Below are 72,089 nucleotides of genomic sequence, written 5' to 3' on the forward strand. Positions count from 1 at the left end.
GCCCGCCACTGCAAGGGTCCAGTGATCCAAGGACAACTTCCCCAGGAGAAAATACGGCACGCCTCAGGCTGGTGCAACATCACACCGGCCTCTGCCGCAGCAAGCTTGCCGCACATTCCGTACCCCTCCCTCCCCCCCAGCCTGAGTGAGCCAGAGCCCCTTAATCAGCTGCTACTTTAACCCCGTCCTATCTGAGCAAAGAACAGACACCCCCAAGCAACCTACACGCAGAAGCGGGGCCGAATCAAAAGCTGAACCCCACAAGCTGTGTGAACAAAGACGAGAAAGGGGAATTTCTCCCAGCAGCCTCAGGAGCAGTGGATTAAATCCCCACAGTCAACTTGATGTACCCTGAATCTCTGGAATACCTGAATAGACAACGAATCATCTGAAAATTGAGGTAGTGGACTTTGGGAGCAACTGTAGACTTGGGGTTTGCTTTCTGCATCTAATTTGTTTCTGGTTTTTTGTTTATCATAGTTTAATATTTAGAGTTTCTTTTTATTGGTAAATTTGTTTATTGATTTGGTGGCTCTCTTCCTTTTTTCTTATATATAGATATATATTTTTTTTTCCTTTTTCTCTTTTTGTGAGTGTGTATGTGTATACTTTTTGTGATTTTGTCTGTATAGCTTTGCTTTTACCATTTGTCCTAGGGTTCTGTCTGTCCTTTTTATATTTTTGTATAGATTTTAGAGCTTGTTATCATTGGTGGATTTGTTTCTTCGTTTGGTTGCTCTCTTCTTTCTTTCTTTCTTGTTTTTCATTACTTTTAAATTTTTTATTTTTAATGATTAAAAAAATTATTTTAATAACTTTATTTCATTTATTTATTTATATTTTTTCTCCTTTTTCTTCTGAGCTGTGTGGCTGACAGGGTCTTGGTGCTCTGGCCAGGTGTCAGGCCTGTGCCGCTGAGGTGGGAGAGCCGAGTTCAGGACATTGGTTCACCAGAGACCTCCTGGCTTCACATAATATCAAACGGTGAAAGCTCTCCCAGAGATCTCCATCTCAACCCTAAGACCCAGCTCCACTCAAGGACCAGCTAGCAACAGTGCTAGATGTCCTATGCTAAAAAATTAGCAAGACAGGAACAAAACCCCATCCATTAGCACAGAGGCTGCCTAAAATCATAATAAGGTCACAGACACCCCAAAACACACCACCAGATGCAGTCCTTCCCACCAGAAAGACAAGATCTAGCCTCATCCACCAGAACACAGGCACCAGTCCCCTCCACCAGGAAGCCTACACAACCCACTGAACAAAACTTACCCACTGGGAGCAGACACCAAAACCAACAGGAACTACAAACCTGCAGCCTGCTAAAAGGAGACCCCAAACACAGTAAGTTAAGCAAAATGAGAAGACAGAGAAACACAGGGCAGATGAAGGAGCAAGGTAAAAACACACCAGACCAAACAAATGAAGAAGAAATAGGCAGTCTACCTGGAAAAGAATTCAGAGTAATGGTAGTAAACATGATCCAAAAATCTTGGAAATAGAATGGAGAAAATGCAAGAAAGGTTTAACAAGGACCTAGAAGAACTAAAGAGCAAACACACAATGATGAACAACACAATAAATGAAATTAAAAATTCTCTAGAAGGGATCGATAGAATAACTGAGGCAGAAGAACGGATAAGTGACCCGGAAGATAAGATAGTGGAAATAACTACCACAGAGAAGAATAAAGAAAAAAGAATGAAAAGAACTGAGGACAGTCTCAGAGACCTCTGGGACAACATTAAACACACCAACACGTGAAATATAGGGGTCTTAGAAGAAGAAGAGAAAAAGAAACGGACTGAGAAAATATTTGAAGAGATTAGAGTTGAAAACTTCCCTAATATGAGAAATAGTCAGTCAAGTCCAGTAAGCACAGAGAGTCCCATACAGGAAGTATCCAAGGAGAAACATGCCAAGACACATATTAATCAAACTATCAAAAATTAAATACAAAGAAAAAATATTAGAAGCAGCAAAGGAAAAGCAAGAAATAACATACAAGGGGATCCCCATAAGGTTTACAGCTGATCTTTCAGCAGAAACTCTGCAAGCCAGAAGGGAGTGGTAGGACATATTTAAATTGATGGAAGGGAAAAACCTACAACCAAGATTACTCTACCCAGCAAGGATCTCATTCAGATTTGACAGATAAATTAAAATCTTTACTGACAACAAAAGTTAAGAGAATTCAGCACCACCAAACCAGCTTTACAGCAAATGCTAAAGGACCTTCTCTAGTCAGGAAACACAACAGAAGGAAAAGACCTGTAGTAACAAACCCAAAACAATTAAGAAAATTGTAATAGCAATATACATATCGATAATAACCTTAAATGTAAATGGATTAAATGCTCCAACCAAAAGACATAGATTAGCTGAATGGATACAAAAGACATAGACTAGCTGTCTACAAGAGACCCACTTCAGACCTAGGGACACATACAGACTGAAAGTGAGGGGATGGAAAATGATATTCCATGCAAATGGAAATCAAAAGAAAGCTGGAGTAGCAGTTCTCATATCAGACAAAATAGACTTTAAAATAAAGACTATCATAACACACAAAGAAGGACACTACATAATGATCAAGATTCAATCCAAGAAGAAGATATAACAATTGTAAATATTTATGTGCCCAACATAAGAGCATCTCAATACATAAGGCAAATGCTAATAGCCATAAAAGGGGAAATCGACAGTTACACATCATAGTAGGGGACTTTAACACCTCACCTTCACCAATGGATAGATCATCCAAAATGAAAGTAAATAAGGAAAAACAAGCTCTAAATGATACATTAAAAAAAATGGACTTAATTGATATTTATAGGACATTCTATCCAAAAACAACAGGATACACTTTCTTCTCAAGTGCTCATGGAACATTCTCCAGGATAGATCATATCTTGGACCACAAATCAAGCCTTGGAAAATTGAAATTATATCAAGTATCTTTTCCGACCACAATGCTATGGGATCGATATCAATTACAGGAAAAAAATCTGTAAAAAAATACAAACATATGGAGGCTAAACAACACAATACTAAATAACAAAGAGATCACTGAAAAAAATCAAAGAGGAAATCAAAAAATACCTAGACACAAATGACAATGAAAAAACAATGACCCAAAACCTATGGGATGCAGCAAAAGCAGTTCTAAGAGGGAAGTTTATAGCAATACAACCTACCTCGAGAAACAAGAAACATCTTAAACAACCTAACCTTATACCTAAAGCAATAAGAGAAAGAAGAACAAAACCCCCCAAAGTTAGCAGAAGGAAAGAAATCATTAAGATCAGATCAGGAATAAATGAAAAAGAAATGAAGGAAACAATAGCAAATATCAATAAAACTAAAATCTGGTTCTTTGAGAAGCTAAACAAAATTGATAAACCATTAGCCAGACTCATCAAGAAGAAAAGCGAGAAGACTCAAATCAATAGAATTAGAAATAAATGAAAAAGGAGAGGTAACAACTGACACTGCAGAAATACAAAGAATCATCAGAGATTACTGCAAGCAACTAATGCCAATAAAATGGACAACCTGAAAGACACAGACAAATTCTCAGAAAACCACAACCTTCCGAGACTGAAGCAGAAAGAAATAGAAAATATAAACAGACCAATCATAAGCACTGAAATTGAGGCTGCAATTAAAAATCTTCCAACAAACAAAAGCCCAGGACCAGTTGGCTTCAAAGGCAAATTCTATCAAACATTTAGAGAAGGGCTAACACCTATCCTTCTCAAACTCTTCCAAAATATAGAAGAGGGAGGAACACTCCCAAACTCATTCTACGAGGCCACCATCACTCTGATACCAAAACCAGACAAAGATGTCACAAAGAAAGAAAACTACAGGTCAATACCACTGATGAACATAGGTGCAAAAATCCTCATCAAAATACTAGCAAACAGAATCCAACAGCACATTAAAAGGATCACACACCATGATCAAGTGGGGCTTATCTCAGGAATGCAAGGAGTCTTCAATATACACTAATCAATCAACGTGATAAACCATATTAACAAATTGAAGGAGAAAAACCATATGATCATCTCAATAGATGCAAAAAAAGCGTCTGACAAAATTCAACACCCATTCATGATAAAAACCCTCCGGAAAGTAGGCATAGAGGGAGCCTACCTCAACATAATAAAGACCTTATATTACAAAGCCACTGCCAACATCATTCTCAATGGTGAAAAACTGAAACCGTTTCCTCTAAGATCAGGATCAACACAAGGTTGTCGACTCTCACCACTATTATTCAACATAGTTTTGGAATTTTTAGCCGCAAAAATCAGAGAAGAGAAAGAAGTAAAAGGAATCCCAATCAGAAAAGAAGAAATAAAGCTGTCACTGTTTGCAGATGACATGATACTATACACAGAGAATCCTAAAGATGCCACCAGAAAACTACTAGAGCTAATCAATGAATTTGGTAAAGTAGTAGGATACAAAATTAATGCACAGAAATCTCTTGCATTTCTATACATTAATGATGAAAAATCTGAAAGTGAAATTAAGGAAACACTCCCATTTACCACTGCAACACAAAGAATAAAATACCTAGGAATAAACCTACCTAAGGAGACAAAAGACGTGTATGCAGAAAACTATAGGACACTAATGAAAGAAATTAAAGATGACACAAACAGATGGAGTGATATACCATGTTCTTGGATTGGAAGAATGAACATTGTGAAAATGACTATACTACGCAAAGCAATCTACAGATTCAATGCAATCACTGTCAAACCCCCAATGGCATTTTTCACAGAACTAAAACAAAATTTCACAATTTGTATGGAAACACAAAAGACCCCGAATAGCCAAAGCAATCTTGAGAAAGTAAAATGGAGCTGGAGGGATCAGGCTCCCTGACTTCAGACTATACTACAAAGCTACAGTAATCAAGACAGTATGGTACTGGCACAAAAACAGAAATATAGTTCAATGGAACAGAATAGAAAGCCAAGAGATAAACTCACACACATATGGTCACCTTATTTTTGATAAAGGAGGCAAGAATATACAATGGAGAAAAGATAGCCTCTTCAATAAGTGGTGCTGGGAAAACTGGACAGCTACATGTAAAAGAATGAAATTAGAACACTCCCTAACACCATACACACAAAAAAAATCAAAATGGATTAAAGATCTAAATGTAAGACAAGACACTATAAACTCTTAGAGGAAAACATAGGCAGAACACTCTATGACATAAATCACAGCAAGATCCTTTTTGACCCACATCCAGAGAAATGGAATTTAAAAAAATAAATAAACAAATGGGACCTAATTAAACTTCAAAGCTTTTGCACAGCAAAGGAAACCATAAACAAGACCAAAAGACAACCCTCAGAATGGGAGAAAATATTTGCAAATGAAGCATCTGACAAAGGATTAATCTCCAAAATTTACAAGCAGCTCATGCAACTCAATATAAAAAAACAAACAACCCAATCCCAAATGAGCAGAAGACCTAAATAGACAGTTTTCCTAAGAAGATATACAGATTGCCAACAAACACATGAAAGAATGTTCAACGTCACTAATCATTAGAGAAATTCATATCAAAATTACAATGAGGGCTTCCCTGGTGGCGCAGTGCTTGAGAGTCTGCCTGCCAATGCAGGGGGCACGGGTTCGTGCCCTGCTCCGGGAAGGTCCCACCTGCTGCGGAGCGGCTGGGCCCGTGAGCCATGGCCGCTGAGCCTGCGCGTCCGGAGCCTGTGCTCCGCAGCGGGAGAGGCCACAACAGTGAGAGGCCCACGTCCCGCAAAAAACAAACAAACAACCAACAACAAAAAAACAAAAACTACAATGAGGTATCACCTCACACCAGTCAGAATGGCCATCATTAAATAATCTACAAACAATAAATGCTGGAGAGGGTGTGGAGAAAAGGGAACCCTCTTGTACTGTTGGTGGGAATGTAAATTGATACAGCCACTATGGAGAACACTTTGGAGGTTCCTTAAAAAACTAAAAATAGAACTACCATACGACCCAGCAATCCCACTACTGACCATATACCCTGAAAAAAAGACCATGATTCAAAAAGAGTCATGTACCACAATGTTCATTGTAGCTCTATTTACAATAGCTAGGACATAGAGCAATCTAAGGGTCCATCAACAGATGAATGGATAAAGAAGATGTGGCACACATATACAATGGAATATTACTCAGCTATAAAAAGAAATGAAATTGAGTTATTTGTAGTGAGGTGGATGGACCTAGAGCCTGTCATGCAGAGTGAAGTAAGTCAGATAGATAAAAACAAATACCGTATGCTAACCCATATATATGGAATTTAAAAAGAAAAAATAATAGTTCTGAAGAACCGAGGGGCAGGAGAGGAATAAAGACACAGTGGTAGAGAAGGGACTTGAGGACACAGGGAGCGGGAAGGGTAAGCTGGGACGAAGTGAGAGAGTGGCATCAACATATATACACTACCAAATGTAAAATAGCTAGCTAGTGGGAAGCAGCCACATAGCACAGGGAGATCAGCTCGGTGCTTGTGACCACCTACAGGGGTCGGATAGGGAGGGTGGGAGGGAGATGCAAGAGAGAGGAGATATTGGGATATATGTATATGTGTAGCTGATTCAATTTGTTATAAAGCAGAAACTAACACACCATTGTAAAGCAATTATGCTGCAATAAAGATGTTAAAAAACAAACAGAAAAAGACTCAACAGACATATAAAATAAACTTATGGTTACCAAAGGGGATAGCACGGTGGGGGGGCGGGGTGGGGAAGATATAATTTAGGATGTTGGGATTGACATATACACACTACTATACATAAAATAGATCAACAACAAAGACCTACTATATAACACAGGGAACTATATTAATATCTTGTAATAGCTTATAATGGAAAAGAATCTGAAAAATTATATATATATATACATATATATATATATATATATATATATATATATATATATAAAACTGAATCACTTTGCTGTACACCTGAAACTAACAGAACATTGTAAGTTAACTACAATAAGAAAAGAGACCCCAGAGAACTCCCTTACCCCTTTCACCACATAAAAACATATGAAGACCCAACAAGAAGACAGCTGTGTATGAAACAGGAAGCCAGACACCGAATCTGAAGGTGCCTTGAACTTGGACTCCAGCCTTCAGAACTGTGAGAAATAAATGTTGTTTAAGCCACCCAGACTATAGTATTTTTGTTACAGCATCATGAAAGAACTTAGACACATGTATTATTCAGTATTATGGTCTATTAATTAGTCTTAAAACAAAAAAGTAGATTTTAAGAGGGGTTTACGTCAAATAATGTTATCCATAATTACACTTTTGTGTTGTAATATCAACAAACGCTCTATGATATGCACCTGTTTGCCGACTTTATGGCCAGCTTATATTTTGACACTTCTACCATCTCTTGAATTTTGCAAAACGTATTTTAAGTACTAAACAAATGACTGATAAAAGCATTTCTTATCTCAGTGCTTGATCACTATTTATTTTTTCCAATCTATGTGACCAAAATTTATTTTCTGCCTCTCATCTATTCAAGCTCATCACTTTACATCTGAAAACAGGTAGATGGATTTTCACCAAGATTAAAAGGTGTGTTTAACACAGTGAATTGATTCATCAGTAAGTGAATTTATAAGCCCACATAATTGAAAAGTCTAGAATAGTTCATCTTCGGAGAAGCTTGATGAGAAGATTATATTAAAACTATCAGAATCTGGATATTTTAGTCCATCTTTTGGTTCTGCTCACCTCCATTTTGGATCAACCCTCAGTCAGGCTCTGTCTGCAGCAGCTCTAGAACTCCAAGTGCAGCAAGAAAGAGAAAGTCCTGGTCTCAGGAAGCTCAGAGAGAAGCCTCAGAACGGCATCTCAGTGATTGGTTGTCCAGACTTAGACCCTATACACATTCGTGAATCAAACTGTGACCAGACCAAACTGTGGTGCACAAATGTATTGTCTGAATTAGGATTTGGCCACAAGGGCATCCCCAGAGCCAGGTGTAAGGTCAACTTCACTCTACACATATGGAAAGAAGCTTGGGAAGGTGACTCCGCAAAACCAAATCAGGATCCTGTGCCCACAGGATGAGAGTCTTGACTTTGGTAGCAAGACCAACAAATGCCCATTATAGATGTTCTGATATATAATATAGTCTCTGTAGTACATACAAAAGTTACTTCGGGGGCTTCCCAGAAAGAAGCAGTCATTCTTCCGGAAACATCAAATTGATGTTTGGAAAGATGCCCATAAACTGCTGATCTGGAAAGACCATTCATGGTAAAAGGCCGTTAACAAATAAAGAAAACACTGGCTTCCAGTACGAGCCAAAAATAAAAATCATAAAAGCAGATGCTTCAGCTTTCCAGTATTAAGCCATCACTGTGCTGCATCTTAAGAGAACTATCTCCTGACTAAGCAGCAACAGAATTTATTTAATTTGACAATCGTTAACATTCTGAATAGCAACGCCTGGGGGGTCAGCTAGTGATCAGATAAAATTATTCATCTTGAACTTGTTCACTCTGAACTCTAAGGGTCCACATATGCTGTCTATGTTCCACTCTACCAAGATTCTGACAGGAAAGAAAGGGCCCTCTTTAGTCATTAGTCTGAGGAGGTTGATAGAATATAAATGACTTTCTGAAGCTCTTTCCTTTCATGGTACAAGGGAGTGCTGTCCAAATGTAGGAGGAAACATACTTTCTTTGCCATCAGTCAATAAACTATTGAACACTCAAAATGTTGTTAGCCCTACCAGAGTGAACTTGGTTAACAGAGTGACACCTGCCTAAATTCATACTCCCTGTTTATCCCATTCATAGCTACTTTGGGCTTTTCATAAAATTCACATACATACATAATATAAGGTAAAAAAAAAAATCAGTATTCTGAAAACCTGCTATGTTGTACCAGGCATTGTGTTAGATGTTAGGAATCCAAGAAAGACCTTTTCCCTTTCTTCATTGACTTTCCAGGATAGTAATTAAGATATTAAACAAATAACCACACAAACATTAATTACGTTTGTAAGCATTATAAACCAAAAAAAAAATCTGTGGTATGCAATGAGAGCTAATTAATATGAGGATCTAACTTAGTCTGGAGGTTAAGGGAAGTTTGCTGGAGAAAATGAGATCAGGTATATAAGCGGCCATAGGAAAAGGGGTGCATCATCTTGAGTCCCATCAGGTGACAGTAATTTAAACAGGGGAAGTTTAATATAAAAATTATCAAGCTAAGATAGAGACTCACTATGTACGTGGAAAGAGAACTCTAAAAGGTACCTTAGGGCTGGGTAGCATACCTAAGGAAGGACAAATTTGCAAGGAAGGTTCAGCTTTCATTGAAAGAGGTTGCTGAAAGAGATGTGGTTGTAGAACACTGGAGGGTGGAGAAGATTGCCAGATGGCCTGAGCCAGAGCTGGTTCACAATCTCTGGGCAGGGAATAGGCAGGCAGACTGGTAGGCAGCCATGAAGAAAGGGTGGGGCACACAGTGGGAGTTGAGGGTACCATTGGAATGGAGAGGATTCCTTTATATGAACCCAGTACACTCCCATGTGCAGCTCAGGCTAGGGCAGCTCAGGGCCAGCATGTGCGCACATGGGGCTGAGAGTATAAAAAACAATGACCTGAGCTAGGGAATACGCCCACACTATCTGAGCCACTGCTCTAGTCAAGAATTAAAGAAAACATATGGCCAAATGCTGGGGAAAGCTGTGCCATTCAGGCATCTCACAGTGATGAAAACTATATGGTCCAAGAACTGAAGAAGAAACCATGCTCTCCAGGAGCCTGGCAAATGAGACACTGGAAAGGGAAGGAAACGCCTTATTCTTACAGTCTCTCCAGTGCCCTCAACTGATAAGGCTTAACATCATGTCAGCTGCCAAAAGGAAAATATTTAAAGGGCCCAGATCTATTTTTACAGATCAGGCAACAAGGTGAATTTGGAGCTGAGAGGCAATACATTGATAATGGCACAGGGGTAAAATATGTTTCAGGAAGAAGGAAAAATACATAGGAAACTCTTTGATAAACCCTCAATGTGGTCAAACTGCTGAAAGAAGGCCATGTGGCCCAGAGAGATTCATTTAGAGGGGTAGAATGAGACTAAAGAGGCTGGGAGAGGCCAGAAAGAAATTCACACGGGCTTAAGTCATAAAAAAAGAAAAAAATCACTGGCTTCCATAATAGTGGTAAACTAGCTTCAGGCAAGGGTATATCCAGCAACTCAATTATGGACAAAAGGAACTAATTTATTACTTGTCACCCTCTCTGCTTTCTGCAGATGTCTTACAGTGTTAATGTAACTATGGTTCCATTTTTTGCATATGAGAGCTGCCAGTTTTCCTAGAGGTTCTGTGTTTCTTTATTCACATCAGGAAAAGATGAAAAAACAAAAAGAAATCTCACTCAATTCTCTCTTGGAAAAGTAGAATGTTGCTTTTCCCTAAGAATCCAATAAACACCTCCTGCAGTCTCTTTTTCTTAAGTTGCTATGTGTTTCCTGAATAAGACAAATGCTATGTGCTGATTGGATGAAACCAACAAAGGCCCACCCTTTAAGACAACTTAGATTATGGGTGGGATCACCTTCCTCAAAAACACATAAAAATTGGAGTTATGTTTCAGGGACGGATAGGGAATGGAGTCTGACTGACCAGCAAACTAACTAGCAAAAATGTACACCTCATGTGAGGATTCTATTCTAACAATAATGTAAAGCCTGAGATGAGTTTCAGAAAATCACTAGCTCGTGTATGGGTAATTAACTGGGGGGAAAAGAAGGGGTGGAGGGAGACAAATCTTAAGCCTCTGAAAGTCATCTAGGTGAGCAAGAATGTTGCCAGCAGAAAATGGAGAGGTGGAGGTGGATTCAAGAAATATTTAACAGGTAGAAATTTTGAGACTTGGTAGCAAGTTGGATTTGGAGACTGAGTGAGAAGGAGGCATCAGTGATAATACCCAGGGTTTGAATGCCTAGGCAGGAATGGAGATTCCTTTTACTGTGGATTCTGATGGAGAGGAAGTGTTTGGAGGTCAAGTATCACTTCAGTTTCAGACGTGTTGAATAAGTGAGCACTGTACTGGAGAAAAATTACAATGCCAGTATTTAGGGATTTGTTTCACTATTTCCATATCCAGAAGTTTTATTTTAAAATGAGATCAGAACTCATAAAAATTTTAAAAACCCACAAAGCTAAATATATAATACATTTCAAATGCAAAAATTTATGTATGTATTACACAATATCAAATAAAATGTAAACTTATAAGTGAAGGTAAGTTACCATTCTTGCTAGCTCTGCTGCTTCCTTCAGCATCAATTCCTTTAGCCCCAGGGCATCTTCTGAGCTTTGTCTCTGATGTAGCTGTTCCCTGTGAGCATCAGTGTTAGCATCCTATGCTTAACTCCCAGAGCTCTCCTCTGCCCTGGCCCTGTTCTGCAGGAATTTTACTTGTCTTTCTTATAGCCTTGTACTGCCCATATTCTAAAACCTCCCCTTCCTTAGAGAAGAGATCCTCCCACTTCAGATGGCATCTTACTCAGGCCTTTCTCAGTCTTTTTTTTTTTTTTTTTTTTTTTTTTTTAGTGAAGATGGGGTAGGGAGAGCAAAAGGAAGATAGAGAAGGAGACTAGGGAACTGCAGAATTTGTCTGAAGAAAATCTACCCTCTTCTCTTCTTCAGCCCTCTATTAGTCTTCACTATTTGAGACTTCTGGAATTCATTTTGTGCCTTTGAATCACATTTTCTAAAGAGAGCCGTTTTTCATGTTTCAATGGAAATTTGAATTCAGTGTTAATGGACTTCTTTCAGTAAATGAACAAAAATATGTTTTGAGAAATTTCCCTTAATAAGAATTCTGGGTCAATATGAAAGTTAAACTTTAACAGGAAGAAATTGCCTTTTATTGATATCAATAGCATCATTATTCATTGGATTTTTCATAAGTCTCTTGTAATATTTTTCCCCAGAAAAGTGACTCAATGAATTAAATGAAGGAAATACACAATCATAATGAAGTTACAAAGATTACATAATACTTCTTGTATGCAAAAATAAATTTTTAATGGAGAATCCAAAGGAAAGTTTAAAAAAATACTGTTCAAACACAGGGAGAGTGCAGTTCAGTGAGAGAGAGACAAAGTGAGAAATAGAAGAGAGAGAAAGAGAGAGGATGTGATTTTGGATGAATCACATGTGTTTTCTAGACAAGCTACTTGGTATCAGGAGATAACCCCTGCCATAAGAATGGACTGTGTTCCAATGTCCATCTGTAGTCTTTTGTTTAGGTCTTGGAAAAATGTTAGTTAGGACAGTCGTGTCCTAAAACATCAGTAACAACCTATTTAACCTTCGATATGTCTGAAATTCTGCAACAGTAGTGACTTACCAGCCAATAAGTTTGTGACACAATAAAAATGCATTCAAATTCACAGCGTTGGATTCTGGGAACATATCTCTTCATTCAGGAAAGGGATCAAGTTCCCCATATTCTATACACCAGTAATAGGGACAATCTCCTGGAGAAAGGTGAGGATACCAGATGAACAGAGCATGGCTAAAGAAGGGCTCCAGGAGACTGAAGTTGGAGCAGGTGTGGGGCTTTTGGCCTCTTGCTGGATAACACCACAAAGACAATTTTAGTCTTTGATTGCTTTAAAAAAAATTATATTGGAGTATATTTGGTTAACAATGTGTTAGTTTCAGGTATACAGCAAAGTGATTCAGTTATACATATACATGTATCTATTCTTTTTCAAGTTCTTTTCCCATTTGGGTTATTATAGAATATTGAGCAGAGTTCCCTGTGCTATACAGTAGGTCCTTTTTTTTGGTTTCCTTGGTTCCTTTGTTTGTTATCCTTTGGATAATAAGGAATTATTCATACCAAAATTTCAATAGTGCTGAGGTTGAGAAACTGTGGTATAGAACATCATCTTGGAATTTGTTAGAAATACAAATTATCAAGCCCCACCCAGAAACAGAGGGCAGGGCCCAGCATTTGTGATTTAGGAAGTCTTCCAAGTGACTTTGATTTTCAAGTCTGAGAACTACTGGCAGAAATATTACCTTGACTGGACTATAGTTTGTTTTTGTTTTTGTTTTTGTTTTTGTTTTGCGGTACGCGGGCCTCTCACTGTTGTGGCCTCTCCCGTTGCGGAGCACAGGCGCCGGATGCGCAGGTGCAGAGGCCATGGCTCACGGGCCCAGCCGCTCCGCGGCATGTGGGATCTTCCCGGACCGGGGCCCGAACCCATGTCCCCCGCATCGGCAGGAGGATTCTCAACCACTGCGCCACCAGGGAAGCCCCTGGAATATAGTTTTTAAATAATGTAAATCTTTTGCCAATTTCACTACTTTATGATATTCAATTTCACCATAAAATTGCTTTCAAAACATTTCACAACCTACAGAGACCATAATTGAAAATGGTTGCTTAATCTTAATTTTCAGAGAGGTGTGACCCAGCTCATAGCCTCAGGTAATAGCAATAAACTGAAAAAAAAAAAAAAAAAGGAATTTCTTTAAAGAGAATTTTTTGATGGCGGGATAACCTGTTAAAGAAACTATGATCAATCATTTTCAGGTGGGATGTCAGTGTTTTCCTAACGTGGTTAATTTGACATTCTCAATGATGAAAATTGTCATAATAATAAGATTGACGAATCAGAATATCTCACATCAATAGTCTGACTTGGTGACCTAAGTATACTGGTGATACAGCAAGGATGAAGGATCAATCCAAAATTTCACCTAAGGCACATCGCAGACCTTTATATTTGACATCGAGTATATATTTATAGTGAAACGGTAAGGTTTTAGTGAAGATGAAGGAAAATATGGGAATCCCCCCAAAACTAAACAAAACACACACTATTTATAGTGTAATCTATGGATCAGCAGTGTTGGCAGCATGTGGGAGCTGTTAGCCATGCAGAATCTCAGGCCTCACTGTAGACTCATTCAACCAAATCCACAAGGGCTATATTTTCTTAAGTTCTCCAGGTGGCTCATGTGCACGTAAGAGTTTGAGAGGCACTAGAATAACCCAAGAACAATGTTGTCTAAGAAGCTGATAATTTCCTTGCTGTTGATATACGATAAAAATGTCTTTATGAGTTCCATTACTAATAACACTTGAATGCACAAGGAAACTAAATTCAGTGAATTTTGTTCTCTGATTTCCTTGGATATGAAGCATCCTATTTAGAAAATTTCCTAATCAGCTTTCTACTGTTGCCAAAGTTGTGTAATTTTTCATTGTCACCATCCAGGCAGATAGAAGAAGGGTCATGTCTGTAATATACAGTTCTTTCCTCTTTTCTTTCATTACTCCTTCTCAGCCTCCCGTTACCACTGCACAATTTGTACTTTCATTCATTAGACAAATAGTTTTTAAGCATCAAGTGTGTGCCAGGCTCTGTTCTAAGTATTGGCGGTTTGGGGAATGAAAAACATAGCTCATGACTATGTTTAAGGGCATAATTTCTAATAAACTATATACAAATAAGATAAATGACAGACTCAATTATTTGTTTTCAAGTGTCAAGTGAATTTGACACAAGTTTAAAACTTTAAATGGATGAAGTGACAGGTTTATAATCTAACGTTATTTGATCATATTTGGCACATGTTTTACAAATAGTTCCCTTTTGAACTTTCTATTGTAATAGTTTCTTTCCGTTTCTTAATCTTTGGAATGGATGACAAATAAATGAGCAAGGATAAAGCAGTAGAAAGAGGTCTGGAATGAAGGACATCTCTGTTTGGGCTTCCAGGTCAGTCTGTTTGCCTTGGATTAATCACTTTCTATTCTATCAATTCAGCCAATGAGTCAGGATGTCCCCTCCCATACTAAAGGGAAAGAAAATGTAATTTAATTTTTTCATGTATCTGATACTCTTTCAGGCAAGGTACACTGGAAAGGGCACTGTCCTTGGTGTTGGAAGAAGGGGATTTGAGTCCTGGCTTTGCCACGAGCTAGCTATGAGACTGAGTCCATCCCATCACATTTCTGAACCTCAGTTTCCTAATATGTAAAATGACAATAAATGTAGTAAAATTTATGAAAGTGCTTTGATATAAGGATATCATTAATCATGTAAGAAAGAATTATTATGTTTTGGGTCTTGCATTATTTCAGAAATACTGCACGCTCAGGGTTGTTATCATGAAATGAGGAAGTAAGCTGCAGTAGATGGAATTCTAAATAAGAGTGGTTACTGCAAAACACACTTGCTGAATTTGCTTACAACAGCCTCCTGAAGACCCAGACTTACTTCTGTCTAATCCTATCTAGAATTTCCAACAACCAATCTCCTGAATATACTTATTCACCTAACTTTACCATCAAATGACTCTAACAAGTGTCTGTCACTTGTAAGTCCAGGTTGAGGTATAGCTAAAGAGAAGAGGTTAGCTATATTCAGTCTCTGCTCCGTTCTTTTGCAATAATTTTTTATTAACATACCAGGTAGGTGTGAGTGACTAGTCAAAGGAGCAACATTTAAGGCAGATATTCTCTCTGCCTAAGTCTTTTTTTTTAACTGATAATTATTGATTAGAACTGTTTCACTGTGCCTATATAATTAAGTAAAACCAGTTATAATCTATAATTTTATCTTCTCATAAAAGGGGAAAAGTACACATAAAATGAGATATTCTTTCACTGTTATCACTAAACTCACATTTTTGGTTTGTTTTTTTTTTCTCCCTGTGTGTGTCCTCTCAAACTTATGCTAAGATTTGATTGATTGGTCCTTTAGGAGAGATTTTTCTGAGAACTTATTTGCAGTCTGTGTCCAATTTTATTTTATTTTTTGATCACAAAAGTATTATTATACACGACATTGCAATTTCTGTGTCCTCAGCTTCCTCTTTTTTCATGTCCAACCAGTCAGAACTTCCCTGTTATTGCTCCTCGTCAATGCAAAAAGAAAGAAAACTAACATTATGCTCTGCTCTGCTTTCTCACTTAATCCCATTGAAAACAATGCCAAGAATTAGTCACTGATGAGGACATGTGGGCATAAAATTGTCAGATTTATTATTACGTAGTTAGTATATAGCAGACCTTGGATTTGCACTGAGGTTTGACTCCAAACCCCATCATACTATTATACTACTTATTTCTATCCTGCTGGGGGTCTCTTTTAGTACTCACACTGTTTTGGACTGAAAATCCAAATTTCCTTTCAAATCTGTATCATTTAAATCACAAATACGTAGTATGAATATCATAAGTGCTAAAGTATTAAGTCACAATGCAACTTCAAATTAATGAGGTACTTTAGTATTTGATAGTTCTTTTATATACATTACCTCTTGTGCAATAGTACAAGATGAATCTTTTGTTTTAAATGGGGAAGTCAAGGTTTAGAGGGGTAACTGACTTGTGGCAGATGGAACAATGACGTTTGTGACAGAATGTGAACCTTGGTTTTCTGACTCCAAGTCTAGAATAGCTGCACTGTTCTACTATGTTCAAAGTGTTCTGTTGAGGAAACATCTGTAGCTTTTCTTCCTGGGGAGCAGACCTTCAGAGGAAGGACAGCAAAAATCCCAGTGATCTTTGACACTGGTTTCCTTCCACTAAGGATTTCCAGAGCTGTCCTCTCCCATTTCCTTTCTATTTTCCAGTGAAGGTGTGTGGCTGCAGAAACCTTGTTGCTAACTGGAGAGCAGCTGAGCCTAACTGTTGCAAAAACCAATCCCAATGGCTGCTATCATTGCCAAAGTGGGGAAGGCTCTTTCTCCACTCATTCACCTTTATCGGAGCTCTTGCTGTTCTTGGGTAACTTTTTCTCTCAATTCCCTTAGTTTCCTTGTGACATTATCCATGTCTAAGTTCCTTTCCTTAGTATGTAGGGACCTGAGAGCTTTGCTCTTGGCTGGGTTTCTGAAGGTTGGCACTGAGTCTGATAAGGACATGCGGCTTCACAAAGGAAAAGATTGTCAAGCAAAGGGGAAACAAAACAGAATCTTGCAGAAAGTGAAGTTGTGAGTCGAGCAGTCCAAACAAAGAATTCTTTAAATAGGGTGAGAGTGTGTTTCATGGGAGAGAATCAGATGCAAGGCCAAGAGGCCAGGACAATGGTGAGGAGAAAGGCAAGGGCTAGCTTAAAAGTGCCTACAGGGCTTCCCTGGTGGCTCAGTGGTTGAGAATCTGCCTGCCAATTCAGGGGACATGGGTTCGAGCCCTGGTCTGGGAGGATCCCACGTGCCACGGAGCAACTAGGCCTGTGAGCAACAACTACTGAGCCTGTGCATCTGGAGCTTGTGCTCCGCAACAAGAGAGGCCGTGACAGTGAGAGGCCTACACACCGCGATGAAGAGTGGCCCCCGCTCGCCGCAACTGGAGAAAGCCCTCGCACGGAAACGAAGACCCAACACAGCCAAAAATAATAAATAAATTAATTAATTTTAAAAAAAGTGCCTACAAAGACAGAGCTTGAGGAATTTTATTGAGGCATCCAAGATAGAGATAAGAACCTTTAAAATATTCCAGGGGGCACAACATTCATTATAATCCCCTTACTCTTCACTTGAGAATAGCAATTCCAAGTGAGATGGAGAGGATGGAGCTTCAAGTCAGGTTGGATACTCCATTGAGAAATTTGGGAAAAATTACCCTGGGCTCAGTCAAAGGACATTTTGGGACACTTGAACAACACGGCCAGGACTTACACTTAAAAATATTAATTTTCAATCTACCACAAACCATTATCTCAGTGCCACAGGGGCAGTTCTCCACCTTCCTAGCCATTCTATTTCCCACTATCTAGTAGTTGAGTTCAAGTCTGACACATATCCTGCAACTCCCTGTTCTTCTTAAACTATTTTCATTTATCTCTGCTGACTCCTGTAGGCATCTGGGGTTATGCTCCCACTCTAGAGGCATAAACAAACTTTGCTCCCACACCTTTCCTTTTCACTTAGGAATCTCAATTCCAGTGCCCCAACACTTCAATTAACCCCCAAATAATTCTTCTCCTTCTTCCAATATTCCTGGGGTATCTTCTTGGAACGCTTATCATGTTTCTAAACTAATAAACTATTAGACAACTCTACAGACATTAAGTAACATGATATATATCATCACATGAGTCAGTACATGATTAATTTCCAAATGTGCGTCAAAAACTGTAAGTTAGGAGAGTGAAGTTAGAAATGACTGACATTTTAAAAAGGGGAAATATACAGAACTTTTTTCTTTTCCTTTTATAACTGGCAAATCTAAAATCATGTTGTTTGGAGGCGTGAAAGTCTATTATGCAACACCTGAGTTGTTTATTCAAACAATTCAGTCTGTTATACTTAAAATATATACTTGTCTTATTGAAAAACTCTGGAGGAAAGGAGTCCCCTTGCCCTCATACTCTTGTTTTTCTTTTGAAGAAGTTGGGAAGCAAAAGAACAAAAGCCTAGAGAAAACAACTTGAATTTTTCTCTTTTTATCCAAAGACTTTACATGTCTAGTCAAGAAACATAGAGACTGGTCCTGGGGGAATTTCCTGGGGGAATTGCCTTTGAGGGATGGGGAAAATTTACAAAGGGGAGTAGAAGTGGAGGGACAGTTTGCCTTGTCAGAGAAAAGTGTGCATATGAACACAAACACAGCAATGTGAAATGTTGTAACAGAGGTTTTTGAGTCAGAGATGGGCAAACATAGAAGCTTTAGGTGATAAGGATCTTATTTTCCCTTTAAAAATACTCCAATCTTGGGGCTTTCCTGGTGGCGCAGTGGTTGAGAGTCCGCCTGCTGATGCAGGGGACACGGGTTCGTGCCCCGGTCTGGGAAAATCCCACATGCCGCAGAGCGGCTAGGCCGGAGAGCCATGGCCGCTGAGCCTGAGCGTCTGGAGCCTGTGCTCCGCAACGGCAGAGGCTGCAACAGTGAGAGGCCCGCGTACAGCAAAAAAAAAAAATACTCCAATCTAGATGAAAAGTAAGTGCAATATATAATTTTTTCCTTCTGATAAATTCTGTCTCCAATTAAAACATATTTATCAATCTACTCAACAAATATTTACAGAAAAGTTTCCCTATATGATGAATATACAGGGTATGTTCTCAACAAAGACAAGTGCAAAGGAACCATTTACATATACATTTATGAGCCAAAAATTAAGGCAAAAATTTGAGCACAGAACTCCTCTTGAAAATCCAGAACAGACAGCTATAAGTATAATGTAAGTATAATATGTAGGTTTAGGCAAAAATGAGAAGGATCCATTTACCTCAGAGAACAGAGTTGCATCAAGCTTCCCTCAGAGATGGTATTGAAAGAACCATAAGACTAACAATATGGCCCAAGGAATAAGCTATAAGAATCATCTCACTTAAAATTAAAAAGCACCGTCACTGGATGCCAAGCAAAACACAAGCACTTCTCATATAGTAGAAGCTCAATAAACATTTATTGAATGGATGAATAAATGAATCAGAGTCATTATGGCACGTATAACAGTTGTCCTTGTTTGGCAGTAAGTATAACATTTGATGGCACAAAAAATGGACATCTGGTTCCCACATCAAATTCCATTATTTCCAAAAGGTATGAAGAAAAAACAAAACTCTAACAATCTAGAAAAAGAAATAAATACTAAGATTGCCCTCCTAAGTGTTTAAACAACATTGGTAGTTGACAATGATCTATTCCTTAAATTTCATGTCAGTGGATTTCATATTTATTATATTACTCTTTATTCCTTATAAAGCCTTTCTTAATAAATTAGTTTTAAATAAATAAAAACAAATTTTATGAACTAACAAAACAAATCTCATTATTTTGTCCCCTGCCAAAGTGTAGGGTCTGTAGTGTCAGGGAGGAATTGAAGCTGAAGCTGGCAAGGAGTGAGCAGACAAACCTCTAAAAACCCTCCTATGGGGAAGGTCTAGGAGTGTCATGGAGTCCATTCTGCTGGCATCTGGGAGGATTTTACTAACCAGCTCACTTCTCTGTTTTTCTATCCATAATGAAGTTTTGTAAAACAGTCTGAACATATGATAAAATACTTTTTTTGAATGCCCCTTAGGACCCAAGACACTAATATGACTCTACGGAAGTTATTATGGAGTCACTTTAACCCAACTTATATCTGCCATTGAATTCAGTACTGGGAAGCACAGAGTCTACAGTAAGGAAATGATCTTTTCTCAACCTTTAAACCAGCTATTAGTGAACTAGATCTGAATTCCATGTCAAAATATCCTATAGTTTGATCAGAGTTTGACTGAGTCAGCTATAGTCCATTAATCTGCTGGCACTTTCTCTAGAAGGAATGATGAGGAAGCTCAGCATTGTCTTCCAAGGAATAAAAAACTACTCCAGACCTAAAATGTTCCTAATCAATGACAAATTTAAAAGAATTTCAGGGATGCAGAAGTGGCCTTCATTCCAAGACTGCCCAGAAGTCACCCTGGAAGAAAAATATAGTGCCTTAATTGTTCACACTTATTGAAAATTAGGCATGCAAACATACTTGAATGTTATTTTTAATTTAAATTTATAATAGCTTAAATATATTCTTAAAAACAGAATTCAGCTAACATAATACTTAATGGTGAGAAACTAGAAGTTTTCCTGCTAAGATCAGGAACAAAGCAAGAATGTCCCCTCTCACCACTCTTTTTCAAGATTTTACTGGAAGTCCTAGCTAATGCAGAAAGACTATATATATATATATATATATATATATATATATATAGAGAGAGAGAGAGAGAGAGAGAGAGAGAGAGAGAGAGAGAGAGAGAGGGAGAGAGAAAGAGAGAGAGAGAGAGAGAGAAGAAATAAAACTATTTTTGTTAGCAGATGACATATGTGGACAATTCGACAGAATTGGCAAAAATATTCCTGGGTCCAAGAAGTGATTATAACAAGGTTGCAGGTAAAGATTAATATACAAAAGTCAATCACTTTCCTATATACCAGCAATGAACAACTGGAATTTGAAATGAATAACACAATGCCATTTCCATTATTACCTCCCAAAATGAAATACTTACGTATAAATCTAACAAAATATGTACAAGATCTATATGGGGAAAACCACAAAACTCTGATGAAAGAAATCTAAGAACTAAATAAATGGAGAGATATTCCATGTACATGGATAGACTTATTATTGTCAAGATGTTTGTGCTTCTCAACTTAATCTATAGATTCAACATAATCTTAATTAAAATCCCAGCAATTTATTTTGTGGGCAGCAAAAAATGGTTTCTAAAGTTTATTGGCAAAAGACTCAGAATAGTCCAGACAATATTGAAGGAGAAGAACAAAGTCAGAAGACCAACATTACCCAACTTCAAGACTTAACTATAAAGCTACAGGAATCAATACAGTGTGGTATTGGTGAAAGAATAGACAAATAGAACAATGGAACAGAATAGAGATCCCCAAAATAGGCCCCATAAATATAGTCAACTCATCTTTGACAAAGGAGCAAAGGCAACAAAATGGGGCAAAGAATAGAGACACAGATCTTATACCCTTCACAGAAATGAACTCAAAATGGATATTGAATTTAAATATAAAATGCAAAACTATGAAAAGCCCAAGAAGATAACATAAGAGAAAAATTTCGGTGATCTTGAGCATGGTGATGACTTTTTAGATACATCAAAGGCATGATACACTAAAGAAAGAATTGATAACCTGGTCTTCATTAAAATAAAAAGTCTCTGCTCTTCATAGGACACAGTCAAGAGAATGAGAAGACAAGTCACAGACTGGGAGAAAATATTTGCAAAATGTATGTCTGATAAAGGACTGTTATCCAAAATATAAAATGAACTCTTAAAACTCAACAATCAGGCTACTACCCAGTTTTTTAAAAGGCCAAAGACCTGAACAGACAACTCACCAAAGAAGATACACAGGTGGCAAATAAGCACATGTGTAAACAACGAGCTACCACTGTACACTTATTAGAATGGCCAGAATCCAAACACTAACAATACTAGTCCTGGCATGGACACAGAGCAACAGGAACTCTCATTCATTTCTGGTGTGAATGTAAAATGCTACAGCCACTTTGGAAGACAGTTTTGTAGTTCCTTACAAAACTGAACACTCTGTTAATCATATGATCCGCAATTGCACTCCTTCGTATTTACCCAAAAGAACTGAAAACTTATGTCTGCACAAAAACCTTGCACAGGGATGCTTATAGCAGCTTTATTTATAATTGACAAAACTTGGAAGTAACCATGATGTCCTTGGTGAATGAAAAAACAAACCGTGGTCCATCCAGATGGAATATCATGCAATGCTAGAAAGAAATGAGCTATCAAGCCACAAAAAGACATAGATGAAATTAAATGTATGTTGCCAAGTAAAAGAAGTCAATATGAAAAGGTAACACATTGTATGATTTAAGCTATATGACATTCTGGAAAGGCAAATCTTTGAAGAGAATAAAGGACTAGTGATCGCCAGGGCTTGGGGGGAAAGAAGGGATGAACTGGCAGAGTACATAGGATTTTTAGGGCATGAAACTATTCTATATGATACTATAATAGTGGATACACGTCATTGTACATTTGTTGAAACCCATAGAAGGTACAACACCAAGAGTGAACCCTAATGTGTAGTATGGACTTTGGGTAATAATGTAGGTTCTTTGATTGTAACAAATGTACCATTCTGGTGCAGGATGTTGATACTCGGGGAGGCTGTAACTGGGGAGTGTGCAAGGAGTATTGGGAAACTTCATTTTTACTCTGCTCAATTTTACTGTGAACCTAAAACTAAAGTCTATTTTTTAAAAAACAGTAAAACGTAAAGTCTATTAAAAAATAGAATTAAACAGTTGCTGAACCTGAAGCACCTCTAAGAAACCTCCAGTCATCTGAAACACACCAAGTGAGATTTTCCTTGATTTGATAAATAATAATATCATCAATAACCGTAATATAGTTAACATAGATTGAGCACACACCTCTTGAGAAAATTAACTAAATCTTTGCAAACATTATCTTCTTTGTTCCTCGTTGCAAACTTATGGGCCAAGTATTATCTTTAACTCCTTTTACTTATAAGGAAAAAGATGTATAAAGATCAGTGAGTTGCTTGAGGTCACAGAGCTAGTAAATAGAAGAGACAGAGCCAATCCAAGGCTCTTGCATACCAACCTGGCGTTCTTTTCTGTGGGATCGAGCAGGACCTAGGACACCAGTATGAAAAAAAGGGACTGAGTACAGAGTCCATCTGTGCCTTTATTTTATTTATTTATTTATTTATAAATTTATTTTGGCTGTGCCAGTTCTTAGTTGCGGCACGCGGGATCTTTAGTTGTGGCATGCGGTAACTTTTTTTTTTTTTTTTTAGTTGCAGCATGCAGACTTCCTAGTTGTGATGTGTGGACTCTTAGTTGCTGCATGCATGCAGGATCTAGTTCCCTGACCAGGAATCGAACCCAGGCCCCCTGCGTTGGGAGCACGGAGTCTTACCCACTGGACCACCAGGGAAGTCCTTATCTGTGCCTTTAAAAAGCTTTGCTTTATGAGTTTTCCAGAAAGCTGCCTGTTCCTCTCTTTTGAGCCCCTAAGGACAATGGCAAAAGGCCTCTTTCTTGTGCAGAAGGTGGAAAGCAAAACCTGAAGGGTCTTCTCTGCCCCTTGGGTGAACTAAAGCGGAAAATGCTGAAGAAGCCATTGAAAGCGCATTCTTGCATTTCCTGTTCTCCACTCAGGCGTCCACGCATGTTCTCCGAGTGGCTGTTATGTGAAGATACGATTCTGGACACTGGAAGTATAGGAGTGGACAAGAGAGAGAAGGTTCATATTTGAGGTAGAGGAAACAGCAAATACGGATAAAACCCCTGAGCTGAAACCCAGCAGATGCCTGCCAGCAGCCAAGCTCCGTGTGGTTCAACTGTGGTGAAGCTGTGTGAAGTCACTGTAGGAGAAGGCGCTGGCAGGAGGAGGAGTTTGGGGCAGCCTGGCAGGGTCAGCAACAGGGCAGACGTCTACCGGGTTTACATTTTATTGCATCCAAACATGTTTCTCCTGATCTGCTTTCCTGTCTGTTTCTGCCCATTCACGCCCACGTGTTGACCTCAGTGCAGATGGAGATCCAGCACCTACAAGCGGAGGAGGTCTGGCTTGGTAGCACTGCCTGCCAGGAAAGTTTATTATGTTGAAAAATGAGGCAAGGGGAGGGAGGGACAATTGAGCTCTGTTTCCTGAGTCACAGAACAGGCACCAGGCTCTGCTGAAAAGGCACAAATCACAGCCTTGTTTTCCAACCAGGCACTGCCCACCAAAACTTCTTCAGGGCAAAGAGTTCTGGAAGGAACCAGTCAGATTCATTTTTACCATATCAAGTATGTGTGTGTGTTTTGGAAGTGGGAGCCATTTGGAGAGGGATTTTTAGCTGCCCCTTGCACAGTTTTCCAGTTAAGGGGTTTTGGCATCTACCTTCCTAGGGATCCCTAATACATTCTCTCTGCTCCACTGAGAATGAAATTCTATAGTCCTCTGAACACTGTTGTTTCTCTCTCCTGCTCAGGCTCTTTCTGTTCTGGCTCTCTTTCAAATTCCTTATTTTCAGCCTCAGAGTCACTTTTATCAAAAAAATTTTTGGATCCATCCCAGAGTGACATTAGTTGGCATTTTTTTTTAATCTCATAGAAGCTTTTGTGTGTAGGAAACAATACTTACAGTAGCCTGTGTTATCAGTGATGTTGCATCTTCTACAGTTATAAATTGAAAACCCTGCTCTTCTTAAACTGTTAAACACAACTGCAAAAAACATTTCATATAATGGATTTCCTCAGAAATTGCAAGTCACTAAGAAAGCAGACATGCAAACCCCATAAACAAAACCTTCCTAAACACATAAGCAGCTATAATAAAGCTAATAATAGCAAAAACTTATACAGATGATCCTTGAACAACACGGGTTTGAACTGCATGAGTCCACTTATATGTGGATGCTTTTTCCAGTAAATACACGCTACAGTACTACATGGCTTGTTGAACCCATGAATGCAGAACTGTGGATAAAGAGAGGTAGGGGAGGTGGGCAGCTCCCCTAATCCTTTGTTGTTCAGTAGTCAACTGTACATTTACATGATTCTCATAAGCATTTCAACATCTTAAAGCTTAAACTCATAAATTTAGTAAATCAGATTATCTTAAGTATTGAAAATTGACTACAAACATAAATGGGTAAAATCTCTTAAGTGTTTCAGTAAAAATCATTTGTCTACTATGTTAGTTTCTCCTAAGTATCTTTAATATAAAGCATATACAAAGCAGTAAAATGATTTTTTTAAACTTGATATATTTGCATTAAAATAAATTTTTGCAGAAAACATCATATTTAGTTTTTCATCATCTATGTATTTATTTTTTGTACAGTCTTAGGTCTGCAAAGTCATTTACTTAGCTGAGTAGAACAGAATCATGATTTCAGGCCCACCATAGTAGCTGAAATTATTTACTCAGAGTCCTTGGTCAGAGATTTGATACCAATGCTATGGATTGGGGGTTATTGGTCATTGGTCAAGGAATTAAAACTTGGAAGATGTAAACCAGCACAAAACACATCCCAAGAAGATTCAGCTCAGGTTTACAGGGTAAGTCTGTTCAAGGATTCTGCTATGTCAGTGGAGAACCCACTAGTATATCAATTTAGTGCATCATGTAAGTCCTGGCCCTCTTTTCAGTATCACCCTTACCCAAATTTTATCATATTTACTTACAACATTTTATTACATGATTTAGATGAGTACTGTAACACATACCCAGATTTCAATCTCTTTGCTTTCTGATGGGAATAAATACAGTTGTGCAATATTGTATATTTTATTGCTTTAACAACCACCATTATTTAAGTTGGGCAAAGCAAGAAATGAGGACATAAATGGAGTAAAGTTTAATGAAACTATGCATATTAGCTTCCTACAACTACTGTAATAAGTACCACAAACTGAATTGCTTATTCTCTCACAATTCTGGAGGTTAGAAGTCCAAAATCAAGGTGCCAACAAGGCCATGCTGTCTCTGACACCTGTAGGGAAGAATTCTTTTTTGACCCTTCTTTTCCTAGCTTCTGATGACTTGCTAGTAATCTTTGGCATTCCATGACTTACAGATGCATCACTCTAATCCTTTGTCTTCATGTGGAGTTCTCCCTGTGTCTCTGTTTCTTCACATGGTATTCTTTTTATAAGGATATTAATCATATTAAATTAGAGGCCCACACTACCTCAGCATGACCCCATCTTAACTTAACTAGTTGTATCTTCAATGACTCTATTTCTGTGTAAATTCACATTCTGAAGAACCAGGGGTTAGAACTTCAATATATCTTTTTTTTTTTTTTTTTTTTGGAAAACACAATTCAATCTATAACACCATGTAGAATCAATGGATTGTAGATCCTGGTCATGTGAAGCAGAGTTTCTCAATCTTGGCACTATTGACAGCTTGGACTGGATAATCCTTTGCTGTGGAGGGCTGTCATGTGCATTGTCTGATGTTTAGCAGACGACCTCTACCTGGTGGATTCCAGAAGCACCCTCTTAGTTGTGACAACCATAAATGTTTCCAGACATTTCCAATGTCTCCTGGGGGTTGGAGGTTAGAGGTCAAAATTGCCCTCATTTGAGAACTAGAGATAAAGGCTAAAGAAAACCACAGATAAAGGATAGCTGGAGTTGGAGTACTTGAGGATAAAAACAGGAAAAATAGGAGGATCTCTTATGGCAGTGGGAAGTGTGAAATGTGAAAAGGAGGTCATGAAGGGTAGCAGTTTTGTAATAACAGAGATTAGGATATGAGCATAGGAATGAATGCCTGAAGAAGGGTGAGAACTAGATTAGTGTAGGGGAAGAAGCCAGGGAATGAAAGAATCATCTACGTACATATTGACATAATCAATAATTATGACAGAAGTAGTTTTGGAGCCAGTGACAGACAGGAATTAAAATCTTCAAGGAATGAGGGGTAGTGACCTGGGAAAGGTAATAACTGTAAGAAGGAGGAGAGCTTAGTAAATTATCTGCTGATTTGAAACCTAACGAAGGGACTTTTCATGGAATCAGAAAGGAAAATGACCTAGAAGTGGCAACAAGGAGCAAAAAAGATACCTCCCCACACCATAGCCCAGTCCAGTGGTACAAGGAAAGCAAAACCAAGGCAGAGGACTTCAGGGGAACACTGTTCTCAAAAGGGCACCAGGTTCAGTTAGTGCAGGAGATAAAAAGGAAACCTTTAGAAAAAGGTTGAAGATGTAGGGGAGTTTGCTGATGACTGGTCATATATTCCAGGGAACAGAGTTGAAGGATTTTAGGAGTTGGGGATTGGTAGGAGGCATGGTCAGGGAAGGGAATTCACAGCACCTTATAAAGATTTTGTGTCTAAAGGAATGAGTACTCTTCTAGGAATTAATCCTGGGCTTCTAAGTCTCTCTCATGGCTTAGGTACTGAAAAATAAGTTTCAGTATCTTAGAAAGAAATAGTAGTTTTAGAATGGCATGAAGCCTTTGAGTAAATATAGAATGGAACACTCACCCCCCTCAAAAAATACCTGTTATATTTTGCATTATCTTCTATAATTTGATTCTATGATCTCTTTATGGTGATGGCAACTCCAAAGGAATTACCAGAATAGTTCTGTCAAAGTGGCTCAAAAAGGGACCAGGAGGGGAGCAAAAACATGAAGTAGAAGAAGTTTGCATTTTGTGACCAACCCTTCACCTCCAAAGCCTCAAAAAGACCCTAGATATTCTTATGCTATATGTTGGACTCTGGGCCATCAGCGGAGCACTCAACTCAGACCCTAACTTCTCCAAGCCCTCAGGCTTCCATGCCCCAAATATATCTGCCCATAGTCTGTGTCACATCACCTTCAGGTAGGGGCTCTTAACTTTTTAGAGGATCACAAACCCATTTGGGATTCTAATGAAAGCTATGGAACTTTTTCTCAGATGTCAGCATTCAATCACATGTTTGAAAGGTATTTACAGAAAACTCAATCTGTGAAAAGCACTATGTTCAGGGCTAGAGACACAATATTACACAATACAGATACCCTTTCTTGCACTCACAGAGCTTATGTTCTAGAAGGGTGGTCAGACATTAAATAGCAGCTTATACAATTAATTATTCACTTTGGTTGAAATACTCGTTCAAGGAGTATATATATGGGGCACAGTGAAGAGGTGTGAATATCTGAACTAGTTTGGAGGGGGCAGTTCTGGAAGGTTTTTAAAGGAAATTTTATCAGTTGATAGCTGAAGATTCAGTAGAATTTAGCCAGTCAATTGGAGTGGTGATGTTAAGATGGGGAAAACTCATTGAAGAGCAGATTGAAGAGCATGTATCAAGGCCCTAAGACAAAAGCAAAAAAATGAAAGATGAAAGAGTGTAATGATGATCCTGAGTCTTCTCTTCACCCTTTATCTTCTCCTTTGCTCAATCGGTTTGAAGTTCCTTTTACTAAAAAATAGATTGGGAATACCTGGCAGAGTGTCATATCTGTGCAACCATTTCCCTGACGTTGATTTCATCTGATGCTTTCTACACTTGGAGAGGCACAGACTTTCTTACAGGCAAATATGCCTTCTTTATATTATTATGACCTCCTTCTTTGGGTCGCTAGCCTGCCTGAAGACACAAAACTCACATAATTGCACTTAGGCTTAAAGTCAACTAAATCATTTTCCCGGTGACCAACCCTTCTATTTTCACACTCCTTGAATCTGCTTCAATCAATAGAATGTGGTGGAAACGGCATGTGCCAGTTCCAAGCCTAGGCCTGTGCACTTCCGTTTGCTTTTTCTTGTACCTTCTCTAATTGCTACAGGAACATGCCCAAGACAGCCTGCTGGAGGATGAGAGATATATGGAGTAGAACCAGGGTTTCCTGGGTGACTGCCAACTGACTCTCAGACATGTGAGCAAGCCTAGCCAAGAACTGTAAAGCTGTCCAGCCAACCATGATGAATCCATGAGCCATACAAAATGGTCATACACCCTGATATTTGACAGTGGTTTGCAACATAATCATGGCATTATATATCTGGCACAGTCCTTTTGGCCAAAGAGAGTCGGGGAAAATGGTACAATAAGTGCTGATCCTATTATAGATCTTAGGTTATATTCGAAGAGCCATAGAGAGCCATTGGAATATGTAAATCAGAGGGATGTCATAATCAGAATCTAGAAAGACTCCTTGGGTACATTTGTAGGGAATGGATTGGCAATATTTCAGACAAGTGATGATAATGTCTAGAATAAAGGTAGTAGTGGTGGAGATGCAGAGATGTATATTTTATTTTTAGGATGTAACAGTAATAGAACTTTGAGTAATTGGATATGGGGACAGATGAAGAGAGAAGTGTCAAGCATGCCTGCCAGATTCTGGTTAATATGCCTGGATGGATGATACTATCTATTGTGATAGGGGAAGCTGGAGGAGGATGAGGTAGGTCTGGGAAAGACCAGAGTTCAGTTGTGGACCTGTTCTATTTGAGTCTCCTGTAAGGTAGAGATGTTGGTAAGCAGTTGCATACATTCATCTGAAGCTCAGAGGAGAGGTCTGGGTTAAAAGTAGTAATTTTGGAGCTGTTAGTGTATTGATCATAGTTGAAGCCATGAACATGGATGAGGTCATACAGGGAAAGAGTACAGAGTGAGAAAATGACAGGTTCTATATCCAAGCTTTCAAGAACTGCAAAATTAAAAGGTTAGGTACAGGAGGATGGGCTGGAAAGATAAAGAGGAAAATCAAGAGCACTTAATATCACAGATGATAATGGAAGAGAGAGTTTAAAGAAAGAGAGTCTAATGTGAGATACTGTGAGAAGAGGTAAGAAATATTCCTTGAATGTAGTGATATGGAGGTCACCAGAATCCTTCCAAAAAGCAAAACTTTGCTAACAATTTCAAGAGGATGGTAGAGGTATCCCATCACATACCCCTGAAACCCAGGTTAAAAACTCCTACCTGTGTCTTCCTAAAAGCCATCTAATCAGACAACCTAATTGGATGCAAAGTATTAATTCTTTACTATCTCAAAGACAGGGGAAATGTTTTAGTTGACTTTAAGGCCAACTGCAATTATGTGAGTTTTGTGTCTTCAGGTAGGCTAGTGACCCAAAGAAAGAGGTCATAGTAATATAAAGAAGGCATATTTGCCTGTAAGAAAGTCTGTGCCTCTCCAAGTGTAGAAAGCATCAGATGAAATCAACTTCAGGGAAATGTTGCACAGATATGACGCTCTGCCAGGTATTCCCAATCTATTTTCCAAGCACGGTCAACATTGGCTTCCTCCTGCCCTGGAAACAAATCTTCCTCTTTGGACTTAACTGTATTATTCTTAACCCAAACAGAGATAATGGACGATGATTTGAATAAAACCTGGGTATTCCTGAGAAGTGATCCCAGAAAACTATAGTCAGAAATATGTAAATCTGACTCCCGATTCCATGCAATGGACTCTCTCCCTCCTGACCCTTCAACGGCTGAACCATTACTCCAATTGCCAGAGGCCAGGAATTTTATAATTCTGTCCCTCACACTCTTGAGCAATTCTAATAATTAGAAAGTTCATCCTTTCACTTTCTCCCAGTTGGTTCTATTTCTGTTCTCTGGATCTTTATATTATTTTCCTGGAGCTGTTATAACAAATTACCATAAATTTTGTAGCTTAAAACCACATAATTGATTCTCTCACAGTTCTGGAGGTTAGAAGTCCAAAATCAAGGTTGCCTACAGGGCTACACTTACTCCAAAGCCTTTGTGGGCAGTCTGTTATTTGCCTATTCTAGCTTTTGGTGGCTCCAGGCATTCCTTGGTTTATTGCCACATTACTCTGATCTCTGCTTCCATGGTCACACTGCCTTCTCCTCTCCTCTATATGTGCCTTATTAAGACACTTTTCATTAGATTTAGGGCATGCTGAGATAATCCAAGATGATCTCATCTCAAGGTCCTTATCTTAAATTATGCCTGTGCAGACCAATTTTCAAATAATATCACATTCTTAGGTTCTAGGGACTAAGATGTGGACCTCATTATCTTACAGAAGAGTGAAGTGGACTGTTTCGTAGCACCAAAGGCTGGATTTTAAGTATTAATTCCTGGAGAAATTCTCCAAGTTTTGATCAAAACCACTTCAAAAATTTATATCACATCACATTTTTTTCATCTAATTATGTCATTTTGCCAGTTTATAACTGGAAAAATTACTTAGCCTTCCCAAGCCTCCAGGATTTTTGTTGTAGCTGTAATGGTTGTTTTTGTTGTTGTTGTTATCAAGTAGGATAATGATACCCTTTCATAGGGTTGTTGTGAATATTAAATGACATAATATATGAAGAGCAATCAGCACTATGCCTGCCAAAATATCACACTGCTCAATAAATGTTCGTTGTTATTATTATTCTTTTATAGTACTTTGAAGTTTTTGATGTGTAACCAGTGATTCATCTAATTTAATACTTATAATCCCACAGTTGAGTAGGTATTATATCAGGAGACCTAGACTCGGCAAGATATTACCCCAATGTTACTTTAAAGATAATTTTTATTTGTCCCTTCTCTTCCCCAAAGTGACTTGAAGCAGTTTCAAAATATATATGTGTATATATATAAATATATACTTAAAAAGCAGTAAATTTGGAAAATCAACCAAGTGAAAGGTAAGTATTCATATCAACCATAATGGTAGATTCAATTCCATCAATTGAGTGTCATATTTGTCTCTTACAAGAATGTTAGCAGTGGCTCTGGCTCTTCTGGATGGTGGAATAATGGGTTAATTTTTTTATGTCTCTCCTTCCCCTGTTTTTACTCTTCCGTACTTTATAATTTTTCTATAATGAACATGTATCTATTTATTATTTTCGTAATCAGAAAGAAGCTACTTAACTGAATGTTGCCTTCTTGATAGTCAAGGGAAGAGGGGAAAAAGTCAGTCACTTAGGGGCTTCCCTGGTGGTGCAGTGGTTGAGAGGTCCACCTGCTGATGCAGGGGACACGGGTTCGTGCCCCGGTCCGGGAAGATCCCACGTGCCGCGGAGCGGCTGGGCCCGTGAGCCATGGCTGCTGAGCCTGCGCGTCCAGAGCCTGTGCTCCACAAACGGGAGAGGCCACAACAGTGAGAGGTCCGTGTACCGCAAAAAAAAAAGTTTTACTATACTTATATAGTAAAATCAGAAAGAAGCGAGTGTGTCAATTCCTTCAGGAAAATAAGTTTTTCTAGTATTGTTTTTACTTTCAATACTAATCAGTATAATGTACTTTGAACTCAGCATAATTTCTCAGCAAATACATTGACAATGCCCCCAGATGCTTCTTGCAGCGTTGATCAGAAAAAGCAGAAGGTGTATGTGATTCTGCAATGGACTAAGATTATGTGGTCCTTAGACAATTACTCCTAAAGATCACTGTGAAGTGAGCCCAAGAGTGAGTAGAAAGGCATCACTCCTGGATCTGGTTCATCAGCACTGAGTTTGAAAATGTGCTCAGAGCTGGCTATAACTGCTTGGAGTATCTGGGGATGATAAATATGTGTTTAAAGTTTTGCAATAATATTGTGTATAGTATAACTCCAGAAATGATGGAATACCTGGTCTAGATGGGTGGCCCTTAGCCTGTAGCCACTTTAAACTAAGAGTAGGAACACTCTAGTCACTGAGGAAGACAGTGACACTACCAGAAGGTGTGAAGTAAATATCACTCCACTGTATCATCTGCAACAGTGCACCCTTTGATAAAGCACTGGAGGTCAAGAGAGTCATCTCGACTGGTCAAAGAAACTATTGCAAAGCTCTCTGCCAGGTATCCTGATCATGCTGATTTTCTTTTGAATCCAAAAGTAAATCCTGCCTGATTACCCAAATTGTCAGTGCCTGATCTTCCTGTCAACTCTTTCCTATTATGACCTTTGTCAAGAGAGTGATTGTAAAATCATTTTAACACCTGAGCTTTGATGGGAGATTGAGCGCAGAGAATTTGGGATTATATTTCCATTGATAAAGATCTAGAGTAATGGAATTCAAGGTTGTTGACTGAGGAAAGATTTTATTTGGAAGCCAGATGAAAATGCGGCAGAGATGAATAGACTGTGAAAATAGAGCTGATAATCGTATTCTTGCTCAGAGGAAAGTCTTCGCTCGAGTAGCCCATTAGTAGCAAAGTTGGAACACAGTTCTTTTTTTTTTAATTTGATTTATGAGATTTTCAAACATATACAAAAGTAGAGAGTAGAGTATAAAGAACCTCAGTTTCAACAGTGATCAACATTTGGCCAATCTTATTCTCTATCATCCATATCCAAGATATCATATCGTTACACATGTAATGATGTGGAATCAAAGTATAAATTGAATTATAATAAATACATTTGTAACTTTTATTTCCCATTCATGACAGTACTTCATGTAATTTCACAAGCTGTTTTTAAATACATGCAGGTAGGTTTATTTTGTCTGTCCTTAAGTTTTAAATTTCTCCAGGAAAAGAATTTTTTTCCATGCCTCCCTCTGCAACTCTCTCTCAGGACCCAGGACAGTTGGGTGGTTGAAACAGTGCTTCATAAATGCTATCCACTGCAAGATACATGCTGCTGTTCTGATCACCGTAAACAAAGCTAACAGAATATTGATAAAATAGCAAAGATAAATGCAATGTTGCTCTCTAACAGCTATATGGTTAGAAATTATTATATATTTAATTGGTATAAAAGCCAATTATCACAAACTTCATCTAATGACATTATCACCTCTATTCCATCTTTTTATTCAAGAAACCAAGTCAAATACAAACCCCAAACCTGTGAAATCACTTTTTTTCTTTCTCTTCATCTTTTCACGATTTTTGTAATGTTCCCTTTAATACGTTTTGCTTTTGAAACCTGATGAGTGGAAATTCATTCAAGTCTGACTTTATAAGTGTTAGCTTTATAAGTGATTCTTGGGGCTTTTTAAATATTTGTTTTTAATCTGATATCTCTGGAAACTTTCTCCTCCCTAACCAAGAATGTGCTTACTCTCTCTCTCTTTCTCTCTCTCTCTCTCTCTTGCATCAAGATCCACCCACCCACCCTCAAAATTACCTTTGCTGAAAACAATCAAAACTATTCCAGTCAAGGGAAAGAATTTTCCAGAATTTAAGCATCAAGTCAAAACTACATATTATCTATCAAACCAGATGTTTACCTGTTCGCTGCCAGAGAAGCTGGAGGTACATCAAAAACCAGTGACGGGAACAGCTTTGAACCTCATGCAGAAGGAGGCAGTTCAGGAAAGTTTGGGGTTCCCGTAAGCCCTGTGGGCCTGCAGATACATTTAAACTTAGGAAACGGTTTTTCTTGGCTAACCAGATTACGGCAGGCCGTGTAAGTCTTTTGTCTGTAACTACATTGGGAATTTCTGCTGCCTGGTTTTTTCCTATGTCCTGGTAAAGTCCTGTGTGATTTTAGTGAGTCACTTGGCATTCTGAGGCCTGTTTTCTTGTCTCTCAAAATCTCTTCATTCTGACTTTCTATGATTCTAACTCAGTCTCTTTCACTGCCTCTTGGCATGCAACAGGAAGTATCAGCTTACCCAGGGGCATAAGTGTCAGTCAGCTCCTGAAGTGTCAGGAATTGTTGATGATCTTTATTTACATAAGATGATGGCTTCTGATGACACTTTGAGGGTAGGACCCAGTCAAATCAAATACAACTTGGTAGGCCTAGAGTTCCCTCAGAGAATATATTCTCTCTTTCCAAGCGATTTGTAAATTAAAGTAGGCTCTAAGACAAAGTGGAGAAAAGCATCTCCTTTCCCCAAGTGGTTCCAGCCAGGCATGGGCAGCTGCAGAACTAGCTTGGTCTCCCAGAAACTCACTGGGACAACTGAAAAAGGGGAATAAAATTCTAAACTATCTTTGAGCTATATTTCACAAACACTGGTCTAGGCCAGGGCTACCCACCACTGACGGTATCAGTGTGCTTCCATCCAACTGGTCACTGTTGCTGAAATTTTAGTGCTTCCTCATGTTTCTTAAGTAAGAACCACCGGGTTTACTAATCAATACATTACAAAAGAGCATTTAATTAAAGACATCATCTGACTTATTTTTATATGAGATATTTACAATATTGTCTTTGATTTATAAAAAGGGAAACCAATGTGTGTACAAGTTAAGGGAATTATATACAAAGCTAAACAGCAATGACAGATCCAGAATCATGTGGTATTTGAAATGCATCATCTGAGCAGCTGGTCTTCAGTGCCTTTTGCTGTTGGACTAGAAAGTGAAAGCTACTTCCAGAAAAACACAACTCTCCTTTTGAGTTCCAACTCTTTGAGTTGAGTGCTCCACTCTCTAGGCTAATATGATTTAGGTGAAAAGTACCTAAGTATCTGTTGAATTCTCTGGAACCTTTCAAATTCTGGTAAGGTCCTTCTATCATGACATATTATCAAATCTGGTAAAGCAACATAATTCTAGGGAGAGCTTTCAGCGGTATCAATTTTTGCATCCTCTTTAAGTGTTTGGAGAGCTCTATGCCATCTCTTACGGCAGGTGGTGGCTGTTAATACTCTGGAGCAAGGTGGCAAAACTGTATTCAGAAGCTGATGCTCAATAGAAAGGACTTTAACTTTTGTGGGATTTTTTTGGTTTGGGTTTTGTTTTTATAGGGTGCTGGCATGGTCGGATTCTGGAAGGTCTCTCTTCCTGGTTTGCAGACAGCACCTTCTTGCTAACTTTTGTGTGTTTTATTCTTTTGGTCCTATCCTCAGCACAGGAAAGGCTAAATCATCCTGGATGATGTATTAGGGTCCCTAATACAAAGACCAGTAGGTTTTCTCTCTGTTCATCCAGAAGGAAGCTCCCACTGCCAGCACTCCTATCTCCACCTCAACCCCACATCCACTTCTGGACAAGGGTGGGGCTGACTGTGAGAAGGAATTGGGGAGGACAAGAGGCCTGTGTTGTTTCAGTGGGGGTTTTGAGGTCACAGGGCAGACATGCCTCAGCACATAAACTTGCGCATGTTGGGAGATATACCCCTTCATACTTGAACCTTTACAGAAGACAGACTTGGTGCACACGCAATTTAAAATTGAGGACATATAAATTCAGAGAGATTAAATGACTGGTCCAAGGTCAACACATTACTAAATATCAGGGATGGAACTTAAACCCCATTCTTTTGGTTCTAAATCCATTATGCTTGTCTCTATGCCTTATGACCAACAATTTCTAAAAGTCCTTTCCTACTCTCTAGTTCAATCATACTCTCCCACAGGGAAGGAGAGATGCTCCAGTACAAAGCTGTTTGAACTACTCCTCCCTCCCATAATGTATTGGCATAAAATTGATTTGTTCAAGAAATACTGCTTGACTGCTTATACTAGATGCTAGGGAAAAGCAAGCAAGCAAGCCAACAGATTTAAAAACCTCTGCCCTCATGAAGCTTACAATCTATTGGAAAGAGACAGATAATAAAATAAACAAGTAAAGTATGTAGCACGCTAGATTTTGATGGATGCAAGGGAGAAAAATGAAGAAGGAGAGGGAGACAGAAAGGGTTTGTTGGGGAAAAGGCTTATGTGGCCACCTTTGGGAAGAACATTCCAGGCAGAGAGAAAAGTAAGTGCCAAGGTCCTGTGGTGGAAACCTGTCTGAATGTTAGTGAAACAGCAAGGAGGCTAGTGTGGCTGGCAGAGCATGAACAGGGGAAAGAGCAGCAGGAAGTGATTTCAGAGAGTATCAGGGAGCCCAATCATGTACAGCCATACAGCCCATGTAAAGACCTTGGCTTCTCCTCTAAATAAGATAGGAAGCACTTGGAGATTTTGTGAAAAAGAATGACACGATTTGTCTTGACCTATATTTTAAAACAGATGTGAGAAGAGACTAAAAAGGGGAGAAAGCAGAAGCAGGGAGATTAATTAGAAAACTATGTCAACAATCTGGGAGAAAGATAATGATGGTTTGGGCCAGGTGGTAAGATTGGGGGTAAGAGTTGGATTCTAAATATATTGATAGAGCAAATAGGATATACTGACAAGTAGGATTTGGGATGAATGACAGTAAGAGTGGAGGGAACAGAGAGAGCACTGGGCAGGAAGTCTGGGATTCTGAATTGGAGTTTTAGTCCCATGTCATGCTTTCAGTGTTACCCAAAGAAAGTCACTGAAAAGCTTAAGGCTTCATTTTTCACACCTATAAAGATGGGCTTAAAAACCTTCCCGACCTCACAAAGCTCAAATGAATATGATGTCTATGCAAAAGTTGGCTTGCTTACAATTGAATCACAGCTCTCTGTGACCCTGTCCAAGTTTCTTAGCCTAAGTGACTGTGGTAGGGAGACTGAAGTCCTATCTGGAACATTTTAAGAGCAAATATAAAAAACAAAAACATTACAGTTGTGAAGAATTACTTTAGGAAGCTTTATTTTTAGAAAGTTAAATCTCTTTCTTGACGAGCTAAATAACCATAGAAGAAAGTTGGTCCAAGAGAACTATTTTAACCAAAGCCTCATAATCCGTAGTCATACTATGGGATTTTGTACTCTTTGAACTTGTATTTATGAAATGTTACCTAGTTGGTGGTTAATAAATTCCAACCGCTCCCCCCAAATCTTCACCTTCAGTTTTGGTTCTATTTAAGCACAAAAAACTTCTTTTGGTTTCCCTTATCTCTGAGCTCATTTACCACCACCCTGGGAAGTTTCTAAATTTTTACTGCCAAGAAAACTTTGTGATTGAGTTATTCAAAGTGACTCAAATATTTACAACTTTCCCAACCTTGCTGAAGCATACAAAGCCCAAACTGTCTCTTTCCAATTCATAGATTCGGAAGAAACTCTCCTAATTGAAAGGTTCAGGATGAGTAAAGGGCAGTTGGTGAGACCCTCCCAGGGGTGAGAGGGCAGGAGTCACAAGGCAAGACTGGTGCTACCTGGGGATCTGCCTTGTCAGACAGAGCCATGTGCTCTGAGTCACACCTTCCACCTCCTCTCTTTGCTCTCTATGACCCTCCCAAGTCTTTCCCATCAAAACCTACCTATTCTAAGTCCAAGTCTCTCAATACCCTGCAAGGTAACTGATAAGCCATTTAATAAGCCAATTTAAGTTGAATTGCTAGTGAGGAAGAAGGAGTAGACCTAGGCCTCTCTGCACTTTAAGCGGAACTCCCAGAAAGATAATGGCCTAACTAAAATTATGGTGGAATGGTGGAATGCTTAGGCACTGTGAAGATAGCTGTTTCATAAAGGAGAGCCTTTGGGAGAGACTCATGAAATCTCATAAGATGGTCTTCTTCTTTGCCTATACGTTAAGTGAGCAGTCCTCAAAATTGTCCTTGAGACCATTTCCAGGGTTCAAGTCAAAACTACTGTCATAAGCACATCAATTCCTTATTTTCATTGTCTCACAAGTGTGCTGCGGAGCTTTCCAGAAGCTACCTGATGTGTGATGTTGTTATCACTCTGATGACTAATGAAATGCATGTTTGTAGATTTTTGTTTTTAAAGTTTATCAGTTTTAATCTCAAATATGGTAAATATCAACAGACATAATTCGCTTTACAAGAAAGCTCTTTGGGGTCCTCAATAATGTTTTTACGTGTGTAAAGGGGTCCTGAGACCTTTAAATGTTTGAGAACTGCTGCTTTAATTTACCCTGTCTGATCTGGCAGCTGAGATACCAGAAAAAGCAGCAAAACCAGAAGCAGGATGATAATTCCTACTAAATTCAAAACTGTGTGAGCTAATCCATTTGCAAAGGTTGGTATCTAAAAGCAAAATCAGATTGACATCTATATACTAATATGTATAAAATAGATAACTAATAAGAGCCTGCTGTATAAAAATAAATAAATTAAATTAAATTTTAAAAAATCCCCAAACAAACAAACAAAAAAGCAAAATCAAAACAGCACATATAAGGAAGTACTCCAAAACTGACCGGGTCATATCAAAAGGACACAGGCACCAACATGAAGCAGCTTTCACTGGTCAGATCAAGAACATCTGATCTGTGACGTTGTGACAAATCATAAATGCCAACAGCATCTTTTAGGGGGTAAGAGATGGGAGGATTTCACACACAGAGCAAAAATATACAGATTATCATTAATGCCCACATTTTCCACATTCCCTACGAGAATATCATGAACCAAATATTTAGAGTTGACACTTTTAATTATTCAGTATATTAATACAAATATACGAAATAATACAGAATTAAATAACATACGAAAACCTTACTAAATATATAAATATTCAATTCAACAGTGAAAACAACTTAAGTTTTAGTTTTTAGTTCCTAGGTCACTGGATAGAGACAAGAAGGCAAAAGATACTGAAAAAGTCACCGACTTGGTCGTATGATTATTTAAGAGTTCAAAATTGTTCCACTAGTTAGAACCATATGTTTACAACAAAGGGATTTGTACACCCATACATGCTTCCTCTGCTATTGTGAGAAGTTAACTCATGAGAAAAGAAGCTGGGAGAGACAAAGCATTTGAATTAGCTGACTGCTATTCAGGGAACTTTCTAAATGCCGTATTTTCTAAATATGTCTTCATTATACTAGGCTGAATTTAGAATGACTAAAATAGGGCTGGGTTATATTATGAAACAAATGGATGAGAAATGCATGCCTTTTTAAAAATATGAGCTGCTGAGACTAATAATATTTAGTCTGCTATAAAAACAGATAAGTAAAGTTAAGGTTGCCAACGTTACTTCACAATAAATTCAGTTCCGCTTCCACTGTGGTTAATATCACAGAAGTACATGAAGAATAGCAGTGAAACTGAGGGTTCTAGAAAGACCAGTTATTAGCAAAACAGTAAGCAGGTGGTGGACTAGATACCAAGTGATGAGGAAACAGACTTAACAGACCAAAGAAGAAGGGAAGAAGAGGTGGAATAGCCACAGAAAGGCAAAAGGTAGTCTCAGAAAAGTTCTTTGGTCCCTACCTTCCTGTATTCTTCTCTCTCTTTTTCATTTCTTTTCTCTTTGTTTATTCCTTTTTTTTTTTCCTGGAATTACAGTCATTTTTGGAGCAGAATGGCAAATTATTTGGTCCAAATCCTTAATTTTCTGTATGCAAACGTGGAAGCTCATTGAGATAGTGATTAACATAGAGTTGCCACCAGTCGGAGTCAAAGTCAGTCTCTGAGCAGTGGCTCCTGATTCTAAGTCCAGTACCCTTTCAACAGCACAACATGGCATTGTTTTACAAAATCAAGTCCTACAACAGACCTGAGAGGTAAAATGACTTCCTCTTGGAACTCACAGAAGCATTGGGTAGCCTAGATGGCAGTAGAAAGTCTTGAAATTCTTACGCCTTTGACTCCAATTTCTTTTGCTCTTTTAGGTTCCTTGAAGAATGACCCTCTTTCTCCTGCTTGCCTCCTGAGTCAGATTCAAGTAGACCAGGGAATAACTTTCAGGGTTCTGTGTGACTCCTCTATGGCTCTGGGTAAAAGAAAGATCATGATATTAACTTTGAACATTTATAATTTCTATTCTAATAGATTTTAAGAAGATAAATAACAGAAGGATCAATAAACACAGAATTCTCCTGTGTATATTTCATCAGCCAAGAGAAGGAAGTAGACATTCCTGACCCAACATGATGTGAGGCAACTGTGACTCTCTTTAAAAGGACATGAGTAATTCTAGGAAATAATAGTTTGCTATTCCTAAGTAAGACTGTACTTGCTCAGTAATACACTTAAGACTACAAGTAAAAGAACACGTTCAAGAATTCCAAATGATCTACATGTATTTTATTTATAAAACCTTGGGCTTTGTTTCCTGTGGATACTCACTTACTGGAGATCGGGTTGGGAATGGTCACAAAGTAGACAGATAGAGGTCCTTTCAAGGTTATTAGCTTTCTAGCACTTAAACTTGGAGCATGTGGGCCTCTCTACAAGGCATGTAAACAGTGAAGTAAAAGACCTCGGATATCATCTTGGTTCCACATCTCACTCTCCATGTAATCTGAAGTAATTCTTTACCAGAAACTGCAAAGTTCTGCATGTTTTAACTGTGCCAACATTTCCAGTATCAGTGATCTGTTCAGCCGTGAAAGACAGAACAGCTCAGGCAAGAATGCCCAGGCTTATGGGTTTGTTAGCCACCTACTTTGTGATTGGATTTTGTTATGACATTTTGATATGATGGGTAGCATTTGCACCCATTCAAGGGTGAAATTTTGTAGACAAGTAGCCTTGGAATGCAAGATTCCTCCAAGCAATTCTAACCTAGTCGGTTCAATAAAGATTGCTTCACACTTTTCTCATATAAAGCACCCTTTCTTCTGCTTGGAACTAGGAGGACACCGGGATAGAGGTGAGGGTTACCACTCACCCAGCCTTTATCTGGAAAGTGTAAGTACAATTATTTAGCAAAGCAAGGATTCTCATTTTTTTTGGAAACATATATCTTTTGTATTATCTTTCCAACTAATCACCAATTTCCGCAACACAAATTATTTACTGAGCACCTCTGTTATTTGATGTAGTACTAAGCTTAAAATAGGAGAAAGTCCATCCACTGCACTACAAATAACTCAATTTCATTTCTTTTTATGGCTGAGTAATATTCCATTGTATATATGTGCCACATCTTCTTTATCCATTCATCTGTCGATGGACACTTAGGTTGCTTCCATGTCCTGGCTATTGTAAATAGAGCTGCAATGAACATTGTGGTACATGACTCTTTTTGAATTATGGTTTTCTCAGGGTATATGCCCAGTAGTGGGATTGCTGGGTTGTATGGTAGTTCTATTTTTAGTTTTTTAAGGAACCTCCATACTGTTCTCCATAGTGGCTGTATCAATTTACATTCCCACCAACAGTGCAAGAGGGTTCCCTTTTCTCCACACCCTCTCCAGCATTTATTGTTTGTAGATTTTTTGATGATGGCCATTTTGACTGGTGTGAGGTGATACCTCATTGTAGTTTTGATTTGCATTTCTCTAACGATTAGTGATGTTGAGCATCCTTTCATGTGTTTGTTGGCAATCTGTATGTGAAGTAAATCAGAAAGAGAAAAACAAATACCGTATGCTAACACATATATATGGAATCTAAAAAAAAAGGTTCTGAAGAACCTAGAGGCAGGACAGGAATAAAGACGCAGACATAGAGAATGGACTCGAGGACACGGGGAGGGGGAAGGGTAAGCTGGGACGAAGTGAGAGAGTGGCATGGACATATATACACTACCAAATGTAAAATAGATAGCTAGTGGGAAGCAGCCGCATAGCACAGGGAGATCAGCTTGGTGCTTTGTGACCACCTAGAGGGGTGGGATAGCGAGGGTGGGAGGGAGACGCAAGAGGGAAGAGATATGGGGACATATGTATATGTATGGCTGATTCACTTTGTTATACAGTGGAAAATAACACACCATTGTAAAGCAATAATACTCCAAAAAAGATGTTAAAAAAAATTAATAGGAGAAAGTGACATGATTCCACCCAAGATATAGTGTTTACCAACATTATCATTATTAGCATTGCAAAGAACCTATTTATAAGGTTAGATTATTGTGAAGCGAACTGAAAAAAATCAAGGCAATTATATAGATAATGTGGGATTAAAAAAACCCACTTTTACCTGAAATAGTTAAATATTTGAAGAAAAGTGAGGTTTGGAATATGCATTTTATATGATTGTCTAAATCTTCTATTGGTTTCCAAATCAGCCTTGACCCAATCAAACACAAGAAGACTGCTACTCAAAAAAAAGATTTCTAAAAATTAGGTGATTATCTATGATGATCTGCCCCAAAGTGAAGTTGTTGTTTCTGAGAAGCTTGTGATCATTGGTGGGTTGGCTAATGAGAAATAAAAGATTATCCTCAACCTCAAATTTTACTTCACTGTAGTATGTGTGGAAGGGGCAACAACTGGCTTTAACAGAAAGAATTATCATGAAATGATGGAAAATTTCCCTAGGAAATTTTAATTTCTTCCCATTTTCTATTTAGTAATAAAGTACTGATTCATAAAAGAAAAAAAGGATGTTCTTTGAAAACCTATTAACCTATTATTGTATTGCTGTAGTCTCATGGGAAGTAATTGTGATGATTCCATTAGGAATGGTGCAAAGAGAAGTCACCTCTAGCTCATCACTAGTACAGCTTTACAGTTGAAAAACCCAACATCACACTCTCTGGCATTATACAGAATCACAGGAAAACTGCAGGGAGCCTGACTTCTCTATGAAAATAACATCTGTCATTAGAGATTACCCCTCTGTCCACAAACTATAAATTTGCTTATGTTTTTGTGAGCAACAAATTAGTGATTTTAATCTAAAATAAACTTTTTTTGGTCATTTATCTAACAAAGAGTTGAACTTTACTTAACAGACTTTTCTTACTTACCAGATTTGTCTTACTATTGGGCAGGTCCAAGGAGATGACTCTTTGTCTACTCATATTCAATAAGCTCAAGAACTAATTCATCTCTACTCTTTCTCTCCCCACAAACTCTGAACAAACACACACACACACACACACACACACACACTCTCTCTCTCTCTCTCACACTCAGTTCCCCCTCTCCACTTCTATTTCTGTTCATATCACCATTTTTTCAGGTCACCAGGTCCAGAATCTTGGTGTCATTTTTGACTGATCATGTTTCCCCACCCATCCAAAAGTTTTATGTTTCAGAAGATAATAGAAAGTAAAAGAGAGAGAGAAAGCAAAAAAACACAAAGTAAGGTTAAAGAAAGATATTCTGTAATAACCTAAATGGGAAAAGAATTCGAAAAAAAATAGATATATGTATATGTATAACTGAATCACTTTGCTTCACACCTGAAACTAACACAACATTTTAAGTCAACTATACTCCAATATAAAATAAAAATTAAAAAAAAAGAAAGATGGAAAGCAAATGTGGTAGCACTATTCACTTTCATCACAAATTGACAATCAAAATTTGTTACTTGAAGAAATAAAAAATGTCTCTATCTTTGATGATTTTCTTCCCTTTCTCCCAGCTTTTTGTACTACTTAAGTTTTGGTCTTAACAAACCAGTATTCCCTCAGCCTTTAGGGTTTGTCTCCAGCATAATTGACATTTGATTTTACTAGCTATTTAAGTATATGGAACCAAATAATCTTAAGCTGACTCGCTTCACTTCAGCAACTGAATAAGGCATCGAACAAACATACTTCCCAGAAAATACAAGACTTAATGAACAAAGGACAATTATTTTGCAAATGCCCCTTTCTACTGAAATTTACCTTGGGCTTGAATAGGTTGTATTATAAGATTCTTGTCCAAGGGGATTTTTAAAATGAATTTAAACACTTCATACTTTTCTGCTTGTACTTTACAGAAGAACACAGTACTATCAGCAAGCACAGACAGAAATAAATGCAACTAACAACAGCACCTTTCAAGTCAGGAAACTATAACTGAAAGAACATTCCAGCAGAGGTCAGGAGACCAGGATTCTAAACCTAGGCCTGCTGTTAACTAACTGTGTGACCTTAGGGAAGGAAGTCAACTTCAGTTCCTAACTGGAAAAGTGAAATGTTTGGAAAAAGTGGAATCAAACGGCCTTCTGCCTTTGACATTTTGCAGAGTGCTAAGGAGTTCTATGGGTTTAGGTTTATGTGCAATAAGATTATCTGATTTGCAATCTCCTGTCCCATACAGAACAAATCCCTTTATCTACTTTTGCAAAAGGGTCATTGACACTGGTGATTTGTTGCTTTTCTTATAAAGTCACAAGAATTAATCAGGTGTTTATATAAGGCTTATGCAAAATTAAATGTTCAAAAAACTTAGAAGGTGAAAGATATTCGTCTATGAGACATAAAATAAAAAGGAAAAAAGGTAGCATTTGAGTGAGATTTTTTTTTTTTTTTTTTTTTTTTTTTTTTTGTGGTACGCGGGCCTCTCACTGCTGTGACCTCTCCCGTTGTGGAGCACAGGCTCCGGACGCACAGGCTCAGCGGCCATGGCTCACGGGCCCAGCTGCTCCACGGCATGTGGGATCTTCCCGGACCGGGGCACGAACCCGTGTCCCCTGCATCGGCAGGTGGACTCTCAACCACTGCGCCACCAGGGAAGCCCTGAGTGAGATTTTTAATAGAAATGTAAAATAACACTCAAAGCCAACATTTTTTTCTTTCCTCTCTGTCAGTCATGTGAGCTGGAGAAAACTCCCATACCACCCCTTCACCTTGGGAAATTCCCATTACATACAACATAAACCGCAGCTTTGCATTAGCTTTCATAAATTATGCACTGTCTTCAGAAACTAAAGAAATTTAATTCTTCCCAGCTGGCTGACACTTCTTGTTTGATACCATCTCTTGTTTTATATTGTCTCACAGTGTTTAAGACTCAGCATCTATGAGGTACTGAATTTGCAATTAAAAAAAAATGGAATTGAACAAATCCCTTTGAAAATCTACCCCTCCATTCATTCACTCATTCATCTTTTAATGAACATTTATTGACCACCTGGTATACATAAGGCACTGTGATAGTTGTTGTAGGGGCTGGAGAGAAATTAACAGTGTATAAGGGCAGAATGACATGATGCAGTTATTATAAGTATGGATCACCTGTATGTTTGCCTAGAGTGTCTGAGCCATAGTGAGGGTATAACATAGAAAGCACTACTCAATTAGTGATCATATCAGACAAGTTCACAGTCTCTTAAGTGGGGTAGCTGACCTGTGGAATGCTGTAAAAAGAGAAGAGATTGTCCTGGGTAGAATGAACACAGCCTGGGTGCCAAGACTTCCCTGCTTTTGCCATTAGATGATTCCATAGTGATTGAATAAACATTTTCCACATGTCCTCTCATCAATCCTTACTCTGAATTTATAAAATAATTGGCCTTTAAACCATCTTGGCAAATGAAATGCAGAAACTAATGTCCAATTGCAAGAAAATGACACTGAAGTGTTTTAAAATACCATCAACATTTATGTATTCTGGAAACACCAAACCAAACACATGGTTGTCACCCCTTTACTTATATCTTTATTTTACCCCCAAATTGTCATTAAACAATCATTTTTTTCCTTCTTTGTACTTCTCATGGGGACTCACCTCGGTCTTGGTTCCGACGATGTTTCCAGTATAGTAGGATTGAAATTAAGACCAGAAGAATTACCAAGGAAACAATACTTAACAGTAGTGGAACTGAAAACCAAAAGCCTGTGGATATTGAAGGGAGAAAAGGAAAAACAAGTCATAAGTGGAAGCTGTAGAGGCAAAAAGCGAAAAAGAGACAGTTGTGATGAGTTTTTACTAGAGTTGAGCTTTCGATGAAGATTATTCTTAAATATATATATATATATATATATATATATATATATATATATACACTGAAGTCTATATTCATGACCTCACATTATTTTAATAACATTTAAATAATAATAATCACTAACATGTTTTATGTAGTTACTAAGTTGTAGGAGCTTTGAATGTGTTACCTCATTTAATCCTCTAAATAGCCCAAGAGTTAGGTCTTATTATAATTATCTAACAGATTAAAAAAACAAACAACTGAGACTCAGAGAAGTTACGTAAGCCCAAAATCAGTGTAGTAAGTGGTAGAACAAGGCTTGCTCAGAGGTCTGTTTGCCTTCAAAGCACATATTCTTTGCCATACTGTCCATTAAGTAATATGTTTATTGAGGAATTGTTGAAAAATACAGAGAAATATAAAGGAAAAGAATAATGAATCTCGTGATTCCAACCCCCAGGAATAACTCATCTCAATGTTTTTATTGTGTTGCTTCTAATCTATGCCTTTGTTATTAAATCTCTTTCCAATAGTCAATAGATGCAACTTAGCCTGAATGTCAGCCCCTCAGTGTCACTGTGTAATACAAAGGCAGAAGAAACACTCCCTGATTTGCGAGTCTCCAGCATCTTCTCCATACCTTTATCATGGAATTTGTCACATCATACTTTAACTGAGCACCTTCAGATTTGTCTAATTTCACTAGTTCTAGTGCTCGACATAATGCTTTAAGCATGAACGATTTTTAGTAAATGTTCGCAGAATGAACAAACATTATACAAAGGATGCGTAAACATTCTAAATGATATGTCAATTTTGGCACTCTTGGAAAGACATGTTCCTTTTCAGATTTTTGTTTTTCAGGGAAATTTACCCTTCACCGTGGCTGAATCTGAGGATCTCTTCACAAATGTCCAAAGCTAATACTGCAAACCTCTTGAGCAAATTTACCTAAACGCTTACTTTTTGATTAGTCTGCTTTTTCAAGGACCCCAGAAATGACTACAGGATATGTTCACTAGAGGCCACCATACCAATGAGGTCTAAACTTTTCCAGCTTTTATTGTTTACAATGCGGCCAGAAAAAAAGCAGCAATATCTTTTTATAGGAGGCTTATTGCTGAGTGCCTCATCCAGAGTTAGTGCTTCAAAACTGCATAGAGAAAGAAAACTGTGCACTAAAGTGTCCTGTCTCTAAAACCACCGCTTTCTTTATTCTCTCTCCCATAATCTTTACCTCTTGTATTGATGAGGCCCAGAGACAGCAGTTTAGATAGAAACGCAGGAGATCAAAAGAGGTCCTGAACAGGAGGCAGTTTATTTTAAAAGAGGGTGAGGAAAACATCTCAGATTGGCCCCCTTCCTAAAAGCCCCTTTCCCACAGCGTAGATTATGCAAAGGTTTCATCCTGGATGTGGCTTCTTCCAGGAAAACATCCTAATCCCTCCAGATTGAGCTGATGCTCCTTTTCCCCTCTCTCAATCCTCCCATGGTGTACCACAGCTGTCTTTTTTTTTTTTTTTAAGTAGAGAAAGGTTTATTGCAGGGCCAAAGAAGAACAGGTGGCTCATGCTGAAAAACACGAACTCCTACTATAGCTTTCTTATTGAAGGATTTATCATGAAGTTTTACAATTGCCCAGCTCCTTTTGCATTCCCTCCTAGACTAGAAGCTCCCTGTGTGAAGGGACTGAGTCCTCACTGTTGCGTTTCTGGCATAACAAATGCTCAGTTAGTAGCACGGAAGAATAAATCAATGGATGGATCTCAGCAAAAGCGTTCAGTATGTGGGCAACATACCACATTTGCCAAGGTAAAATCGGCTTTATTGGCTTCCTCAACTCTGTTTTTCTTTCCCTACTTATCCCATTCTCTCCCTTATCAGCTCCTTTGCTAAAGGCCAAGAGGCTCTGCAGAGCATTCACCACCTTGCAGGTGTGTGTCCACAAATGTGACCACGGTAAATCTTGCCCTCTCTCTCTTACCTTTGTTCACAGTTTCCCTGTAGTCGGTCACAGTCCCCAGGTGCAGTACCTGGCAGATCACCTCCTTCCCCACCTGACTCTTGGGGTCTTTGATCTGGAGGATGCTGGTGACAGACGTTGTCCCATTGGGGTGTGAGAGAATCTCAGTACTGTTCTCAATCTCTGACCCAGAGACCTTCCAGGAGATCATAGGGGCTGGGCGAGCATTGGCAGAGCAAGTGATATTTAGGTGGTCTTCAGATAGTTTATAGTGAAGGAATACTGTGGGCTGTACTGGGACAAAAAAAATGATCTGCCATCAGTTAAGCATGGTGTGAGTGCTACACTCTCCTCAGAGAGATGAGAAAAAGATCTTTACAGAAAGACAGTGGAGGCTAGAAAGATAAGGTAGCACATCCAATCCAAACTGCGGCCTTCCGGGTTCTTTCTGTGTCTAATTCTCTGAATTGCAGGATGGAGGCTGGCCTAGTACAACCCTGTGACAAGTACGATTCTCCCTGTAGTTTGCCTCTAGGAGAATTAGCTGGATGGACAGAAGGTACCTTCTCCCCCAAACAGTGCAGAGCCTAATTATCCTTTTCTCTTCCATGGGCAATGTAAGATCTCTGCCTTCTTCTGGGTACCCCTCTCAAATAGTTTGACAATGACCACCAATCGGCACCTCCACCCAAGTAGTCGGCACTTCTCAGAAGCATGAGGGCAGTTTCAGAACAGAGAGCCCGTAGGGGGGCTGCTGCTTAGAGAAAGCCTTTTTCTGTTTGGAACTGGGCCAGGGAACAAGATGCATGGAGCAGACCTGGCAAGTCCCTGCTTGAAATAGCTATACAAAACGTCAATTAGAAATTCATAGTCAGTAGTCAGAAAATCACAGAATGACAGTTGTAAGGACCGTGGAGATCACCTTATGGAGTTAACAGAATATAACTAGCTTATGAAAAAAGGACATTATTTTTAGGTCAGCTGTACCCTGTTCCCTTTCAAAAGTCCCTTGATTAATGAGTTCATTTTCTTTGGAATATACAGTTTATCTCTGCTGAGCAAATGTAAGCTTGCCTTTCTGTGGTTGGCTTTGGAGCCCACAAGATAATTAAAGGGCAATGCTAAATGAAAGCTTGTCTGTGCTCAGAAGTTCAAGAAGTGGGTGGGTGGCAGTAGCCTGGAGAAAATGAGCCTATAGGACGGTGGCTCTGTCCAGAGTGCCCAGATTACTAACATCAATAAGTCCTGGAGGAAGAGACATAAGGTAAAGGAAGACGAGTATGGTTGACGTGGCCAGATTGGCAGCAGGGTTCTCTGGTGTATCAAAGAATGACTTAGATGAAAGCTATAAGTTGTGGCTGGAAAGGATCAGTGTGGAAAAGAACTACAGAATTACTCGCTAGAAGATGCAGGAGAGTCTGCTTTTCGGGCAAAAAAATAATACAAAGATTATGAGTAAAGAAGGGGGAGTAGGAGAAAGAAAGATGAACAAAAAAGAAAAAGAAAAGGAAACAGACAGAAATGAGAAAAATATGACACAAGAAGGAAAAGGAAGAAAAATGGTGGAAAGAAGGAAGGAAGGAAAGGAGAGGGAGGGAGGGAAGAAAAAAGAGCAAGGGAGGAAAAAAGGAAAGGAAAGAGGAAGGAAGGATTGGAGGAGGGGAGAGAGAGAGAAAGACAGGGAGACAGAGGGAGAAAGAGGAATGAAAGAAATAGAAATCAAGAAGAAAGCCTGATGCAAGATCCTGCAGAGAGGACTCATTACAGGCAAAATAAGTGAAAGAAACTTGTATTTGGTGTTGTCTTACCTCCCTTGCATTCTTATTTATTGAGCCTCTTCTTATCCCATGTCCAATATTCTTGGTGTGCACGAACTCTCATTTTAACATTCCTAATAACCCCGTCTAAGTTTGTCGTTTCCCTTCTAAAACTACCACCAAGTGTGCCATCCTCCAAAGTTACCCCTTATTCCTAATTCTGAATTCTTGATCTCAGCTAAGCATCAGTTAAGAAGAAAGGAATTTTATCAAACTAAGCCTCTTGGATTTTAAAAGAACGCTTATTATTCAGTTAAATCCCTAGTAGGCATCAGGAATGAAGAGCCTCTGATGCATGTCTCCTTATCAATCCTGATACAGCTAAACTGAAACAAAATGAGAGGGACCCCTATAACTGGCTCCAGCTTAGCCCAAGCTGGCTTTGTCCTTAGATCCAAAAATACTAAAGCTGTTAGAGACCCTAGAAATGATCTACTTCACACTTCTGGTGCAGATAAATAAACTCTGGTACAGAGTGGACAGGATTCTTCTAGGGTCACATGACTGCTAATTGCAAAGCCAGGTCTGAACCACATCAGTGCTTATAGAGAACTTAACCTCACTATGGTCCTTAATTTACTCTTGTTGACAACAGTATTTGTCAGGGCAAAGACAACTCCAGGCAGAGATTCAACATAGTCCTTTGAACTCTCCAAATAACAGTAACCACAGTTACAGTAGACATGAAAGGCCAAGTGTCCTCTCATGAGCCATTCTGGGGTTAGGATCCTGAAAAACTAGGCACTACCACTACATTCCAAACATTCTGCAAAATAACATTTCAAGCCAGAGACAATGTATTCTCAGAGACTCTCACCAAAGAGAGTGAGGCAGGCTATTCCTGAGATCTTCCCAGAACCAAAGGTATTGAAGAGGCACTTGTAACACCCTTCATCTTCCAAGGTGGTATTCCAGAAGGTAATGGTTGAGTTCATGAGTCCCAGCTGGGTGATGTTTATCTTGTCCTTATAGGCAGGCTGGACTACAACCCCATGGTTCTGGCTAAAGGTGATCATGTTTTCTGGGCTTACAGCCTTGATTTTTTGCCATGTCACAATCAAAACTTCCTGGGGATCTTGCAGAGAGCATCTTAAAGAAGCAGGTGTGTTCAGCAACTCTCTTACATCTTGGGTCTCCACTTTCATCATGGAATCATAAAAAACATTTAAATTTTAATACATACACAAATATACATTTTTTTGATTAAAAACAATGCACGTTCAAAGTCAAATTTAGAAAAGATACAGAAAAATGCAAAAAAAAGAAAACGTTTACCTACCTTCCTGATGTTGCTAGAGAAATATAAGTTCAAATATTTGTTCAGTCTTTAAGAGTAGCAGAGGAGAAAAATAAGAAAGCAAAATCCCAGTGACCAGAAATTACATGAAGAATCCCTGTAGGCTGGAAATTAGGTGAAGTGAGGTTGAAGATGGAAAGTGCCAAATAGGATAGAAGCATCACCAAGTGAGTTTATGCCTGGAGCAGTAACAGGAATAAGAAAGGGCCAACGGACAATAGGCAGAGTGATTAGTTTAAGTGAAGAAGGTATAGCAGCTCTGGACATTCCACACACATACCTGCAAAGGAAGGAGCAGCAGTAGTGATGTCTGCCTTCAGGAAGCAGTGGTGAGTATAGGAACACAAGATAGAGAGATATACAGGACAGTGCTCCAGGAGGCTGATAGTACCAGAGAGATTTGACCACCAAATGACAATCTACACATTCCCCTATTTTTACTGTATGCAGTGCAGAACATAAGGTATGGCAATAATTTCTTCCCCCTCCAATGGTGCCTAGTCATATTGATATGATAGATGACTCAATGGGAGATCTCAATAAAACAAATAGCCAAACATTTGAGAAAGTTAACACAATGATAGAGGAATAATAAACTCTACAAACCCAAGAACTCACCAAATGAATAAAAATATCATAAATAAATTTAATTGTTATCATAAATAAATTTATTTATTTATTATCATAAATAAATTTTGATGTGAATAAATGTGATATCTTAAGAGTGAAAAGGAACCAGCACTGTAAATAGTAGAAACTATAGATGCAGAAAATGAGAAATGTAAACTCTTAACAGACTTAGCAGAATGAATATCACTGAAGAGTAAATTAGTAAGTAGGAAGACCAGGTCATAGAATTTTTCCAGAATGTAACACAAAGGGATAAAGATATAGAAAGGGTTAAAGAAAAATTCAAAGACTAGAATGTTTCAGCATGAGTCCAGTAAGCATTTTAAAAGGAGAGAAAGGGGAGAATAGAAGACAAAAACACTGTAAGGAACAAAAATATATTTTTCAAAATGATAAAAGGAGGAATCTAAAATAAGACACACTAATCATGAATCTTCATGCACCTAACAACATAACTCTGAAATACATAAAAACCTAATAGAACTACAAAGAAAAATCCATAAATCCATAATCATAATGAGAGAGTTTTTCATTGTTCTCTTGGAATTTTCACTTCCACATATTAAAAAAATAAGTAAGCCGCATAGCACAGGGAGATCAGCTCGGTGCTTTGTGACCACCTAGAGGGGTGGGATAGGGAGGGTGGGAGGGAGGGAGACGCAAGAGGGAAGAGATATGGGAACATATGTATATGTATAACTGATTCACTTTGTTATAAAGCAGAAACTAACACACCATTGTAAAGCAATTATACTCCAATAAAGATGTTAAAAAAAGTAAGTAAAGCAATAAAATCAAATATAAGGATATAGAACATTTGAAAAACAAATTTTTATATATAACTTATTATATATGTATGTGTAGTATGTGCATATGAGCATGTATTTGTAAACTTTTACCCAAAAGAAAACATACAATCTTTTCAAACAACATACGGAACATACCCTCAAATTGAACTTGAAATAGTGTACAAAAAAATGACCTTGAACTCTGTCCATAATGCAATAAAATGAGAAATTTACATGCTTCTTTTAACTCCTTAATTACACCAGAAATCATAACAAGAATTATAAATCACTATGAATGACAATAAGAATATCATATATTAAAATCTGTAGAAATTTACAAAGCAGTTCTCAGAGGGAAATATTTAATCCTAACTTAATTTACTGGGAAACAAGAAAGACTGAAGAAAATGAATACACACAGATATCCAAAATTCCCACCCCACCCAAGAAATGATAAAAGGAGTGAATTAATAAAGTTGAAGGCACAAATTAATAAAATGGTACACAAAATTTTGACTTAAAACACCAAATCTGTTATTTTTTTTTAAGACTAATAACACAGATAAATTGTTAGAGTAATTAGAAAAAAAGAAGGCAGCATAAACAAACAAACAATATCCACTCAACAACATCAAGCATGAAAAGACGGGCATAGCAACAAATACAAATTGGAACCCACAAGTGTTGCATAATTCCAATTTTAGTGAGGTGTACTCTTGGTAGATGTGAAAAGTTCTGGGGGGAATACCGGTTGTTAGGACTGGGGTTTCCAAAAGGTTTGTTGGGATTTTGCAGAGCAGAGATCTGAAGAAATTGCTGCTTTTAGAATAGAGAGTAGAAAAGGGATCAAAACTAGAGTTTTAACTTCTTGGGTAACTTTTCTCTCTGACTAATAATTTAGTGGAAGGTTTATAACTCTTCGCTGCATATATGAAACTCCATTTAGGGTTGGTAAATCCTATGTTGTACATGGTATGAAACTTCCCTTTCCTACCCCTGTGAAGGCTGATGTAGTACAACATCACGCAGAAGGTGATAAAAGGCCAGCAGCAAAGTGAGGTGTGTTCTCCTATGGAACCGAGGAGTAGGAAATTCAGCAGATGAGTGGAGAGCATAGGTGTATGTTTTATATGATAGACTATGTGAACCTATGTAACTTCCATATTTCATTATTTTTAGTATTTTTCTGTGAGAGGGACACACCCAAATTTAAGGCTTATTACCAGACTACCTTCCCAAAAGGCCATATTCATTCACACTCCCTTAGGCATTCCCATATCTTTACAAACATAGGGAATTATTATTTTAAACATTATTCAATTTGATAGGTGAAAAATGATATCTTAATTTAGGAAGAATTTTTTCATGTCTGGTTTTATCTAGGAAAAGTTTCTTAATATTAAATTCTTTGAAAACATTGGAAAAAATGTGGAAAGCAGAAAGAACCAGTCCTCCGAACGAATTACACACTTAAATAATTCATGCAGACAGATGAACTAACACAGCACAAACAAGAGTGGCCAAACGTTTCCACTCCAAAAACTGTGTTTCCTGGATTCCACGCAGGGGAATTGAGTATCTTTACCTTGTGCCCTGCAAAACATCATGGCAGCCAAGAACCAAATCAGTTGGAAGGTAGACAGATGACAGAAGAGCCTCCTCAACACCTGAAGACAGAAAGCAAAGTACAGAAGTGGGCATTTGGATGTGGACAAAGCTAAGGAAGCTTCAATCTAATCGCTGTTTCAGGAAATGCTGCAGCTAAAGTTTTAACCACCGGAAACCTTTGGTTTTGTGGAAGCAGAACCAGAGACTATAAATGGAAGAAATAACAGAGGGTGCTCAGGATATGGGAAGGGAAAAGCAGCAGTGTGGTTCCTTCATTATGGCCATCAATAAGCAATTTGAGGCCTTGCTTCCAAAGCCACCACTGCTGGGAAAACCAACTGCCATAAGTATACTCAGAAAACATAGAGACGGCAAATGCTGAAGAACATTCTCTCCCCAGATAATCCACATCTGTTTATATTAAAAATGTAACTCAGGTTGTAACCACTTGGCAGCATATGTGACTGCTGAGGTAGATTTTTCTGCAAATTTTGCACAGTTTATGTAAATTTTACCTTTTCAAAACCAGTAATGGCTTTATTTTTTCTTCATTGCTTTATGTTCATGTGTCTGGCAGAAATCCTTGGCCTTTTTACAAATCATGGTGGTATTTAAGGGACTATTATTCTGGGTATAATTTTGCTATAAAATGAGAGAGTGGAATGGAGACAGAATAACTTTACTCTGCAGCAGCCCCATGGCTGGCTTTGGTCTACATTAGTGTGTTCACCGTAAGGGGGTATAAGCAAGGAATGTAAATTTTCCCTATATTTTTTCCTATATTCTATATTTTTCTATAATTGAAGTATGTAAGAAATATAGGTTTCTCTGTATTTTTCTTTAACTTGAACTTTATTTCATGTTGCCATTCCAACTAGAGGTAGAGACTTAATTTCAGTCAATATCACATAATCTCTGTCAGTTTAGCCCACCAACACTTCACAATTGTCCCAAGCTCTGGCACTGCATCCACAGTCCTGGGAATGCCAAGCCGTGGGACAGGACCATTAACCCTTGGTTACAACCATCTATCCATGCTGGCACTATGTTCCCCTCAAGTCATCCTGATCATCGGTTTGTGCAATTAAATCTTGTGTTTACAGGATGTTCTCTCATGTTTCCCGATTCTCCAGATTCTGTGCTCCTGGATTCTTCTGTGCTGAACAAAGGAGAATTCTGCAAGGCTCTCTGACTAGACTCCCATGTATCTGTCCCTCTCTGTTTTACAGTTCCCTCGTCATGATGGGCAGGCTTGCCTCTTCCCACAGTTCCCCACAAGAAAGCAAGGCACAGGTGTTTTCTGTTCTTTGATTTCAACACCTACCTGTAAGTTCTATTCACCACCCTCTTGGACTCCCTACTCCCAGGGGCCAGGCACAGAGCATCCTTTTCAGGACACAAACCGACACTAGTCAGTCCCTCTTTGCTCTCCCAGCCTAGGGTTAAAGAAGCTGCTTCCTCCATCACCTTGTATTCTTCCCATCAACTTTTTCTGGGATGAAGGCCTGTCCTTGGCCTTTCAGCATTTAGGCTTTTAAAACTCAAATGCTTAGGCTTTTGCTATTTCAAAACTTTGGCTTCTGAGTGTCCATCAACAGATGAATGGATAAAGAAGATGTGAATGGATAAAGAAGATATACAATGGAATATTACTCAGCCATAAAAAGAAATGAAACTGAGTTATTTGTAGTGAGGTGGATGGACCTAGAGTCTGTCATACAGAGTGAAGTAAGTCAGAAAGAGAAAAACAAATACCGTATGCTAACACATATATATGGAATCTAAAAAAAATGGTCATGAAGAACCTAGGGGCAAGATGGGAATAAAGACACAGACCTACTAGAGAATGGACTGAGGATATGGGGAGGGGGAAGGGTAAGCTGGGACAAAGTGAGAGAGTGGCATGGACATATATACACTACCAAACGTAAAATAGATAGCTAGTGGGAAGCAGCCGCATAGCACAGGGAGATCAGCTCAGTGCTTTGTGACCACCTAGAGGGGTGGGATAGGGAGGGTGGGAGGGAGGGAGACGCAAGAAGGAAGAGATATGGGGATATGTGTATATGTATAGCTGATTCACTTTGTTATAAAGCAGAAACTAACACAACATTGTAAAGCAATTACACTCCAATTAAGATGTTAAAAAAAAAAAAAAACTTTGGCTTCTGAAACTAAAAAGTTTTCTTTGGCATTCGAATTCCACACCATCATGCCACATGGAAATCCAGGCTCTAGCGAAGGCTGTGATGAGGAATGCAAATAGTTTGGCTTTCCGAGTAAAAATCTGTCTTTTAGGATAAGAGAGAAAGCAGACACACACCAAAACACAAGATGTACGAACTGGGGGCCAGCAATGTTTAAGAAACAGAAGCACAGTGATTGAGGCCAAGGGAATTAGAAAGAAAGCTTTGCTATTAATTATATACACATTTTCTCTGGCTGACTTGAGTTCAGGCTAGCACCAATATTAGATGTGTAAGCTAGGACAAATCATTTTACCTCTCTGAAATGCAGAAAAAAATAATAGTACCAACCTTCTCTCTGTTAAAAAGACTAAATGAGATAGTATATGTAAAGCTCCTAGAACAGTGACTGATACAAATACGCACTAAATCAATGTTGTTGTTATCTCTTTGGGTTACTATGAGAATTAATTAAGCATTTAAAGTACTTAATACAGTGCCTAAGGTATGGTAAAAGCCAATATATATTAGGTAACTTAAAAAAATTCATTAATCAGATCACACAATAATGGAAATAGAGAAGTCCATTTATAACCTTTGTCAAGAGGGCCAGGGTTCAGAGGCCTGGGTCTTACCTGACAGCTGCCCATCTACTTTGCCCCTATACATACCTCTTCCCTGAAAATTTCTAGGTCCAAATCCTGATCCTGCCACATACAGTCACATGGACTTGGAAAGCTTAACCTCTCTGCCTGTTTCTCTATTTGTAAAATTGGATAATAACTCCTCCTTTGAAGGATAGTGGTGAAGATTAAGAGCACCTGGCACTCAGTAAACACTAGCTCTAAGGCCACCATTCTCCTTTATTAAGGAAAACAGTGAAATAACTGGCTGTGTGATCCTGCCAATAAACTATATACAAAAAAAAAAAAAAACCTACCTCCAGGCATTACTTGTATTTAGATTTTAATTTTTATTATTTTTATCAATTACCAATGTAAATGAAAATCCTCTCCTTCCTTCATTTTGTCATATACACAGGTCCTGAATAAACAAAATGTCTGTCTCTCGTGGATACTCAGGGTTTTAACCCTGATTTATCCAATCCTTTATGGCTTCCCAAGGCAAAGACCCAGAGGATGCAGAAAGAGGCTGGAGCATCACAGAGGGCGCCAGCTCTCCTGGACAGCCTGAGCCTGAAATTCTGCAACCCCACCCCAGGTTTCAGGGCCCAAACGGAGCCAATACAGCACCCTCTATCCCCGCCGCCAGCGCAGTTCCTGTCTGAGGATGTCAAGGATCTTCGGAGAAGCGTCTCCGGAGCCTGCGCCTGGCAGCATCCTTTCTCCAGCGCACTGGGACGGAGTACCAGAACGCCAGGAACGGCCTGTAAACCACCCTTTGGAAGGCAAAATCCGCTTCTCAGCAAGGTTAAGAGCTGAGGGGAAAGCGCTAGCAGAAATCCCACCTCCGAACCAGACTGGGGAAAGCCGCAGCCCGGCGCTCTCAGCCCGCCACCGCCCCAGGGCCGCCGGAGCGATGTCGCCCATCCTGCGCCCCCTTTCCCACGCCTGGCCCGGCTCACCAGCCACTCCATCCTCGCTCCTGGCCGCGCGGGGTGTTTGGCTTCAGCTGGGAAACCCGGAGGGATCTCACACCGGACCAGACTGAGCTCCTTCAGTTCTGTGGAGCAAGGATGCGCCCCGCCAGCGCCTGAGGAGAGCTGCCTCACTCCTCCTCCGACACAAATACCGCTCCTCCCCACCCCCGCCCCGCCCCCCAAGCAGAGGCGTGAAGGCCAGTTTTTTCCAGTTTACTTGTAGGGGATAAAATAAAATAAATAGTACTCCTCTTTTCCTATCTTCAAAACGATTCGCAGTTTTCAGAGGTGGCAACTGGGGAAACAGAAAATGTTTGAAAAAATATACACCGTTTCCATTTTCATTGTACAGACAGAAAGGAAACAGGGAGAGGTGGGAAGACATGAATTGTTCCCTGCGTTGGCGCTTGGAGGAATGGCAATCTACACTGTGCAGCTGGCAAGTGCGAAATGATTTTTGAGAAACGTTACACAGTTTCCACAATTACCACCTCGGAAAATCCAAATATTTTGAAGCTGAATTTAAACAGTAGACACTTTACAAAACAAATGGATATTTATTTTTATCCAGAACCAAATTATATATTGAAGCTATCAATGCTGTAATGATCTCTCCCCTCACGATGTGACTGGGTTTTTTCCTCTATGTGTGGAGTTTTCTTTCATTTGTACTGATGATGAGGATTCTTCTCATTTTATTTTTTTATTTTTTACAAGTTCCAGAGTTCTTGGCTCTTAAACAAACAAAGAAAGACAAACAAATCAATGAAGTGTTCAATTCCTAAAGCCTTTTCTGTTTTCCTAACACCACCCCTATGACAAGGTGCTGGGACAGAGCTTTTACCTAAGGATCCATGGGGCTGTAAATTCCAGGGCGGTAACGAAAATAATGACTGATTTTCAGAAAAACACAAACACACTGAAAGGACTAAAATATTCATGGAGTGGCAAACAGGAAACAAAAGAAAGCCAACTTATAGACATAGTGGAATTAAGATCAAATTAAGGAAATTGAAAGAAAATTCTTAAAGCTTCAAAAATGACAAGTAGAGACACCAAGAAAGAGAATCAAAGTGACTTTATTTTTTTAAACAGCTGTGTTTTATTTATTTAATTAATTATTTTTATTTTTATTTTTAGCTGCATTGTGTCTTCATTGCTGCACGCAGGATTTCTCTAGTTGCCGTGAGCGGGGTCTACCCTTCGTTGTGGTGCGCAGGCTTCTCATTGCAGTGGCTTCTCTTGCGGAGCACGGGCTCTAGGCGTGCGGGCTTCAGTAGTTGTGGTGCGTGGGCTCAGTAGTTGCAGCACGCGGGCTCTAGAGCACAGGCTCAGTAGTTGTGGTGCACGGGCTTAGTTGCTCCGCAGCATGTGGGATCTTCCCAGACCAGGGATCGAACCCGTGTCCTCTGCATTGGCAGGTGGATTCTCAACCACTGTGCAACCAGGGAAGTCCCAAACGTGACTTTTTTTTTTTTTTTTTTTTTTTTTGCGGTACGCGGGCCTCTCACTGCTGTGGCCCCTCCCGTTGCGGAGCACAGGCTCCGGACGCACAGGCTCAGCGGCCATGGCTTACGGGCCCAGCCGCTCCGCGGCATGTGAGATCTTCCCGGACCGGGGCACGAACCCGTGTCCCCTGCATCGGCAGACAGACTCTCAACCACTGCGCCACCAGGGAAGCCCCCCAAAGTGACTTTAAATGTCACAAGGCAGTGCTGGATGCAAGAAGGCAATTAGTTAACTTTCAAAATATTGAAGAAAAATAACTTTGAATTCTACGTTGTCTTTTATAAATATTGCTACAGAGGTATATTTTAAAAATACATTTAATTTTTTGATTAAATGTGTTATTCATAGAGGAAAGTGCATACATCATAATTACCCAGTATGAATCGTCATAGAGTAAACATACTTGCATAGCCAGAAGCAGATAAAAATCTGACTATTCCCAGCTCACCAGAAACTGTCCTACTCTCTTTGCCTACCCTTTCTGTCACTGCCACCTTCCCACCACTCTTACTTTCAACATCATAGACTAGACTTGCCTGTTCGTAAACTTTGTATAAACGGCATCATAGAGTATGTCCTCATTTGTATCTGGGTTCTTTCACTCAACAGATTTGAAAAATTCATCCATGTTATTGCATGCAGTTGTGGTTCATTCATTCTCACTGCTGTATGCTATCCCATTCTTTAAATGCCACATTTATTTATCTATTCTGCTGTTGCTAGACATTTGTTTGTTTCCGTTTTGGGGTTATTTTTAATAGTGGTGTTATAAACATTCTTATACATGGCTTTTCCTAAACACATGTACACCATGCTGTTAGATTATTTTTTGTTTTTGCCAGTTTTATCTTTTTCTATCACTTTACTTTAAAATTTTCTCTATTGTTTTCCCCCCCAAGTATATAGATGATATTTTGCAGATGATATTTTGACATTTAAAAAAATCTACTTAAAGACTCTGTCCTAAATTTTATTAGCAAAATATTATAAAATGACAGGATTAAAAAAAGATTTTGTTAAGCATATAAATCTCAGAAAATTTATTACATCAAGACTCTCCTTGAAAATATTTTCAAAAGAAGTATTCTAGAAAAAAGAAAAATTAATCCAGGAGTATGCTACATAGAAAGATATGCAGAAAGGGTAAATAAACTCATCAAAACTTATAACTGCCTAGGAAAAGCAAGATCCCCAAAATTGTATGTTCATAATTCAATAATTCAAACGTGCATGGAAGGGGGTAAGAGGTTAGATAATAAGATTATAACAGGTAGGTGAGAATTATGCCAAGATGTGTATGTTTAAGAAATAAAAATATAAGTTCTTAGTAAGTTAAGGCAAAACACCAGAAGAATAGCATAAAATATGATTCAAACTAGCAAAAGAATATTTAACCTAGTGAAAGACAGTATAGGAGAAAAGAGAAAAATGTTACCAGTATGAAATGTGAAAGTCAAAAATAAAATGGACAAAATGTTCTATTATATTAGTATTTATGACATATACAAGTAAGTTAAAAACACAAAAGTTAGAGACTTGGGATGCAGAAGAGTGAACAAAAGAGGGGAAAAAAAATCCCTGCCATCATGGAGCATAAACATTGTTTAAAAATTCTTTGGAAAATAAGAAATGTGCTTATATAATTTAACACTTTGCAAGAAAGGAAAAAATGATGTTTAAAATTCTTGGACAAATTTAAAGGAGCACTCAGAGCTAATTTATCACCTGAAATATATATATCAGATACCAATGTTGAGCAAAAGAAGCAAACACTGAACTCAACAAAATAAGAAGGACAGATACAATAAAGCTACAGGTAAAAATCAATAAAAAGGAACAAAATTGAATATATATAAAAGGATTTTTTTCCTAGAGATTGATTGAACAAACCTATGGCAAAATTTACTAAGAAAAATAGAAAATAAAAAGAAACAATATAGAATGAAAGTTAGAAATAATACTGGTATAACAAATAGAAAAAATAACAAGACAGTATTATAAACAATCATATCAATTAAAAATTTCTGAAAGTGACAGATTGATCATAAGAATTTTTACCATTTTAATTGACATTTTAACAACATAAAATCTTCCAATTCATGAACATGGAATGTCATTCCATTTCTATGGAATGTCATTCCATTCCATTCCATTCTCTAATTTCTTTCATTAATATTTTATAGTTTTCACTTTATAATTCTTTTTTTAACATTTTTAAAAAATTGAACTAATTAGGGCCTACTGTATAGCACAAGGAACTCTATTCAATACTCTGTAATGATCTATATGGGAAAATAATCTAAAAAAGAGTGGATATATGTATATGTATAACATATACATATATGTATATATGTATGTATATATGTATATGTATAACATAACATATATGTATATATGTATCACTTTGCTGTACAGCAGAAACTAACACAACATTGTAAATCATCTATACACCAATAAATTTTTTTTAAAAAATTGAAGTATAGTTAATTTACAATGTTGTGTTAGTTTCAGGTATACAGTAAAGTGATTCATTTATACATACATATATATATATTCTTTTTCAGATTCTTTTTCATTATAGGTTATTACAAGTTACTGAATATGGTTCCCTGTGTTGTATAGTAGATGATGTATGAGCATTTTACTTATTTATTTTTGTTTTGTTTATTTATATATTTATTTATTTATTCCTGTTTTCTTGAGATATAATAGAATACAGCATGTATAAGTTTACGGTGTACAGAATAATGATTTGACTTACATACATCATGAAATAATTACTACAATAAATTTAGTGAAGATCCATCATCTCATGTAGATACAATAAAATAAAAAGGAAAAATTGTTCTCCTCATGATGAGAACTCTTAGGATTTACTCTCTTAACAACTTCCATATATAACATAGAGCAGTGTTAATTATATTTATCATGGTGTGCATGACATCCCTAGTACTTATTTATCTTATAACTGGAAGTTTGTACCTCTTGACCAGCTTCATCCAATTCCCCCTCCCCCCATTCACTGCCTGTGGTAACCACAAATCTGATCTCTTTTACTATGAACTTGTTTGTTTGTTTTTGAAGTAAAATAGACCTACAACACTATGTTTGTTCCCAGTGCACAACATAGTGATTCAATATTTCTATACATTACAAAATGGTCACCACAATAAGTCTAGTTACCTCCTAGACCATAAAAAGATATTACATAGTTATTGGCTATATTCTCTACACTATACCTTTCATACCTGTGACTCATTTATTATGCAACTGGAAATTTGTACCTCCTAATTTCCCTCATCTATTTCTCTCATCTACCCACTCTATCCCCTCTGGCAACCATCTGTTCTCTGTATCTAAGACTTTTTCTATTTTGTTATGTTTGTTCCTTTGTTTTGTTTTTTAGATTCCACATATAAGTGAAATCATATGGTATTTATATTTCTCTGTCTGACATTTCATTTAGCATAATACCATCTAAGTTCATCTATGTTGTCACAAATGGCAAGATTTCATTCTGTTTTATGGTTGAGTAGTATTCCATTGTATATATATCCAAAACCTACTTTATCCATTCATCTATCAGTGGGACCTTAGGTTGCTTCCTTATCTTGACTATTGTAAATAATGCTGCAATGAACACAGGGGTGCATATATCTTTTCAAATTAGTGTTTTCATTTTCTTTGGATAAATAACCAGGAGTAGAATTTATGGATCATATGGTAGTTCTATTTTCCATTTTTTGAGGAACTTACATACTATTTTCCATAGTGGCTGCACCAATTTACATTTCCACAAGGGTTCTCTTTTCTCTACATCCTTGCCAACACTTGTTATTTGTTGTCTTTTTGATAACATTCATCCTAACAAGTGTGAGGTGATATTTTATTGTGGTCTTGAGTTGCATTTCCCTGATGATTAGTAATGTTGATCCTGATGTCATGTGCCTGTTGGCCATCTGTATGTCTTCTTTGGAAAAAAATGTCTATTCTGGTCCTATGCCCATTTTTTAATTGGCTTGTTTGTTTTTTGATGGTGAGTTATATGACTTCTTTGTATGTTTTGGATATTAACACCTTATCAGACATATTGTTTGAAAATATCTTCTCCCAAACAGTAGATGACCTTTCCATTTTGTTAGTTCCCCCTGTGTTCATTGCAGCATTATTTACAATATCCAATTTTAGTTTGATGTAGTTCCATTTGTTCATTTGTTTGTTTCTCTTGCTTGAAGCGACAGAGCCAAAAAAATATTGCTAAGACTGATGACACAAAGCTTACTGCCAATGTTTTCTTCTAGCAATTTTATGGTTTCAAGTTTTACATTTACATCTTTAATCCATTTTGAGTTTATTTTTGTATATGGTGTGAGAAAGTAGTCCAGTTTGATTCTTTTGAACATAGCTGTCCAGCTTTCCCCAACATAATTATTGAAGAGTCTGTCCTTTCCCTATTGTATATTCTTGCCTCCTATATCATAGATTAACTGACCATATAAGTGTGGGCTCATTTCTGGGCTCTGATTCTGTTCCATTAATCTATGTACCTGTTTCTGTGCTAGTACCATATTGCATTCATGACTGTAGCTTCATAGTACTGTTTGAAATAAGGGAGTGTGATATCTCCAGCTTTGTTCTACTTTTTCAAGATGGATTTGGCTGTTTGGGGTCTTTTGTGTTTCCATACAAGTTTTAGAATTATTTGTCCTAGTTCTGTGAAAAATACTTTTCTCCATCCCCTTACTTTCAGGCTAGTGTATCTTTGGATCTGAAGTGAATCTCTTGTAAAGAGCATATATATGGGTCTTGTTTTTTTATTCATTCTGTCACTCTATATCTTTTGATTTGCACATTTAGTCTATTTACATTTAACGTAATTATTGATAGGTATGTACTTATTGCCATTTTGTTAATTGTTTTCAGGTTGTTTTATAGTCCTTTTTCGTTCCTTCTTTTGCTCTCTTCTTTTGTTATATGGTGACTATTTTTAGTTTTATTTTTGGATTTCTTTCTCCATTTTGTGTGTGTATATATCATAATTTTTGGTTTGTGGTTACCATGAGGTTTATATATAGCAATCTATATATAGATTATTTATATATGCATGATTATTTTAAGTTGCTGATCTCTTAAGTTCAAACTCTTTTCAACAGCCTTACATTTTTACTCCTCCCTCTAAGTTTACTGTTTTGACATTATATTATTCATCTTTTTCTTTTGTGTATCCCTTCACTACTTACTGTGAATATAGTTGATTTTAGTACCTTTGGCTTTTAACCTTTCTACTAAGTTTATTTGTTGACTTACTACCTTTATTGTATACTTGCCTTTACCAATGAGATTTTTCCTTTCATAATTTTCATACCTCTAGTTTTTGTTCTTTTCTTTTCTGCTTAGAGAAATTCCTTTTACATTTCTTATGAAGCTGGTTTGGTGGTGAACTCTTTTAGCTTTTGCTTGTCTATAAAACTTTTGATCTCTCCATTAAATCTGAATGAAGGTCTTGCTGAATAGAGTATCCTTGTTTGTAGGTTTTTTTGCTTTCATCACTTTAATATATTGTGCCACTCCCTTCTGGCCTGCTAAGTTTCTGCTGAAAAGTCAGCTGACAGTCTTATGGGAGTTCCCTTGCACATAACTTGTTACTTTTCCCTTGCTGCTTTTAAAATTCTCTCTTTATCTTTAACTTTTGCCATTTTAATTACAATGTGTCTTGGTGTGTTCCTCTTTGGGTTGATCCTATTTGGGACTCTCTGTTCTTCTTGGACCTGGATGTCTGTTTCCTTTCTCAACTTAGGGAAGTTTTCAGCTAATATATCTTCATATACGTTCTCTGTCTCTTTTTCTCTCTTCTCTTTCAGGACCCCTTATAATGACAACGTTAGTGCACTTGATGTTGTCCCAGAAGTCTCTTAAACTGTCCTCATTTTTAAAATTCTTTTTTCTTTTTTTCTGTTCAGCTTGAGTGATTTCCACACTCTGTCTTCGAGTTCTCTGACCCATTCTTTGTATCATCTAATCTACTGTTGATTCCTTCTAGTGTATTTTTTTTAATTTCATTTATTGTATTCTTCAACTTTGTTTGGTTCTTCTTTATATTTTCTAATTCTTTGTCAAACTTCTCACTGTGTTCATCCATTCTTCTTCCAAGTTCACTGATCATCTTTATGACTATTACCTTGAACTCTTTATTAGGTAGATTGCTTATCTCCACCTTCCATCTCTTCTTCTAAGGTTGTAACCTCTTCCTTTATTTTGAAACTATTCTTGAGTTATTTCATTTTGCCTGATACTCTGCTTTTATTTCTATGTATTAGGTAAACCTAATGTTAGGTAGGTGGTTACATTTTCAGATCTTGGTGAAGTGGCCTTATGAGGAAGATGTCTTATGGAGCCCTGAAGCACAGTCCTCTCTGTTCAGCAGAGGTATATGCTCTAGGGGTTCCCCTGTGTGGACTGCATAGGCCCTTCTGTTGTTGTGGGACTGACTACTGTGGGTCTCTGATGAGCATGGCTAGTCCTTAGCATGGTTGGTTGTCAGGCCCTGCCTAGTACAGAAGTTGCTGGCCACTGGTGGGTGGAGCTAAGTCCCAGGGCTGGTGCCAGCTCACTGATTTTTGGGTCTCAATCTTGTTGCAGCTGGCTGTTGGGCTCAGGGGGTCCTGAGGCTGGTGCTAGCCCACTGGTGTGCCAGACTGGAGCCCATGGGGTGCTGCGGATGGTGTCTGTCCACTGCTGCACCCCAGAGTTGGTGGGCTGCTCCTTGCTTACTTGTGGGTAGGGCTGGGTTCTGGTATGATTGACTGTGGTGGCCTAGGAATCCCAGGGCTGGTACCTGCCCACTGTTGGGTGAGGCCAAGTCCCAGGACTGGTGCTGGCCTGCTGGTGGGCAGGGCCATGTCCTGGTGCAGCTGAGGCCAGATTCCACCAGCATCTATATACCCAGGGTGAGACCAAGTTGCCTCCTGCCTCTTCATGAAGCTCTCCAAGATCAGCAAGTGGGTCTGACTCAGGCCCTTTTAAATTACTGCTTCTGCCCTGGGTCTCTGTTGTGTGAGATTTTTGTGTGCACCCTTTAGCAGTGAAGTCTCTACTTCCTAGAGCCCTCTGGCTCTCCTGAAAGCACACCCCACTGGCCTTCAAATCCAGATTTTCTAGGTGCTCATCTTCCTGGTGCAGGACCTCCAGGCTGGATTGTTCAATATGGAACTTGGACCCCTCACTCCTGAAGCTCTGCAATTGTGATTATCCTCCTGTTTGCTGGTCTCCTACCAGGCAGTGTGGGTCTTGACTATACTGAGTCTCCATTCCCCCATCCATCTTGTTGTGGTTCCATCTTTACATCTTTAGTTGTAGAAGATCTTTTCTGTTAGTCTTTGGGTTGTCCTCATTGATATTTGCTCTTAAAATGGTTGTAATTTTAGTGTGCTTATGGGAGGAGGTGAGCTCAGAGTCTTCCTCCTCTACCATCTTGGCCAAGTCCAAGCCTATATGAGCCTTTTAATGTGCCACTGAATTCAGTTTCCTGGCATTTTATTGAGGACTTTTGCATACATATTTGTTACAGCTATTGTCCAGTAGTTTTTCTGTTCTTGTGCTGTCTTTGTCTGACTTTGGTAACAAGGTAAATCTAGCTTAATAAAATGAGTTTGGAACTGTTCCCTCCCTTTCAATTTCTTGAAAGAGTTTGTGAAGCATTGGCATTAAATCCTGTTTAAATGTTTGGTAGAATTCAGTAATGAAGCCATCTAGTCCTGGACTTTTCTTTATTGGAAGGTTTTTGGTTACTGATTCAATCTGCATACTAGTTATCAGTCTATTCAGACTTTCTATTTCTTCATAATTTAGTTTTGATAAGTTGTATGTTTCTAAGAATTTATCAATTTCTTCTAGGTTATCTAGTTTTTTGATATATAATATATCACAGTAGTCTCTTATGATACTTTTTATTTCTGTGCATCAATCCTAATGTCTCTTGTTTCATTTCTGATTTTATTTATTTGAGTATTCTTTCTTTTCTTCTTAGTCTAGCTAATGGTTTGTCATTTTTTTATCTTTTCAAAAACCAACTTTTAGTTTTGTTGATTTTTTTCTATTATTTTTTTATTTTCTATTTCATTTAATCTTTGTAACTTCCTTCCTTCTGCTAACTTTGCGCTCAGTTTTTTCTTCTTTTTCTAGATCTCTAAGGAGTAGAATTAGGGTTTTTTATGCAATGCCTATCAAAATTCCCATAGCATTTTTTTACATAAATAGAAAAAAAACAACTATGATTCATATCAAACACAAAAAACCATCAATAGCTAAATCAATCTTGAGAAAGAATAATGAAGCTGGAGGTATAACACTTCCTGATTTCAGAATATAGTACAAAGCTACATTAATCAAAACAGTATGGAACTGGGGTAATGACAGACATATGGATCAATGGAATAGAAGAGAGAACTCAGAAATAAATCCAAATGTATACAGTTGACTGATCTTTGACAAGGGTGCTTGACAAGGGAGGGTCCAAGAACACATGATGGGGAAAGGATTGTTTCTTGAACAAATGATGTTGTGAAAACTGGATATCCACATGCAAAAGACTGAAATTAGACCCTTATTTTACACCATACAGAAAAATCAACTCAAAATAAACTAAAGACTTAAATGTAAGACTTGAAATTGTTAAACTCCTAGAAGAAAACATAGAGGAAAAACTTCGTGACATTCGTCTTGGCATGATTTCATGGATGTGACACCAAAAACACAGGCCACAAAAGCAAAAATATACAGATGGAATTATATCAAGCTAAAAAGCTTCTTCACAACAAAGGAAACAATGACAGCATGAAAGGGCAACCTAAAAAATATGAGAAATATTTCCAGGAGTCGTTAAGAGTCATAAAACCATCACAAGTATGCAAATATTGGTTTCTCAGTGTCATTAATGACAGTTAACCCATAACTTATTCATGTGTGTTCCAGATATGGAACAGGAAACAATTACTCAGTTACACAGACAAGTAGCTCCAGGATAGGCAAGAACATTTGGTCACTGTCAGGGTTTGTCCTCCATGTGAATCTTGGAGGTCTTTCTTCAGCCCCAAAGTGCTTGCACGAGAAACTGTCCTGAGCCTCTGCACCTAATTTCTTCCAATTATAGTCACATTATCTGACCTAATGAGTTTCTAAAAGTAGTTTTCATTTTATTTAGAGCATGTTTCCAGATGTGTTTTTAAATTAATCAGTGCTAGTAATAAAAGATAACATGACCCTGGGAAAAAAATTTGCAGACCATATATCTGATGAGGTTACTCTCCAAAACATATACATATAAAGAGCTCCTATAACTCATAGCAAAAAAATATATACACACAACAACAACAATAAAAAACCCTAATAATCCAATGAACAAATAGGCTGAGAATTTGAACAGATATTTCTCCAAATATACAAACACCCAAGAGGTAGTCAATGTCACTAATCATCAAGGAAATATAAATCAATCCACAGTGAGATATCACCTGACATCTGTCAGGATGGCTATTATTAAAAAACAAAAGACAACAAGTGTTGATGAGGATGTGGTGAAGTGACAACCCTTGCTTGTTATTGGTGGGAATGCAAAATGGTGCAGCTACTATGGAAAACAGTACAGAGGTTTCTTAAAAATGTTTAAATATAACCACATATGACCTAGTCTCACTTCTGCTATTTATCCAAAAGAATGGAAATACGGATCTCAAAGAGATATTAGCACTCCTGTATTCATTGCAGCACTATGCACATTAGCCAAGGTGTAGAAACAACCTAAATATTCACCTGCAGATTAATGGATAATGAAAATGTGGTAGAAACAACCTAAATATTCATCTGCAGATGAATGGATAATGACAATATGGTGTATGTGGTGGAATACTATTCAGCCTTAAAAAGAAAGAAATTCTGAAATATGTGACAACATAGATGAACCTCATGGGCATTATGCTAAGGGAAATAAACCAGTCACAAAAGACAGATCCTGCACAGTTCCACTTATGTGAGGTATCTAAAATAGTCAAATTCATAGAATCAGAGAGTGAAATGGTGGTTGCCAGGGGCTAGGGAGAGAGAGAAGTAGAGAGTTACTAGTCAGTGGGTGTAAGTTAAGCAACATGAATTAGTTCTAGAGATCTGCTCTACAACATTGTACCAATAATCAACAATATTATATTGTAGGCTTAAGATTTTTATTAAGAGGGTAATGTCATATTAAATGTTCTTATCACAATAAAATAAAATGTTAAAAAGAGAAATAATATTATACAAATTATAAGAAATTTAAAATGGAATAATCCAATAATTCTGAAAGGAAATAAATGAAATCAAAGAATTCCCCTGCCAAAAAATCCATAGATCCGGATGGCTATCAAGGAATAGAAATCTCTATCTTATATATGTTTCTAAAAAGAGAAATACTGTATGACTAAGCTCTTTCTTTGAGTGTTAATTTCAAAACCTTAATTTGAAACTTTTATTTCAAAGCAAGGAAAGATGATTTTAAAAAAATCAAAGTATAGTCCTGTTTTTCTTATAAAGCAGCAAAAATTCCCAGAATGGTTTAGCATTTGCAAATCTGTCAATGTAATTTATGATGTTAGTGAACCACTTTGGAAAGTTCATGTCACTATCTCAACAGGTACAAAAACATTACTTCTTAAGTTCAACAACCTATATATGTTAAAACCACAGAGACTGGAAATAATGAAACATCTCCTAAACTTGATAATATGCTTAAAGACCAAACACTGCAGGAAATATCATACTTAGAGAAATTTTAGACATAGTTTTTAAATTTAGAAGTGTTTTAAAGCAAAAATGTCATTATGTGCAAGGGAGATGGTTATCTATGTGGAAAATCATTAGATCAACAGAAAAACTTTGAGTTAATAAAGAGTTTAGCAAGGTTTCCAGCTACAGGTTAAGTCACAAAATCCATAACAGTTCCTAAACCACTAATAACAAGTTAGAAGATTTCATTTAAAAAATAAGATACCATTAATTATAGCACACAAATAAAAAGTACCAAAGAATTAACTTAGCAAAAGTTCCACAAAACCTACAGAGAGAAAAATTTTAAACTTTCCTAAAAGACATTCAGAAAGACTTGAATAAACGGATAACATATTTATAGGTGGAGTAAATTACACTAAAGATACAAAACTTCCAAAATTAATCTATAAATTCAACATAGGACTAAGCAAAATTCCAGCTGTATTTTTTTAAGAACTTAATAAACTTATTTCTTGATACATGTGTATGTTTGTGTATCCCTGAATTGAAATATCAAGTTAGAAAAGAAAAAAAGGAAACCTCTCCCTACCACATTTTAACACCTAACACAGACCACAGTAATAAAAACTATGTATCCATGAAAAAAAAAATTAAACAATGGGACAAAAGTTCCACCTGAGAGAGCTGGAAACAGAACTCATCAGTAAGGAAAGGATATATCATATAGTAGCTGATGTTAGGAAATCTGGATCATTATATGATGAAAATTAGCACTATATTATCAAGTCTACATTATGTATAAAGGTTTAGAGACCTAAATATAAAATAGAAAAATAGAAAAATAAATATGATTGTATTTTTGTGAATTTAGGTGGATGAGGACTTCTTAAATAAGACCCCAAACTCAAAAGTAGGTAAAAAAGTGATGGAGTTAACAACATTAAAGCATTAAAGACCCCTGTTCTTTTAATTATATAACTGAGAAATTTAATGGAGTGAGGCCAAATAGGGAGAAGAATTTATTTACAGAATCTATGATATTCTACAATTTCTACAAATACAGTCCACCTACCCGAAGTCACATGAAGATGTAGACAAGAACTTCACAGAAGGGGAGTGAATAACAAAACAGGCTCATACTTATTAATAATCAGAAAAAGTACACCCCAAATCAGAGTAGCCATTCAACTGGTGACAGTGGGAGGGGTGAATAGACAGTGAATGAATAGAAACATTCCAAGACAGTAATATTAATATAACCTCAATTGAAATTACTAATTCATGAAATTGGATATATAAACAAATTTTTTCCACTTATTTTTAAAATGATAATTGCTGCTACCAAATGGACGATTTAATATGGAAGGGTAAGTCTTAAGTTTGAAGTATACACAATGACAGCAAAAATCACACATCTGCCAATTACCTGTGTTCATTAAGGTGTGTGGTTCATTAGGGTGTCCATGCCAGGCTGTCTCAGCTGGGGTGTGCTTTCAAGCACATTCTCAGACCTAGAGATATAAAGACTGAGATTATACATAAGATGAATACAACCCAAACACTCCCCCTAATGGCAGTATATTGTAAGAGCATGCTATCAATAAA

General features: G+C 37.9%; 1 protein-coding gene across 3 annotated transcripts; it reads right to left on the bottom strand.

Annotated features, from left to right (window-relative positions):
• Window positions 1-19,452: 19,452 nt before the first annotated feature.
• CD200 (CD200 molecule) lies at window positions 19,453-58,350 on the bottom strand. Of its 3 annotated transcripts, none has more exons than XM_019923314.3 (6): window positions 58,203-58,350; window positions 54,409-54,490; window positions 50,926-51,246; window positions 48,313-48,585; window positions 46,130-46,237; window positions 19,453-40,503 (listed from the first exon to the last, which is right to left on the bottom strand). In XM_019923314.3, exons 1-6 carry the CDS (start codon window positions 58,212-58,214, stop codon window positions 40,496-40,498), a joined length of 804 nt encoding a protein of 267 aa, XP_019778873.1. In that variant the 5' UTR covers window positions 58,215-58,350; the 3' UTR covers window positions 19,453-40,495. The 3 variants fall into 3 exon arrangements, with proteins under 3 accessions (XP_019778873.1, XP_073660328.1, XP_073660329.1); XM_073804227.1 differs by lacking the exon at window positions 19,453-40,503 and adding an exon at window positions 45,508-45,758; XM_073804228.1 differs by lacking the exons at window positions 19,453-40,503; window positions 54,409-54,490 and adding an exon at window positions 45,508-45,758.
• Between the last annotated feature and the right edge of the window lie 13,739 nt (window positions 58,351-72,089).

The sequence above is a fragment of the Tursiops truncatus genome, chromosome 4, assembly GCF_011762595.2.
Source record: "Tursiops truncatus isolate mTurTru1 chromosome 4, mTurTru1.mat.Y, whole genome shotgun sequence".
NCBI lineage: Eukaryota > Metazoa > Chordata > Mammalia > Artiodactyla > Delphinidae > Tursiops > Tursiops truncatus.

Bases quoted from the DNA above. Each gene is read 5' to 3' on its own strand.
- CD200 (XM_073804227.1), bottom strand. The intron at 51,247-54,408 runs GTAAAGATACTC...CCATGATGAAAG, and splicing joins GATGTTTTGCAGGGCACAAG to TGGAGACCCAAGATGTAAGA. The intron at 45,759-46,129 runs GTGAGTCCCCAT...CTCTTTTTACAG, and splicing joins TCGTCGGAACCAAGACCGAG to CATTCCACAGGTCAGCTACC.